The following is a 72,089-nucleotide window of genomic DNA, read 5'->3' as shown; positions in this document are numbered from 1 at the left end:
CAGTGGCAGATATGTAAATACGGGGTTTCGGTACCATTTCTTGCGCATTACGGTTCGAACACTCGAACACCTATACGGATTCTCCTGCACAGTGGCAGATATGTAAATACGGGGTTTACATACCATTTCTTGCGCAATACGGTTCGAACACTCGAACACCTATGCAGATTCTCCTGCACAGTGGCAGATATGTAAATACGGGGTTTCGGTACCATTTCTTTCGCATTACGGTTCGAACACTCGAACACCTATCCGGATTCTCCTACACAGTGGCAGATATGTAAATACGGGATTTCGGTACCATTTCTTGCGCATTACGGTTCGAACACTCGAACTCCTATACGGATTCTCCTGCACAGTGGCAGATATGTAAATACGGGGTTTCGGTACCATTTCTTGCGCATTACGGTTGGAACACTCGAACACCTATACGGATTCTCCTGCACAGTGGCAGATATGTAAATACGGGGTTTACATACCATTTCTTGCGCATTACGGTTCGAACACTCGAACACCTATGCTGATTCTCCTGCACAGTTGCAGATATGTAAATACGGGGTTTACATACCATTTCTTGCGCATTACGGTTCGAACACTCGAACACCTATGCCGATTCTCCTACACAGTGGCAGATATGTAAATACGAGGTTTCGGTACCATTTCTTGCGCATTACGGTTCGAACACTCGAACACCTATCCGGATTCTCCTGCACAGTGGCAGATATGTAAATACGGGGTTTCGGTACCATTTCTTGCGCATTACGGTTCGAACACTCGAACACCTATACGGATTCTCCTGCACAGTGGCAGATATGTAAATACGGGGTTTCGGTACCATTTCTTGCGCATTACGGTTGGAACACTCGAACACCTATACGGATTCTCCTGCACAGTGGCAGATATGTAAATACGGGGTTTACATACCATTTCTTGCGCATTACGGTTCGAACACTCGAACACCTATGCGGATTCTCCTGCACAGTGGCAGATATGTAAATACGGGGTTTACATTCCATTTCTTGCGCATTACGGTTCGAACACTCGAACACCTATGCGGATTCTCCTGCACAGTGGCAGATATGTAAATACGGGGTTTCGGTACCATTTCTTGCGCATTACGGTTCGAACACTCGAACACCTATACGGATTCTCCTGCACAGTGGCAGATATGTAAATACGGGGTTTCGGTACCATTTCTTGCGCATTACGGTTGGAACACTCGAACACCTATACGGATTCTCCTGCACAGTGGCAGATATGTAAATACGGGGTTTACATACCATTTCTTGCGCATTACGGTTCGAACACTCGAACACCTATGCGGATTCTCCTGCACAATGACAGATATGTAAATACGGGGTTTACATACCATTTCTTGCGCATTACGGTTCGAACACTCGAACAACTATGCGGATTCTCCTGCACAGTGGCAGATATGTAAATACGGGGTTTCCGTACCATTTCATGCGCATTACGGTTCGAACACTCGAACACATATACGGATTCTCCTGCACAGTGGCAGATATGTAAATACGGGGTTTACATACCATTTCATGCGCATTACGGTTCGAACACTCGAACACCTACACGGATTCTCCTGCATAGTGGCAGATATGTAAATACGAGGTTTACATACCATTTCTTGCGCATTACGGTTCGAACACTCGAACACCTATGCGGATTCTCCTGCACAGTGGCAGATATGTAAATACGGGGTTTCGGTACCATTTCTTGCGCATTACGGTTCGAACACTCGAACACCTATACGGATTCTCCTGCACAGTGGCAGATATGTAAATACGGGGTTTCGGTACCATTTCTTGCGCATTACGGTTGGAACACTCGAACACCTATACGGATTCTCCTGCACAGTGGCAGATATGTAAATACGGGGTTTACATACCATTTCTTGCGCATTACGGTTCGAACACTCGAACACCTATGCGGATTCTCCTACACAGTGGCAGATATGTAAATACGGGGTTTACATACCATTTCTTGCGCATTACGGTTCGAACACTCGAACACCTATGCGGATTCTCCTGCACAGTGGCAGATATGTAAATACGGGGTTTCCGTACCATTTCTTGGGCATTACGGTTCGAACACTCGAACACATATACGGATTCTCCTGCATAGTGGCAAATATGTAAATACGGGATTTACATACCATTTCTTGCGCATTACGGTTCGAACACTCGAACACCTATGCGGATTCTCCTACACAGTGGCAGATATGTAAATACGGGGTTTCGGTACCATTTCTTGCGCATTACGGTTCGAACACTCGAACAGCTATACGGATTCTCCTACACAGTGGCAGATATGTAAATACGGGGTTTCCGTACCATTTCTTGCGCATTACGGTTCGAACACTCGAACATCTATACGGATTCTCCTACACAGTGGCAGATATGTAAATTCGGGGTTTCCGTACCATTTCTTGCGCATTACGGTTCGAACACTCGAACACCTATACGGATTCTCCTACACAGTGGCAGATATGTAAATACGGGGTTTACTTACCATTTCTTGCGCATTACGGTTCGAACACTCGAACACCTATACGGATTCTCCTACACAGTGGCAGATATGTAAATACGGGGTTTACATACCATTTCATGCGCAATACGGTTCGAACACTCGAACACCTATGCGGATTCTCCTACACAGTGGCAGATATGTAAATACGGGGTTTACATACCATTTCTTGCGTAATACGGTTCGAACACTCGAACACCTATGCGGATTCTCCTGCACAGTGGCAGATATGTAAATACGGGGTTTCGGTACCATTTCTTGCGCATTACGGTTCGAACACTCAAACACCTATCCGGATTCTCCTGCACAGTGGCAGATATGTAAATACGGGGTTTCGGTACCATTTCTTGCGCATTACGGTTCGAACACTCGAACACCTATACGGATTCTCCTGCACAGTGGCAGATATGTAAATACCGGGTTTCGGTACCATTTCTTGCGCATTACGGTTGGAACACTCGAACACCTATACGGATTCTCCTGCACAGTGGCAGATATGTAAATACGGGGTTTACATACCATTTCTTGCGCATTACGGTTCGAACACTCGAACACCTATACGGATTCTCCTACACAGTGGCAGATATGTAAATACGGGGTTTACATACCATTTCATGCGCAATACGGTTCGAACACTCGAACACCTATGCGGATTATCCTGCACAGTGGCAGATATGTAAATACGGGGTTTCGGTACCATTTCTTGCGCATTACGGTTCGAACACTCGAACACCTATACGGATTCTCCTGCACAGTGGCAGATATGTAAATACGGGGTTTACATACCATTTCTTGCGCAATACGGTTCGAACACTCGAACACCTATGCAGATTCTCCTGCACAGTGGCAGATATGTAAATACGGGGTTTCGGTACCATTTCTTGCGCATTACGGTTCGAACACTCGAACACCTATGCGGATTCTCCTGCACAGTGGCAGATATGTAAATACGGGGTTTCGGTACCATTTCTTGCGCATTACGGTTCGAACACTCGAACACCTATACGGATTCTCCTGCACAGTGGCAGATATGTAAATACGGGGTTTCGGTACCATTTCTTGCGCATTACGGTTGGAACACTCGAACACCTATACGGATTCTCCTGCACAGTGGCAGATATGTAAATACGGGGTTTACATACCATTTCTTGCGCATTACGGTTCGAACACTCGAACACCTATGCGGATTCTCCTACACAGTGGCAGATATGTAAATACGGGGTTTACATACCATTTCTTGCGCATTACGGTTCGAACACTCGAACACCTATGCGGATTCTCCTGCACAGTGGCAGATATGTAAATACGGGGTTTCCGTACCATTTCTTGCGCATTACGGTTCGAACACTCGAACACATATACGGATTCTCCTGCACAGTGGCAGATATGTAAATACGGGATTTACATACCATTTCTTGCGCATTACGGTTCGAACACTCGAACACCTATGCGGATTCTCCTACACAGTGGCAGATATGTAAATACGGGGTTTCGGTACCATTTCTTGCGCATTACGGTTCGAACACTCGAACAGCTATACGGATTCTCCTACACAATGGCAGATATGTAAATACGGGGTTTCCGTACCATTTCTTGCGCATTACGGTTCGAACACTCGAACACCTATACGGATTCTCCTGCACAGTGGCAGATATGTAAATACGGGGTTTCCGTACCATTTCTTGCGCATTACGGTTCGAACACTCGAACACCTATACGGATTCTCCTGCACAGTGGCAGATATGTAAATACGGGGTTTACATACCATTTCTTGTGTAATACGGTTCGAACACTCGAACACCTATACGGATTCTCCTGCACAGTGGCAGATATGTAAATACGGGGTTTACATACCATTTCTTGCGCAATACGGTTCGAACACTCGAACACCTATGCGGATTCTCCTGCATAGTGGCAGATATGTAAATACGGGGTTTCGGTACCATTTCTTGCGCATTACGGTTCGAACACTCAAACACCTATACGGATTCTCCTACACAGTGGCAGATATGTAAATACGGGGTTTCGGTACCATTTCTTGCGCATTACGGTTCGAACACTCGAACAGCAATACGGATTCTCCTACACAGTGGCAGATATGTAAATACGGGGTTTCCGTACCATTTCTTGCGCATTACGGTTCGAACACTCGAACACCTATACGGATTCTCCTGCACAGTGGCATATATGTAAATACGGGGTTTACATACCATTTCTTGCGCAATACGGTTCGAACACTCGAACACCTATGCGGATTCTCCTGCATAGTGGCAGATATGTAAATACGGGGTTTCGGTACCATTTCTTGCGCATTACGGTTCGAACACTCAAACACCTATACGGATTCTCCTGCACAGTGGCAGATATGTAAATACGGGGTTTCGGTACCATTTCTTGCGCATTACGGTTGGAACACTCGAACACCTATACGGATTCTCCTGCACAGTGGCAGATATGTAAATACGGGGTTTACATACCATTTCTTGCGCATTACGGTTCGAACACTCGAACACCTATGCGGATTCTCCTACACAGTGGCAGATATGTAAATACGGGGTTTACATACCATTTCATGCGCAATACGGTTCGAACACTCGAACACCTATGCGGATTATCCTGCACAGTGGCAGATATGTAAATACGGGGTTTACATACCATTTCATGCGCAATACGGTTCGAACACTCGAACACCTATGCGGATTATCCTGCACAGTGGCAGATATGTAAATACGGGGTTTCGGTACCATTTCTTGCGCATTACGGTTCGAACACTCGAACACCTATACGGATTCTCCTGCACAGTGGCAGATATGTAAATACGGGGTTTACATACCATTTCTTGCGCAATACGGTTTGAACACTCGAACACCTATGCAGATTCTCCTGCACAGTGGCAGATATGTAAATACGGGGTTTCGGTACCATTTCTTGCGCATTACGGTTCGAACACTCGAACACCTATACGGATTCTCCTGCACAGTGGCAGATATGTAAATACGGGGTTTCGGTACCATTTCTTGCGCATTACGGTTGGAACACTCGAACACCTATACAGATTCTCCTGCACAGTGGCAGATATGTAAATACGGGGTTTACATACCATTTCTTGCGCATTACGGTTCGAACACTCGAACACCTATGCGGATTCTCCTACACAGTGGCAGATATGTAAATACGGGGTTTACATACCATTTCTTGCGCATTACGGTTCGAACACTCGAACACCTATGCGGATTCTCCGGCACAGTGGCAGATATGTAAATACGGGGTTTCCGTACCATTTTTGCGCATTACGGTTCGAACACTCGAACACATATACGGATTCTCCTGCACAGTGGCAGATATGTAAATACGGGATTTACATACCATTTCTTGCGCATTACGGTTCGAACACTCGAACACCTATGCGGATTCTCCTACACAGTGGCAGATATGTAAATACGGGGTTTCGGTACCATTTCTTGCGCATTACGGTTCGAACACTCGAACAGCTATACGGATTCTCCTACACAATGGCAGATATGTAAATACGGGGTTTCCGTACCATTTCTTGCGCATTACGGTTCGAACACTCGAACACCTATACGGATTCTCCTGCACAGTGGCAGATATGTAAATACGGGGTTTCCGTACCATTTCTTGCGCATTACGGTTCGAACACTCGAACACCTATACGGATTCTCCTGCACAGTGGCAGATATGTAAATACGGGGTTTACATACCATTTCTTGCGTAATACGGTTCGAACACTCGAACACCTATACGGATTCTCCTGCACAGTGGCAGATATGTAAATACGGGGTTTACATACCATTTCTTGCGCAATACGGTTCGAACACTCGAACACCTATGCGGATTCTCCTGCATAGTGGCAGATATGTAAATACGGGGTTTCGGTACCATTTCTTGCGCATTACGGTTCGAACCCTCAAACACCTATACGGATTCTCCTACACAGTGGCAGATATGTAAATACGGGGTTTCGGTACCATTTCTTGTGCATTACGGTTCGAACACTCGAACAGCTATACGAATTCTCCTACACAGTGGCAGATATGTAAATACGGGGTTTCCGTACCATTTCTTGCGCATTACGGTTCGAACACTCGAACACCTATACGGATTCTCCTGCACAGTGGCAGATATGTAAATACGTGGTTTACATACCATTTCTTGCGCAATACGGTTCGAACACTCGAACACCTATGCGGATTCTCCTGCATAGTGGCAGATATGTAAATACGGGGTTTCGGTACCATTTCTTGCGCATTACGGTTCGAACACTCAAACACCTATCCGGATTCTCCTGCACAGTGGCAGATATGTAAATACGGGGTTTCGGTACCATTTCTTGCGCATTACGGTTGGAACACTCGAACACCTATACGGATTCTCCTGCACAGTGGCAGATATGTAAATACGGGGTTTCGGTACCATTTCTTGCGCATTACTGTTGGAACACTCGAACACCTATACGGATTCTCCTGCACAGTGGCAGATATGTAAATACGGGGTTTACATACCATTTCATGCGCAATACGGTTCGAACACTCGAACACCTATACGGATTCTCCTACACAGTGGCAGATATGTAAATACGGGGTTTACATACCATTTCATGCGCAATACGGTTCGAACACTCGAACACCTATGCGGATTATCCTGCACAGTGGCAGATATGTAAATACGGGGTTTACATACCATTTCATGCGCAATACGGTTCGAACACTCGAACACCTATGCGGATTATCCTGCACAGTGGCAGATATGTAAATACGGGGTTTCGGTACCATTTCTTGCGCATTACGGTTGGAACACTCGAACACCTATACGGATTCTCCTGCACAGTGGCAGATATGTAAATACGGGGTTTACATACCATTTCTTGCGCATTACGGTTCGAACACTCGAACACCTATACGGATTCTCCTACACAGTGGCAGATATGTAAATACGGGGTTTACATACCATTTCATGCGCAATACGGTTCGAACACTCGAACACCTATACGGATTATCCTGCACAGTGGCAGATATGTAAATACGGGGTTTACATACCATTTCATGCGCAATACGGTTCGAACACTCGAACACCTATGCGGATTCTCCTACACAGTGGCAGATATGTAAATACGGGGTTTCGGTACCATTTCTTGCGCATTACGGTTCGAACACTCGAACACCTATGCGGATTCTCCTGCACAGTGGCAGATATGTAAATACGGGGTTTCCGTACCATTTTTGCGCATTACGGTTTGAACACTCGAACACATATACGGATTCTCCTGCACAGTGGCAGATATGTAAATACGGGATTTACATACCATTTCTTGCGCATTACGGTTCGAACACTCGAACACCTATGCGGATTCTCCTACACAGTGGCAGATATGTAAATACGGGGTTTCGGTACCATTTCTTGCGCATTACGGTTCGAACACTCGAACAGCTATACGGATTCTCCTACACAATGGCAGATATGTAAATACGGGGTTTCCGTACCATTTCTTGCGCATTACGGTTCGAACACTCGAACACCTATACGGATTCTCCTGCACAGTGGCAGATATGTAAATACGGGGTTTCCGTACCATTTCTTGCGCATTACGGTTCGAACACTCGAACACCTATACGGATTCTCCTGCACAGTGGCAGATATGTAAATACGGGGTTTACATACCATTTCTTGCGTAATACGGTTCGAACACTCGAACACCTATACGGATTCTCCTGCACAGTGGCAGATATGTAAATACGGGGTTTACATACCATTTCTTGCGCAATACGGTTCGAACACTCGAACACCTATGCGGATTCTCCTACAGAGTGGCAGATATGTAAATACGGGGTTTCGGTACCATTTCTTGCGCATTACGGTTCGAACACTCAAACACCTATACGGATTCTCCTACACAGTGGCAGATATGTAAATACGGGGTTTCGGTACCATTTCTTGTGCATTACGGTTCGAACACTCGAACAGCTATACGAATTCTCCTACACAGTGGCAGATATGTAAATACGGGGTTTCCGTACCATTTCTTGCGCATTACGGTTCGAACACTCGAACACCTATACGGATTCTCCTGCACAGTGGCAGATATGTAAATACGTGGTTTACATACCATTTCTTGCGCAATACGGTTCGAACACTCGAACACCTATGCGGATTCTCCTGCATAGTGGCAGATATGTAAATACGGGGTTTCGGTACCATTTCTTGCGCATTACGGTTCGAACACTCAAACACCTATCCGGATTCTCCTGCACAGTGGCAGATATGTAAATACGGGGTTTCGGTACCATTTCTTGCGCATTACGGTTCGAACACTCGAACACCTATACGGATTCTCCTGCACAGTTGCAGATATGTAAATACGGGGTTTCGGTACCATTTCTTGCGCATTACTGTTGGAACACTCGAACACCTATACGGATTCTCCTGCACAGTGGCAGATATGTAAATACGGGGTTTACATACCATTTCTTGCGCATTACGGTTCGAACACTCGAACACCTATACGGATTCTCCTACACAGTGGCAGATATGTAAATACGGGGTTTACATACCATTTCATGCGCAATACGGTTCGAACACTCGAACACCTATGCGGATTATCCTGCACAGTGGCAGATATGTAAATACGGGGTTTACATACCATTTCATGCGCAATACGGTTCGAACACTCGAACACCTATGCGGATTATCCTGCACAGTGGCAGATATGTAAATACGGGGTTTCGGTACCATTTCTTGCGCATTACGGTTGGAACACTCGAACACCTATACGGATTCTCCTGCACAGTGGCAGATATGTAAATACGGGGTTTACATACCATTTCTTGCGCATTACGGTTCGAACACTCGAACACCTATACGGATTCTCCTACACAGTGGCAGATATGTAAATACGGGGTTTACATACCATTTCATGCGCAATACGGTTCGAACACTCGAACACCTATGCGGATTATCCTGCACAGTGGCAGATATGTAAATACGGGGTTTACATACCATTTCATGCGCAATACGGTTCGAACACTCGAACACCTATGCGGATTATCCTGCACAGTGGCAGATATGTAAATACGGGGTTTCGGTACCATTTCTTGCGCATTACGGTTCGAACACTCGAACACCTATACGGATTCTCCTGCACAGTGGCAGATATGTAAATACGGGGTTTACATACCATTTCTTGCGCAATACGGTTTGAACACTCGAACACCTATGCAGATTCTCCTGCACAGTGGCAGATATGTAAATACGGGGTTTCGGAACCATTTCTTGCGCATTACGGTTCGAACACTCGAACACCTATGCGGATTCTCCTGCACAGTGGCAGATATGTAAATACGGGGTTTCGGTACCATTTCTTGCGCATTACGGTTCGAACACTCGAACACCTATACGGATTCTCCTGCACAGTGGCAGATATGTAAATACGGGGTTTCGGTACCATTTCTTGCGCATTACGGTTGGAACACTCGAACACCTATACGGATTCTCCTGCACAGTGGCAGATATGTAAATACGGGGTTTACATACCATTTCTTGCGCATTACGGTTCGAACACTCGAACACCTATGCGGATTCTCCTACACAGTGGCAGATATGTAAATACGGGGTTTACATACCATTTCTTGCGCATTACGGTTCGAACACTCGAACACCTATGCGGATTCTCCTGCACAGTGGCAGATATGTAAATACGGGGTTTCCGTACCATTTCTTGCGCATTACGGTTCGAACACTCGAACACATATACGGATTCTCCTGCACAGTGGCAGATATGTAAATACGGGATTTACATACCATTTCTTGCGCATTACGGTTCGAACACTCGAACACCTATGCGGATTCTCCTACACAGTGGCAGATATGTAAATACGGGGTTTCGGTACCATTTCTTGCGCATTACGGTTCGAACACTCGAACAGCTATACGGATTCTCCTACACAATGGCAGATATGTAAATACGGGGTTTCCGTACCATTTCTTGCGCATTACGGTTAGAACACTCGAACACCTATACGGATTCTCCTGCACAGTGGCAGATATGTAAATACGGGGTTTCCGTACCATTTCTTGCGCATTACGGTTCGAACACTCGAACACCTATACGGATTCTCCTGCACAGTGGCAGATATGTAAATACGGGGTTTACATACCATTTCTTGCGTAATACGGTTCGAACACTCGAACACCTATACGGATTCTCCTGCACAGTGGCAGATATGTAAATACGGGGTTTACATACCATTTCTTGCGCAATACGGTTCGAACACTCGAACACCTATGCGGATTCTCCTGCATAGTGGCAGATATGTAAATACGGGGTTTCGGTACCATTTCTTGCGCATTACGGTTCGAACACTCAAACACCTATACGGATTCTCCTACACAGTGGCAGATATGTAAATACGGGGTTTCGGTACAATTTCTTGCGCATTACGGTTCGAACACTCGAACAGCTATACGAATTCTCCTACACAGTGGCAGATATGTAAATACGGGGTTTCCGTACCATTTCTTGCGCATTACGGTTCGACCACTCGAACACCTATACGGATTCTCCTGCACAGTGGCAGATATGTAAATACGTGGTTTACATACCATTTCTTGCGCAATACGGTTCGAACACTCGAACACCTATGCGGATTCTCCTGCATAGTGGCAGATATGTAAATACGGGGTTTCGGTACCATTTCTTGCGCATTACGGTTCGAACACTCAAACACCTATCCGGATTCTCCTGCACAGTGGCAGATATGTAAATACGGGGTTTCGGTACCATTTCTTGCGCATTACGGTTCGAACACTCGAACACCTATACGGATTCTCCTGCACAGTGGCAGATATGTAAATACGGGGTTTCGGTACCATTTCTTGCGCATTACTGTTGGAACACTCGAACACCTATACGGATTCTCCTGCACAGTGGCAGATATGTAAATACGGGGTTTACATACCATTTCTTGCGCATTACGGTTCGAACACTCGAACACCTATACGGATTCTCCTACACAGTGGCAGATATGTAAATACGGGGTTTACATACCATTTCATGCGCAATACGGTTCGAACACTCGAACACCTATGCGGATTATCCTGCACAGTGGCAGATATGTAAATACGGGGTTTACATACCATTTCATGCGCAATACGGTTCGAACACTCGAACACCTATGCGGATTATCCTGCACAGTGGCAGATATGTAAATACGGGGTTTCGGTACCATTTCTTGCGCATTACGGTTCGAACACTCGAACACCTATACGGATTCTCCTGCACAGTGGCAGATATGTAAATACGGGGTTTACATACCATTTCTTGCGCAATACGGTTTGAACACTCGAACACCTATGCAGATTCTCCTGCACAGTGGCAGATATGTAAATACGTGGTTTCGGTACCATTTCTTGCGCATTACGGTTCGAACACTCGAACACCTATGCGGATTCTCCTGCACAGTGGCAGATATGTAAATACGGGGTTTCGGTACCATTTCTTGCGCATTACGGTTCGAACACTCGAACACCTATACGGATTCTCCTGCACAGTGGCAGATATGTAAATACGGGGTTTCGGTACCATTTCTTGCGCATTACGGTTGGAACACTCGAACACCTATACGGATTCTCCTGCACAGTGGCAGATATGTAAATACGGGGTTTACATACCATTTCTTGCGCATTACGGTTCGAACACTCGAACACCTATGCGGATTCTCCTACACAGTGGCAGATATGTAAATACGGGGTTTACATACCATTTCTTGCGCATTACGGTTCGAACACTCGAACACCTAAGCGGATTCTCCTGCACAGTGGCAGATATGTAAATACGGGGTTTCCGTACCATTTCTTGCGCATTACGGTTCGAACACTCGAACACATATACGGATTCTCCTGCACAGTGGCAGATATGTAAATACGGGATTTACATACCATTTCTTGCGCATTACGGTTCGAACACTCGAACACCTATGCGGATTCTCCTACACAGTGGCAGATATGTAAATACGGGGTTTCGGTACCATTTCTTGCGCATTACGGTTCGAACACTCGAACAGCTATACGGATTCTCCTACACAATCGCAGATATGTAAATACGGGGTTTCCGTACCATTTCTTGCGCATTACGGTTCGAACACTCGAACACCTATACGGATTCTCCTGCACAGTGGCAGATATGTAAATACGGGGTTTCCGTACCATTTCTTGCGCATTACGGTTCGAACACTCGAACACCTATACGGATTCTCCTGCACAGTGGCAGATATGTAAATACGGGGTTTACATACCATTTCTTGCGTAATACGGTTCGAACACTCGAACACCTATACGGATTCTCCTGCACAGTGGCAGATATGTAAATACGGGGTTTACATACCATTTCTTGCGCAATACGGTTCGAACACTCGAACACCTATGCGGATTCTCCTGCATAGTGGCAGATATGTAAATACGGGGTTTCGGTACCATTTCTTGCGCATTACGGTTCGAACACTCAAACACCTATACGGATTCTCCTACACAGTGGCAGATATGTAAATACGGGGTTTCGGTACCATTTCTTGCGCATTACGGTTCGAACACTCGAACAGCTATACGAATTCTCCTACACAGTGGCAGATATGTAAATACGGGGTTTCCGTACCATTTCTTGCGCATTACGGTTCGAACACTCGAACACCTATACGGATTCTCCTGCACAGTGGCAGATATGTAAATACGGGGTTTACATACCATTTCTTGCGCAATACGGTTCGAACACTCGAACACCTATGCGGATTCTCCTGCATAGTGGCAGATATGTAAATACGGGGTTTCGGTACCATTTCTTGCGCATTACGGTTCGAACACTCAAACACCTATCCGGATTCTCCTGCACAGTGGCAGATATGTAAATACGGGGTTTCGGTACCATTTCTTGCGCATTACGGTTCGAACACTCGAACACCTATACGGATTCTCCTGCACAGTGGCAGATATGTAAATACGGGGTTTCGGTACCATTTCTTGCGCATTACGGTTGGAACACTCGAACACCTATACGGATTCTCCTGCACAATGGCAGATATGTAAATACGGGGTTTACATACCATTTCTTGCGCATTACGGTTCGAACACTCGAACACCTATACGGATTCTCCTACACAGTGGCAGATATGTAAATACGGGGTTTACATACCATTTCATGCGCAATACGGTTCGAACACTCGAACACCTATGCGGATTATCCTGCACAGTGGCAGATATGTAAATACGGGGTTTCGGAACCATTTCTTGCGCATTACGGTTCGAACACTCGAACACCTATACGGATTCTCCTGCACAGTGGCAGATATGTAAATACGGGGTTTCGGTACCATTTCTTGCGCATTACGGTTCGAACACTCAAACACCTATACGGATTCTCCTACACAGTGGCAGATATGTAAATACGGGGTTTCGGTACCATTTCTTGCGCATTACGGTTCGAACACTCGAACAGCTATACGAATTCTCCTACACAGTGGCAGATATGTAAATACGGGGTTTCCGTACCATTTCTTGCGCATTACGGTTCGAACACTCGAACACCTATACGGATTCTCCTGCACAGTGGCAGATATGTAAATACGGGGTTTACATACCATTTCTTGCGCAATACGGTTCGAACACTCGAACACCTATGCGGATTCTCCTGCATAGTGGCAGATATGTAAATACGGGGTTTCGGTACCATTTCTTGCGCATTACGGTTCGAACACTCAAACACCTATCCGGATTCTCCTGCACAGTGGCAGATATGTAAATACGGGGTTTCGGTACCATTTCTTGCGCATTACGGTTCGAACACTCGAACACCTATACGGATTCTCCTGCACAGTGGCAGATATGTAAATACGGGGTTTCGGTACCATTTCTTGCGCATTACGGTTGGAACACTCGAACACCTATACGGATTCTCCTGCACAGTGGCAGATATGTAAATACGGGGTTTACATACCATTTCTTGCGCATTACGGTTCGAACACTCGAACACCTATACGGATTCTCCTACACAGTGGCAGATATGTAAATACGGGGTTTACATACCATTTCATGCGCAATACGGTTCGAACACTCGAACACCTATGCGGATTATCCTGCACAGTGGCAGATATGTAAATACGGGGTTTACATACCATTTCATGCGCAATACGATTCGAACACTCGAACACCTATGCGGATTATCCTGCACAGTGGCAGATATGTAAATACGGGGTTTCGGTACCATTTCTTGCGCATTACGGTTGGAACACTCGAACACCTATACGGATTCTCCTGCACAGTGGCAGATATGTAAATACGGGGTTTACATACCATTTCTTGCGCATTACGGTTCGAACACTCGAACACCTATACGGATTCTCCTACACAGTGGCAGATATGTAAATACGGGGTTTACATACCATTTCATGGGCAATACGGTCCGAACACTCGAACACCTATGCGGATTATCCTGCACAGTGGCAGATATGTAAATACGGGGTTTACATACCATTTCATGCGCAATACGGTTCGAACACTCGAACACCTATGCGGATTATCCTGCACAGTGGCAGATATGTAAATACGGGGTTTCGGTACCATTTCTTGCGCATTACGGTTCGAACACTCGAACACCTATACGGATTCTCCTGCACAGTGGCAGATATGTAAATACGGGGTTTACATACCATTTCTTGCGCAATACGGTTTGAACACTCGAACACCTATGCAGATTCTCCTGCACAGTGGCAGATATGTAAATACGGGGTTTCGGTACCATTTCTTGCGCATTACGGTTCGAACACTCGAACACCTATGCGGATTCTCCTACACAGTGGCAGATATGTAAATACGGGGTTTCGGTACCATTTCTTGCGCATTACGGTTCGAACACTCGAACACCTATACGGATTCTCCTGCACAGTGGCAGATATGTAAATACGGGGTTTCGGTACCATTTCTTGCGCATTACGGTTGGAACACTCGAACACCTATACGGATTCTCCTGCACAGTGGCAGATTTGTAAATACGGGGTTTACATACCATTTCTTGCGCATTACGGTTCGAACAGTCGAACACCTATGCGGATTCTCCTACACAGTGGCAGATATGTAAATACGGGGTTTACATACCATTTCTTGCGCATTACGGTTCGAACACTCGAACACCTATGCGGATTCTCCTGCACAGTGGCAGATATGTAAATACGGGGTTTCCGTACCATTTCTTGCGCATTACGGTTCGAACACTCGAACACATATACGGATTCTCCTGCACAGTGGCAGATATGTAAATACGGGATTTACATACCATTTCTTGCGCATTACGGTTCGAACACTCGAACACCTACGCGGATTCTCCTACACAGTGGCAGATATGTAAATACGGGGTTTCGGTACCATTTCTTGCGCATTACGGTTCGAACACTCGAACAGCTATACGGATTCTCCTACACAATCGCAGATATGTAAATACGGGGTTTCCGTACCATTTCTTGCGCATTACGGTTCGAACACTCGAACACCTATACGGATTCTCCTGCACAGTGGCAGATATGTAAATACGGGGTTTCCGTACCATTTCTTGCGCATTACGGTTCGAACACTCGAACACCTATACGGATTCTCCTGCACAGTGGCAGATATGTAAATACGGGGTTTACATACCATTTCTTGCGTAATACGGTTCGAACACTCGAACACCTATACGGATTCTCCTGCACAGTGGCAGATATGTAAATACGCGGTTTACATACCATTTCTTGCGCAATACGGTTCGAACACTCGAACACCTATGCGGATTCTCCTGCATAGTGGCAGATATGTAAATACGGGGTTTCGGTACCATTTCTTGCGCATTACGGTTCGAACACTCAAACACCTATACGGATTCTCCTACACAGTGGCAGATATGTAAATACGGGGTTTCGGTACCATTTCTTGCGCATTACGGTTCGAACACTCGAACAGCTATACGAATTCTCCTACACAGTGGCAGATATGTAAATACGGGGTTTCCGTACCATTTCTTGCGCATTACGGTTCGAACACTCGAACACCTATACGGATTCTCCTGCACAGTGGCAGATATGTAAATACGGGGTTTACATACCATTTCTTGCGCAATACGGTTCGAACACTCGAACACCTATGCGGATTCTCCTGCATAGTGGCAGATATGTAAATACGGGGTTTCGGTACCATTTCTTGCGCATTACGGTTCGAACACTCAAACACCTATCCGGATTCTCCTGCACAGTGGCAGATATGTAAATACGGGGTTTCGGTACCATTTCTTGCGCATTACGGTTCGAACACTCGAACACCTATACGGATTCTCCTGCACAGTGGCAGATATGTAAATACGGGGTTTCGGTACCATTTCTTGCGCATTACGGTTGGAACACTCGAACACCTATACGGATTCTCCTGCACAGTGGCAGATATGTAAATACGGGGTTTACATACCATTTCTTGCGCATTACGGTTCGAACACTCGAACACCTATACGGATTCTCCTACACAGTGGCAGATATGTAAATACGGGGTTTACATACCATTTCATGCGCAATACGGTTCGAACACTCGAACACCTATGCGGATTATCCTGCACAGTGGCAGATATGTAAATACGGGGTTTCGGAACCATTTCTTGCGCATTACGGTTCGAACACTCGAACACCTATACGGATTCTCCTGCACAGTGGCAGATATGTAAATACGGGGTTTCGGTACCATTTCTTGCGCATTACGGTTCGAACACTCAAACACCTATACGGATTCTCCTACACAGTGGCAGATATGTAAATACGGGGTTTCGGTACCATTTCTTGCGCATTACGGTTCGAACACTCGAACAGCTATACGAATTCTCCTACACAGTGGCAGATATGTAAATACGGGGTTTCCGTACCATTTCTTGCGCATTACGGTTCGAACACTCGAACACCTATACGGATTCTCCTGCACAGTGGCAGATATGTAAATACGGGGTTTACATACCATTTCTTGCGCAATACGGTTCGAACACTCGAACACCTATGCGGATTCTCCTGCATAGTGGCAGATATGTAAATACGGGGTTTCGGTACCATTTCTTGCGCATTACGGTTCGAACACTCAAACACCTATCCGGATTCTCCTGCACAGTGGCAGATATGTAAATACGGGGTTTCGGTACCATTTCTTGCGCATTACGGTTCGAACACTCGAACACCTATACGGATTCTCCTGCACAGTGGCAGATATGTAAATACGGGGTTTCGGTACCATTTCTTGCGCATTACGGTTGGAACACTCGAACACCTATACGGATTCTCCTGCACAGTGGCAGATATGTAAATACGGGGTTTACATACCATTTCTTGCGCATTACGGTTCGAACACTCGAACACCTATACGGATTCTCCTACACAGTGGCAGATATGTAAATACGGGGTTTACATACCATTTCATGCGCAATACGGTTCGAACACTCGAACACCTATGCGGATTATCCTGCACAGTGGCAGATATGTAAATACGGGGTTTACATACCATTTCATGCGCAATACGATTCGAACACTCGAACACCTATGCGGATTATCCTGCACAGTGGCAGATATGTAAATACGGGGTTTCGGTACCATTTCTTGCGCATTACGGTTGGAACACTCGAACACCTATACGGATTCTCCTGCACAGTGGCAGATATGTAAATACGGGGTTTACATACCATTTCTTGCGCATTACGGTTCGAACACTCGAACACCTATACGGATTCTCCTACACAGTGGCAGATATGTAAATACGGGGTTTACATACCATTTCATGGGCAATACGGTCCGAACACTCGAACACCTATGCGGATTATCCTGCACAGTGGCAGATATGTAAATACGGGGTTTACATACCATTTCATGCGCAATACGGTTCGAACACTCGAACACCTATGCGGATTATCCTGCACAGTGGCAGATATGTAAATACGGGGTTTCGGTACCATTTCTTGCGCATTACGGTTCGAACACTCGAACACCTATACGGATTCTCCTGCACAGTGGCAGATATGTAAATACGGGGTTTACATACCATTTCTTGCGCAATACGGTTTGAACACTCGAACACCTATGCAGATTCTCCTGCACAGTGGCAGATATGTAAATACGGGGTTTCGGTACCATTTCTTGCGCATTACGGTTCGAACACTCGAACACCTATGCGGATTCTCCTACACAGTGGCAGATATGTAAATACGGGGTTTCGGTACCATTTCTTGCGCATTACGGTTCGAACACTCGAACACCTATACGGATTCTCCTGCACAGTGGCAGATATGTAAATACGGGGTTTCGGTACCATTTCTTGCGCATTACGGTTGGAACACTCGAACACCTATACGGATTCTCCTGCACAGTGGCAGATTTGTAAATACGGGGTTTACATACCATTTCTTGCGCATTACGGTTCGAACAGTCGAACACCTATGCGGATTCTCCTACACAGTGGCAGATATGTAAATACGGGGTTTACATACCATTTCTTGCGCATTACGGTTCGAACACTCGAACACCTATGCGGATTCTCCTGCACAGTGGCAGATATGTAAATACGGGGTTTCCGTACCATTTCTTGCGCATTACGGTTCGAACACTCGAACACATATACGGATTCTCCTGCACAGTGGCAGATATGTAAATACGGGATTTACATACCATTTCTTGCGCATTACGGTTCGAACACTCGAACACCTACGCGGATTCTCCTACACAGTGGCAGATATGTAAATACGGGGTTTCGGTACCATTTCTTGCGCATTACGGTTCGAACACTCGAACAGCTATACGGATTCTCCTACACAATCGCAGATATGTAAATACGGGGTTTCCGTACCATTTCTTGCGCATTACGGTTCGAACACTCGAACACCTATACGGATTCTCCTGCACAGTGGCAGATATGTAAATACGGGGTTTCCGTACCATTTCTTGCGCATTACGGTTCGAACACTCGAACACCTATACGGATTCTCCTGCACAGTGGCAGATATGTAAATACGGGGTTTACATACCATTTCTTGCGTAATACGGTTCGAACACTCGAACACCTATACGGATTCTCCTGCACAGTGGCAGATATGTAAATACGCGGTTTACATACCATTTCTTGCGCAATACGGTTCGAACACTCGAACACCTATGCGGATTCTCCTGCATAGTGGCAGATATGTAAATACGGGGTTTCGGTACCATTTCTTGCGCATTACGGTTCGAACACTCAAACACCTATACGGATTCTCCTACACAGTGGCAGATATGTAAATACGGGGTTTCGGTACCATTTCTTGCGCATTACGGTTCGAACACTCGAACAGCTATACGAATTCTCCTACACAGTGGCAGATATGTAAATACGGGGTTTCCGTACCATTTCTTGCGCATTACGGTTCGAACACTCGAACACCTATACGGATTCTCCTGCACAGTGGCAGATATGTAAATACGGGGTTTACATACCATTTCTTGCGCAATACGGTTCGAACACTCGAACACCTATGCGGATTCTCCTGCATAGTGGCAGATATGTAAATACGGGGTTTCGGTACCATTTCTTGCGCATTACGGTTCGAACACTCAAACACCTATCCGGATTCTCCTGCACAGTGGCAGATATGTAAATACGGGGTTTCGGTACCATTTCTTGCGCATTACGGTTCGAACACTCGAACACCTATACGGATTCTCCTGCACAGTGGCAGATATGTAAATACGGGGTTTCGGTACCATTTCTTGCGCATTACGGTTGGAACACTCGAACACCTATACGGATTCTCCTGCACAGTGGCAGATATGTAAATACGGGGTTTACATACCATTTCTTGCGCATTACGGTTCGAACACTCGAACACCTATACGGATTCTCCTACACAGTGGCAGATATGTAAATACGGGGTTTACATACCATTTCATGCGCAATACGGTTCGAACACTCGAACACCTATGCGGATTATCCTGCACAGTGGCAGATATGTAAATACGGGGTTTCGGAACCATTTCTTGCGCATTACGGTTCGAACACTCGAACACCTATACGGATTCTCCTGCACAGTGGCAGATATGTAAATACGGGGTTTCGGTACCATTTCTTGCGCATTACGGTTCGAACACTCAAACACCTATACGGATTCTCCTACACAGTGGCAGATATGTAAATACGGGGTTTCGGTACCATTTCTTGCGCATTACGGTTCGAACACTCGAACAGCTATACGAATTCTCCTACACAGTGGCAGATATGTAAATACGGGGTTTCCGTACCATTTCTTGCGCATTACGGTTCGAACACTCGAACACCTATACGGATTCTCCTGCACAGTGGCAGATATGTAAATACGGGGTTTACATACCATTTCTTGCGCAATACGGTTCGAACACTCGAACACCTATGCGGATTCTCCTGCATAGTGGCAGATATGTAAATACGGGGTTTCGGTACCATTTCTTGCGCATTACGGTTCGAACACTCAAACACCTATCCGGATTCTCCTGCACAGTGGCAGATATGTAAATACGGGGTTTCGGTACCATTTCTTGCGCATTACGGTTCGAACACTCGAACACCTATACGGATTCTCCTGCACAGTGGCAGATATGTAAATACGGGGTTTCGGTACCATTTCTTGCGCATTACGGTTGGAACACTCGAACACCTATACGGATTCTCCTGCACAGTGGCAGATATGTAAATACGGGGTTTACATACCATTTCTTGCGCATTACGGTTCGAACACTCGAACACCTATACGGATTCTCCTACACAGTGGCAGATATGTAAATACGGGGTTTACATACCATTTCATGCGCAATACGGTTCGAACACTCGAACACCTATGCGGATTATCCTACACAGTGGCAGATATGTAAATACGGGGTTTACATACCATTTCATGCGCAATACGATTCGAACACTCGAACACCTATGCGGATTATCCTGCACGGTGGCAGATATGTAAATACGGGGTTTCGGTACCATTTCTTGCGCATTACGGTTGGAACACTCGAACACCTATACGGATTCTCCTGCATAGTGGCAGATATGTAAATACGGGGTTTACATACCATTTCTTGCGCATTACGGTTCGAACACTCGAACACCTATACGGATTCTCCTACACAGTGGCAGATATGTAAATACGGGGTTTACATACCATTTCATGCGCAATACGGTTCGAACACTCGAACACCTATGCGGATTATCCTGCACAGTGGCAGATATGTAAATACGGGGTTTACATACCATTTCATGCGCAATACGGTTCGAACACTCGAACACCTATGCGGATTATCCTGCACAGTGGCAGATATGTAAATACGGGGTTTCGGTACCATTTCTTGCGCATTACGGTTCGAACACTCGAACACCTATACGGATTCTCCTGCACAGTGGCAGATATGTAAATACGGGGTTTACATACCATTTCTTGCGCAATACGGTTTGAACACTCGAACACCTATGCAGATTCTCCTGCACAGTGGCAGATATGTAAATACGGGGTTTCGGTACCATTTCTTGCGCATTACGGTTCGAACACTCGAACACCTATGCGGATTCTCCTGCACAGTGGCAGATATGTAAATACGGGGTTTCGGTACCATTTCTTGCGCATTACGGTTCGAACACTCGAACACCTATACGGATTCTCCTGCACAGTGGCAGATATGTAAATACGGGGTTTCGGTACCATTTCTTGCGCATTACGGTTGGAACACTCGAACACCTATACGGATTCTCCTGCACAGTGGCAGATTTGTAAATACGGGGTTTACATACCATTTCTTGCGCATTACGGTTCGAACACTCGAACAGCTATGCGGATTCTCCTACACAGTGGCAGATATGTAAATACGGGGTTTACATACCATTTCTTGCGCATTACGGTTCGAACACTCGAACACCTATGCGGATTCTCCTGCACTGTGGCAGATATGTAAATACGGGGTTTCCGTACCATTTCTTGCGCATTACGGTTCGAACACTCGAACACATATACGGATTCTCCTGCACAGTGGCAGATATGTAAATACGGGATTTACATACCATTTCTTGCGCATTACGGTTCGAACACTCGAACACCTATGCGGATTCTCCTACACAGTGGCAGATATGTAAATACGGGGTTTCGGTACCATTTCTTGCGCATTACGGTTCGAACACTCGAACAGCTATACGGATTCTCCTACACAATGGCAGATATGTAAATACGGGGTTTCCGTACCATTTCTTGCGCATTACGGTTCGAACACTCGAACACCTATACGGATTCTCCTGCACAGTGGCAGATTTGTAAATACGGGGTTTCCGTACCATTTCTTGCGCATTACGGTTCGAACACTCGAACACCTATACGGATTCTCCTGCACAGTGGCAGATATGTAAATACGGGGTTTACATACCATTTCTTGCGTAATACGGTTCGAACACTCGAACACCTATACGGATTCTCCTGCACAGTGGCAGATATGTAAATACGGGGTTTACATACCATTTCTTGCGCAATACGGTTCGAACACTCGAACACCTATGCGGATTCTCCTGCATAGTGGCATATATGTAAATACGGGGTTTCGGTACCATTTCTTGCGCATTACGGTTCGAACACTCAAACACCTATACGGATTCTCCTACACAGTGGCAGATATGTAAATACGGGGTTTCGGTACCATTTCTTGCGCATTACGGTTCGAACACTCGAACAGCTATACGAATTCTCCTACACAGTGGCAGATATGTAAATACGGGGTTTCCGTACCATTTCTTGCGCATTACGGTTCGAACACTCGAACACCTATACGGATTCTCCTGCACAGTGGCAGATATGTAAATACGGGGTTTACATACCATTTCTTGCGCAATACGGTTCGAACACTCGAACACCTATGCGGATTCTCCTGCATAGTGGCAGATATGTAAATACGGGGTTTCGGTACCATTTCTTGCACATTACGGTTCGAACACTCAAACACCTATCCGGATTCTCCTGCACAGTGGCAGATATGTAAATACGGGGTTTCGGTACCATTTCTTGCGCATTACGGTTCGAACACTCGAACACCTATACGGATTCTCCTGCACAGTGGCAGATATGTAAATACGGGGTTTCGGTACCATTTCTTGCGCATTACGGTTGGAACACTCGAACACCTATACGGATTCTCCTGCACAGTGGCAGATATGTAAATACGGGGTTTACATACCATTTGTTGCGCATTACGGTTCGAACACTCGAACACCTATACGGATTCTCCTACACAGTGGCAGATATGTAAATACGGGGTTTACATACCATTTCATGCGCAATACGGTTCGAACACTCGAACACCTATGCGGATTATCCTGCACAGTGGCAGATATGTAAATACGGGGTTTACATACCATTTCATGCGCAATACGGTTCGAACACTCGAACACCTATGCGGATTATCCTGCACAGTGGCAGATATGTAAATACGGGGTTTCGGTACCATTTCTTGCGCATTACGGTTCGAACACTCGAACACCTATACGGATTCTCCTGCACAGTGGCAGATATGTAAATACGGGGTTTACATACCATTTCTTGCGCAATACGGTTTGAACACTCGAACACCTATGTAGATTCTCCTGCACAGTGGCAGATATGTAAATACGGGGTTTCGGTACCATTTCTTGCGCATTACGGTTCGAACACTCGAACACCTATGCGGATTCTCCTGCACAGTGGCAGATATGTAAATACGGGGTTTCGGTACCATTTCTTGCGCATTACGGTTCGAACACTCGAACACCTATACGGATTCTCCTGCACAGTGGCAGATATGTAAATACGGGGTTTCGGTACCATTTCTTGCGCATTACGGTTGGAACACTCGAACACCTATACGGATTCTCCTGCACAGTGGCAGATATGTAAATACGGGGTTTACATACCATTTCTTGCGCATTACGGTTCGAACACTCGAACACCTATGCGGATTCTCCTACACAGTGGCAGATATGTAAATACGGGGTTTACATACCATTTCTTGCGCATTACGGTTCGAACACTCGAACACCTATGCGGATTCTCCTGCACAGTGGCAGATATGTAAATACGGGGTTTCCGTACCATTTCTTGCGCATTACGGTTCGAACACTCGAACACATATACGGATTCTCCTGCACAGTGGCAGATATGTAAATACGGGATTTACATACCATTTCTTGCGCATTACGGTTCGAACACTCGAACACCTATGCGGATTCTCCTACACAGTGGCAGATATGTAAATACGGGGTTTCGGTACCATTTCTTGCGCATTACGGTTCGAACACTCGAACAGCTATACGGATTCTCCAACACACTGGCAGATATGTAAATACGGGGTTTCCGTACCATTTCTTGCGCATTACGGTTCGAACACTCGAACACCTATACGGATTCTCCTGCACAGTGGCAGATATGTAAATACGGGGTTTCCGTACCATTTCTTGCGCATTACGGTTCGAACACTCGAACACCTATACGGATTCTCCTGCACAGTGGCAGATATGTAAATACGGGGTTTACATACCATTTCTTGCGTAATACGGTTCGAACACTCGAACACCTATACGGATTCTCCTGCACAGTGGCAGATATGTAAATACGGGGTTTACATACCATTTCTTGCGCAATACGGTTCGAACACTCGAACACCTATGCGGATTCTCCTGCATAGTGGCAGATATGTAAATACGGGGTTTCGGTACCATTTCTTGCGCATTACGGTTCGAACACTCAAACACCTATACGGATTCTCCTACACAGTGGCAGATATGTAAATACGGGGTTTCGGTACCATTTCTTGCGCATTACGGTTCGAACACTCGAACAGCTATACGGATTCTCCTACACAGTGGCAGATATGTAAATACGGGGTTTCCGTACCATTTCTTGCGCATTACGGTTCGAACACTCGAACACCTATACGGATTCTCCTGCACAGTGGCAGATATGTAAATACGGGGTTTACATACCATTTCTTGCGCAATACGGTTCGAACACTCGAACACCTATGCGGATTCTCCTGCATAGTGGCAGATATGTAAATACGGGGTTTCGGTACCATTTCTTGCGCATTACGGTTCGAACACTCAAACACCTATCCGGATTCTCCTGCACAGTGGCAGATATGTAAATACGGGGTTTCGGTACCATTTCTTGCGCATTACGGTTCGAACACTCGAACACCTATACGGATTCTCCTGCACAGTGGCAGACATGTAAATACGGGGTTTCGGTACCATTTCTTGCGCATTACGGTTGGAACACTCGAACACCTATACGGATTCTCCTGCACAGTGGCAGATATGTAAATACGGGGTTTACATACCATTTCTTGCGCATTACGGTTCGAACACTCGAACACCTATACGGATTCTCCTACACAGTGGCAGATATGTAAATACGGGGTTTACATACCATTTCATGCGCAATACGGTTCGAACACTCGAACACCTATGCGGATTATCCTGCACAGTGGCAGATATGTAAATACGGGGTTTCGGTACCATTTCTTGCGCATTACGGTTCGAACACTCGAACACCTATACGGATTCTCCTGCACAGTGGCAGATATGTAAATACGGGGTTTACATACCATTTCTTGCGCAATACGGTTCGAACACTCGAACACCTATGCAGATTCTCCTGCACAGTGGCAGATATGTAAATACGGGGTTTCGGTACCATTTCTTTCGCATTACGGTTCGAACACTCGAACACCTATCCGAATTCTCCTACACAGTGGCAGATATGTAAATACGGGATTTCGGTACCATATCTTGCGCATTACGGTTCGGACACTCGAACACCTATACGGATTCTCCTGCACAGTGGCAGATATGTAAATACGGGGTTTCGGTACCATTTCTTGCGCATTACGGTTGGAACACTCGAACACCTATACGGATTCTCCTGCACAGTGGCAGATATGTAAATACGGGGTTTACATACCATTTCTTGCGCATTACGGTTCGAACACTCGAACACCTATGCTGATTCTCCTGCACAGTTGCAGATATGTAAATACGGGGTTTACATACCATTTCTTGCGCATTACGGTTCGAACACTCGAACACCTATGCCGATTCTCCTACACAGTGGCAGATATGTAAATACGGGGTTTCGGTACCATTTCTTGCGCATTACGGTTCGAACACTCGAACACCTATCCGGATTCTCCTGCACAGTGGCAGATATGTAAATACGGGGTTTCGGTACCATTTCTTCCGCATTACGGTTCGAACACTCGAACACCTATACGGATTCTCCTGCACAGTGGCAGATATGTAAATACGGGGTTTCGGTACCATTTCTTGCGCATTACGGTTGGAACACTCGTACACCTATACGGATTCTCCTGCACAGTGGCAGATATGTAAATACGGGGTTTACATACCATTTCTTGCGCATTACGGTTCGAACACTCGAACACCTATGCGGATTCTCCTGCACAGTGGCAGATATGTAAATACGGGGTTTACATACCATTTCTTGCGCATTACGGTTCGAACACTCGAACACCTATGCGGATTCTCCTACACAGTGGCAGATATGTAAATACGGGGTTTACATACCATTTCTTGCGCATTACGGTTCGAACACTCGAACACCTATGCGGATTCTCCTGCACAGTGGCAGATATGTAAATACGGGGTTTCCGTACCATTTCTTGCGCATTACGGTTCGAACACTCGAACACATATACGGATTCTCCTGCACAGTGGCAGATATGTAAATACGGGATTTACATACCATTTCTTGCGCATTACGGTTCGAACACTCGAACACCTATGCGGATTCTCCTACACAGTGGCAGATATGTAAATACGGGGTTTCGGTACCATTTCTTGCGCATTACGGTTCGAACACTCGAACAGCTATACGGATTCTCCTACACAATGGCAGATATGTAAATACGGGGTTTCCGTACCATTTCTTGCGCATTACGGTTCGAACACTCGAACACCTATACGGATTCTCCTGCACAGTGGCAGATATGTAAATACGGGGTTTCCGTACCATTTCTTGCGCATTACGGTTCGAACACTCGAACACCTCTACGGATTCTCCGGCACAGTGGCAGATATGTAAATACGGGGTTTACATACCATTTCTTGCGTAATACGGTTCGAACACTCGAACACCTATACGGATTCTCCTGCACAGTGGCAGATATGTAAATACGGGGTTTACATACCATTTCTTGCGCAATACGGTTCGAACACTCGAACACCTATGCGGATTCTCCTGCATAGTGGCAGATATGTAAATACGGGGTTTCGGTACCATTTCTTGCGCATTACGGTTCGAACACTCAAACACCTATACGGATTCTCCTACACAGTGGCAGATATGTAAATACGGGGTTTCGGTACCATTTCTTGCGCATTACGGTTCGAACACTCGAACAGCTATACGAATTCTCCTACACAGTGGCAGATATGTAAATACGGGGTTTCCGTACCATTTCTTGCGCATTACGGTTCGAACACTCGAACACCTATACGGATTCTCCTGCACAGTGGCAGATATGTAAATACGGGGTTTACATACCATTTCTTGCGCAATACGGTTCGAACACTCGAACACCTATGCGGATTCTCCTGCATAGTGGCAGATATGTAAATACGGGGTTTCGGTACCATTTCTTGCGCATTACGGTTCGAACACTCAAACACCTATCCGGATTCTCCTGCACAGTGGCAGATATGTAAATACGGGGTTTCGGTACCATTTCTTGCGCATTACGGTTCGAACACTCGAACACCTATACGGATTCTCCTGCACAGTGGCAGATATGTAAATACGGGGTTTCGGTACCATTTCTTGCGCATTACGGTTGGAACACTCGAACACCTATACGGATTCTCCTGCACAGTGGCAGATATGTAAATACGGGGTTTACATACCATTTCTTGCGCATTACGGTTCGAACACTCGAACACCTATACGGATTCTCCTACACAGTGGCAGATATGTAAATACGGGGTTTACGTACCATTTCATGCGCAATACGGTTCGAACACTCGAACACCTATGCGGATTATCCTGCACAGTGGCAGATATGTAAATACGGGGTTTACATACCATTTCATGCGCAATACGGTTCGAACACTCGAACACCTATGCGGATTATCCTGCACAGTGGCAGATATGTAAATACGGGGTTTCGGTACCATTTCTTGCGCATTACGGTTCGAACACTCGAACACCTATGCGGATTCTCCTGCACAGTGGCAGATATGTAAATACGGGGTTTACATACCATTTCTTGCGCAATACGGTTTGAACACTCGAACACCTATGCAGATTCTCCTGCACAGTGGCAGATATGTAAATACGGGGTTTCGGTACCATTTCTTGCGCATTACGGTTCGAACACTCGAACACCTATGCGGATTATCCTGCACAGTGGCAGATATGTAAATACGGGGTTTCGGTACCATTTCTTGCGCATTACGGTTCGAACACTCGAACACCTATACGGATTCTCCTGCACAGTGGCAGATATGTAAATACGGGGTTTACATACCATTTCTTGCGCAATACGGTTCGAACACTCGAACACCTATGCAGATTCTCCTGCACAGTGGCAGATATGTAAATACGGGGTTTCGGTACCATTTCTTTCGCATTACGGTTCGAACACTCGAACACCTATCCGAATTCTCCTACACAGTGGCAGATATGTAAATACGGGATTTCGGTACCATATCTTGCGCATTACGGTTCGGACACTCGAACACCTATACGGATTCTCCTGCACAGTGGCAGATATGTAAATACGGGGTTTCGGTACCATTTCTTGCGCATTACGGTTGGAACACTCGAACACCTATACGGATTCTCCTGCACAGTGGCAGATATGTAAATACGGGGTTTACATACCATTTCTTGCGCATTACGGTTCGAACACTCGAACACCTATGCTGATTCTCCTGCACAGTTGCAGATATGTAAATACGGGGTTTACATACCATTTCTTGCGCATTACGGTTCGAACACTCGAACACCTATGCCGATTCTCCTACACAGTGGCAGATATGTAAATACGGGGTTTCGGTACCATTTCTTGCGCATTACGGTTCGAACACTCGAACACCTATCCGGATTCTCCTGCACAGTGGCAGATATGTAAATACGGGGTTTCGGTACCATTTCTTCCGCATTACGGTTCGAACACTCGAACACCTATACGGATTCTCCTGCACAGTGGCAGATATGTAAATACGGGGTTTCGGTACCATTTCTTGCGCATTACGGTTGGAACACTCGTACACCTATACGGATTCTCCTGCACAGTGGCAGATATGTAAATACGGGGTTTACATACCATTTCTTGCGCATTACGGTTCGAACACTCGAACACCTATGCGGATTCTCCTGCACAGTGGCAGATATGTAAATACGGGGTTTACATACCATTTCTTGCGCATTACGGTTCGAACACTCGAACACCTATGCGGATTCTCCTACACAGTGGCAGATATGTAAATACGGGGTTTACATACCATTTCTTGCGCATTACGGTTCGAACACTCGAACACCTATGCGGATTCTCCTGCACAGTGGCAGATATGTAAATACGGGGTTTCCGTACCATTTCTTGCGCATTACGGTTCGAACACTCGAACACATATACGGATTCTCCTGCACAGTGGCAGATATGTAAATACGGGATTTACATACCATTTCTTGCGCATTACGGTTCGAACACTCGAACACCTATGCGGATTCTCCTACACAGTGGCAGATATGTAAATACGGGGTTTCGGTACCATTTCTTGCGCATTACGGTTCGAACACTCGAACAGCTATACGGATTCTCCTACACAATGGCAGATATGTAAATACGGGGTTTCCGTACCGTTTCTTGCGCATTACGGTTCGAACACTCGAACACCTATACGGATTCTCCTGCACAGTGGCAGATATGTAAATACGGGGTTTCCGTACCATTTCTTGCGCATTACGGTTCGAACACTCGAACACCTCTACGGATTCTCCGGCACAGTGGCAGATATGTAAATACGGGGTTTACATACCATTTCTTGCGTAATACGGTTCGAACACTCGAACACCTATACGGATTCTCCTGCACAGTGGCAGATATGTAAATACGGGGTTTACATACCATTTCTTGCGCAATACGGTTCGAACACTCGAACACCTATGCGGATTCTCCTGCATAGTGGCAGATATGTAAATACGGGGTTTCGGTACCATTTCTTGCGCATTACGGTTCGAACACTCAAACACCTATACGGATTCTCCTACACAGTGGCAGATATGTAAATACGGGGTTTCGGTACCATTTCTTGCGCATTACGGTTCGAACACTCGAACAGCTATACGAATTCTCCTACACAGTGGCAGATATGTAAATACGGGGTTTCCGTACCATTTCTTGCGCATTACGGTTCGAACACTCGAACACCTATACGGATTCTCCTGCACAGTGGCAGATATGTAAATACGGGGTTTACATACCATTTCTTGCGCAATACGGTTCGAACACTCGAACACCTATGCGAATTCTCCTGCATAGTGGCAGATATGTAAATACGGGGTTTCGGTACCATTTCTTGCGCATTACGGTTCGAACACTCAAACACCTATCCGGATTCTCCTGCACAGTGGCAGATATGTAAATACGGGGTTTCGGTACCATTTCTTGCGCATTACGGTTCGAACACTCGAACACCTATACGGATTCTCCTGCACAGTGGCAGATATGTAAATACGGGGTTTCGGTACCATTTCTTGCGCATTACGGTTGGAACACTCGAACACCTATACGGATTCTCCTGCACAGTGGCAGATATGTAAATACGGGGTTTACATACCATTTCTTGCGCATTACGGTTCGAACACTCGAACACCTATACGGATTCTCCTACACAGTGGCAGATATGTAAATACGGGGTTTACGTACCATTTCATGCGCAATACGGTTCGAACACTCGAACACCTATGCGGATTATCCTGCACAGTGGCAGATATGTAAATACGGGGTTTACATACCATTTCATGCGCAATACGGTTCGAACACTCGAACACCTATGCGGATTATCCTGCACAGTGGCAGATATGTAAATACGGGGTTTCGGTACCATTTCTTGCGCATTACGGTTCGAACACTCGAACACCTATGCGGATTCTCCTGCACAGTGGCAGATATGTAAATACGGGGTTTACATACCATTTCTTGCGCAATACGGTTTGAACACTCGAACACCTATGCAGATTCTCCTGCACAGTGGCAGATATGTAAATACGGGGTTTCGGTACCATTTCTTGCGCATTACGGTTCGAACACTCGAACACCTATGCGGATTCTCCTGCACAGTGGCAGATATGTAAATACGGGGTTTCGGTACCATTTCTTGCGCATTGCGGTTCGAACACTCGAACACCTATACAGATTCTCCTGCACAGTGGCAGATATGTAAATACGGGGTTTCGGTACCATTTCTTGCGCATTACGGTTGGAACACTCGAACACCTATACGGATTCTCCTGCACAGTGGCAGATATGTAAATACGGGGTTTACATACCATTTCTTGCGCATTACGGTTCGAACACTCGAACACCTATGCGGATTCTCCTACACAGTGGCAGATATGTAAATACGGGGTTTACATACCATTTCTTGCGCATTACGGTTCGAACACTCGAACACCTATGCGGATTCTCCTGCACAGTGGCAGATATGTAAATACGGGGTTTCCGTACCATTTCTTGCGCATTACGGTTCGAACACTCGAACACATATACGGATTCTCCTGCACAGTGGCAGATATGTAAATACGGGATTTACATACCATTTCTTGCGCATTACGGTTCGAACACTCGAACACCTATGCGGATTCTCCTACACAGTGGCAGATATGTAAATACGGGGTTTCGGTACCATTTCTTGCGCATTACGGTTCGAACACTCGAACAGCTATACGGATTCTCCTACACACTGGCAGATATGTAAATACGGGGTTTCCGTACCATTTCTTGCGCATTACGGTTCGAACACTCGAACACCTATACGGATTCTCCTGCACAGTGGCAGATATGTAAATACGGGGTTTCCGTACCATTTCTTGCGCATTACGGTTCGAACACTCGAACACCTATACGGATTCTCCTGCACAGTGGCAGATATGTAAATACGGGGTTTACATACCATTTCTTGCGTAATACGGTTCGAACACTCGAACACCTATACGGATTCTCCTGCACAGTGGCAGATATGTAAATACGGGGTTTACATACCATTTCTTGCGCAATACGGTTCGAACACTCGAACACCTATGCGGATTCTCCTGCATAGTGGCAGATATGTAAATACGGGGTTTCGGTACCATTTCTTGCACATTACGGTTCGAACACTCAAACACCTATACGGATTCTCCTACACAGTGGCAGATATGTAAATACGGGGTTTCGGTACCATTTCTTGCGCATTACGGTTCGAACACTCGAACAGCTATACGGATTCTCCTACACAGTGGCAGATATGTAAATACGGGGTTTCCGTACCATTTCTTGCGCATTACGGTTCGAACACTCGAACACCTATACGGATTCTCCTGCACAGTGGCAGATATGTAAATACGGGGTTTACATACCATTTCTTGCGCAATACGGTTCGAACACTCGAACACCTATGCAGATTCTCCTGCACAGTGGCAGATATGTAAATACGGGGTTTCGGTACCATTTCTTGCGCATTACGGTTCGAACACTCGAACACCTATGCGGATTCTCCTGCACAGTGGCAGATATGTAAATACGGGGTTTCGGTACCATTTCTTGCGCATTGCGGTTCGAACACTCGAACACCTATACAGATTCTCCTGCACAGTGGCAGATATGTAAATACGGGGTTTCGGTACCATTTCTTGCGCATTACGGTTGGAACACTCGAACACCTATACGGATTCTCCTGCACAGTGGCAGATATGTAAATACGGGGTTTACATACCATTTCTTGCGCATTACGGTTCGAACACTCGAACACCTATGCGGATTCTCCTACACAGTGGCAGATATGTAAATACGGGGTTTACATACCATTTCTTGCGCATTACGGTTCGAACACTCGAACACCTATGCGGATTCTCCTGCACAGTGGCAGATATGTAAATACGGGGTTTCCGTACCATTTGTTGCGCATTACGGTTCGAACACTCGAACACATATACGGATTCTCCTGCACAGTGGCAGATATGTAAATACGGGATTTACATACCATTTCTTGCGCATTACGGTTCGAACACTCGAACACCTATGCGGATTCTCCTACACAGTGGCAGATATGTAAATACGGGGTTTCGGTACCATTTCTTGCGCATTACGGTTCGAACACTCGAACAGCTATACGGATTCTCCTACACACTGGCAGATATGTAAATACGGGGTTTCCGTACCATTTCTTGCGCATTACGGTTCGAACACTCGAACACCTATACGGATTCTCCTGCACAGTGGCAGATATGTAAATACGGGGTTTCCGTACCATTTCTTGCGCATTACGGTTCGAACACTCGAACACCTATACGGATTCTCCTGCACAGTGGCAGATATGTAAATACGGGGTTTACATACCATTTCTTGCGTAATACGGTTCGAACACTCGAACACCTATACGGATTCTCCTGCACAGTGGCAGATATGTAAATACGGGGTTTACATACCATTTCTTGCGCAATACGGTTCGAACACTCGAACACCTATGCGGATTCTCCTGCATAGTGGCAGATATGTAAATACGGGGTTTCGGTACCATTTCTTGCACATTACGGTTCGAACACTCAAACACCTATACGGATTCTCCTACACAGTGGCAGATATGTAAATACGGGGTTTCGGTACCATTTCTTGCGCATTACGGTTCGAACACTCGAACAGCTATACGGATTCTCCTACACAGTGGCAGATATGTAAATACGGGGTTTCCGTACCATTTCTTGCGCATTACGGTTCGAACACTCGAACACCTATACGGATTCTCCTGCACAGTGGCAGATATGTAAATACGGGGTTTACATACCATTTCTTGCGCAATACGGTTCGAACACTCGAACACCTATGCGGATTCTCCTGCACAGTGGCAGATATGTAAATACGGGGTTTCGGTACCATTTCTTGTGCATTACGGTTCGAACACTCAAACACCTATCCGGATTCTCCTGCACAGTGGCAGATATGTAAATACGGGGTTTCGGTACCATTTCTTGCGCATTACGGTTCGAACACTCGAACACCTATACGGATTCTACTCCACAGTGGCAGATATGTAAATACGGGGTTTCGGTACCATTTCTTGCGCATTACGGTTGGAACACTCGAACACCTATACGGATTCTCCTGCACAGTGGCAGATATGTAAATACGGGGTTTACATACCATTTCTTGCGCATTACGGTTCGAACACTCGAACACCTATACGGATTCTCCTACACAGTGGCAGATATGTAAATACGGGGTTTACATACCATTTCATGCGCAATACGGTTCGAACACTCGAACACCTATGCGGATTATCCTGCACAGTGGCAGATATGTAAATACGGGGTTTCGGTACCATTTCTTGCGCATTACGGTTCGAACACTCGAACACCTATACGGATTCTCCTGCACAGTGGCAGATATGTAAATACGGGGTTTACATACCATTTCTTGCGCAATACGGTTCGAACACTCGAACACCTATGCAGATTCTCCTGCACAGTGGCAGATATGTAAATACGGGGTTTCGGTACCATTTCTTTCGCATTACGGTTCGAACACTCGAACACCTATCCGAATTCTCCTACACAGTGGCAGATATGTAAATACGGGATTTCGGTACCATTTCTTGCGCATTACGATTCGAACACTCGAACACCTATACGGATTCTCCTGCACAGTGGCAGATATGTAAATACGGGGTTTCGGTACCATTTCTTGCGCATTACGGTTGGAACACTCGAACACCTATACGGATTCTCCTGCATAGTGGCAGATATGTAAATACGGGGTTTACATACCATTTCTTGCGCATTACGGTTCGAACACTCGAACACCTATGCTGATTCTCCTGCACAGTTGCAGATATGTAAATACGGGGTTTACATACCATTTCTTGCGCATTACGGTTCGAACACTCGAACACCTATGCCGATTCTCCTACACAGTGGCAGATATGTAAATACGGGGTTTCGGTACCATTTCTTGCGCATTACGGTTCGAACACTCGAACACCTATCCGGATTCTCCTGCACAGTGGCAGATATGTAAATACGGGGTTTCGGTACCATTTCTTCCGCATTACGGTTCGAACACTCGAACACCTATACGGATTCTCCTGCACAGTGGCAGATATGTAAATACGGGGTTTCGGTACCATTTCTTGCGCATTACGGTTGGAACACTCGTACACCTATACGGATTCTCCTGCACAGTGGCAGATATGTAAATACGGGGTTTACATACCATTTCTTGCGCATTACGGTTCGAACACTCGAACACCTATGCGGATTCTCCTGCACAGTGGCAGATATGTAAATACGGGGTTTACATACCATTTCTTGCGCATTACGGTTCGAACACTCGAACACCTATGCGGATTCTCCTACACAGTGGCAGATATGTAAATACGGGGTTTACATACCATTTCTTGCGCATTACGGTTCGAACACTCGAACACCTATGCGGATTCTCCTGCACAGTGGCAGATATGTAAATACGGGGTTTCCGTACCATTTCTTGCGCATTACGGTTCGAACACTCGAACACATATACGGATTCTCCTGCACAGTGGCAGATATGTAAATACGGGATTTACATACCATTTCTTGCGCATTACGGTTCGAACACTCGAACACCTATGCGGATTCTCCTACACAGTGGCAGATATGTAAATACGGGGTTTCGGTACCATTTCTTGCGCATTACGGTTCGAACACTCGAACAGCTATACGGATTCTCCTACACAATGGCAGATATGTAAATACGGGGTTTCCGTACCATTTCTTGCGCATTACGGTTCGAACACTCGAACACCTATACGGATTCTCCTGCACAGTGGCAGATATGTAAATACGGGGTTTCCGTACCATTTCTTGCGCATTACGGTTCGAACACTCGAACACCTATACGGATTCTCCTGCACAGTGGCAGATATGTAAATACGGGGTTTACATACCATTTCTTGCGTAATACGGTTCGAACACTCGAACACCTATACGGATTCTCCTGCACAGTGGCAGATATGTAAATACGGGGTTTACATACCATTTCTTGCGCAATACGGTTCGAACACTCGAACACCTATGCGGATTCTCCTGCATAGTGGCAGATATGTAAATACGGGGTTTCGGTACCATTTCTTGCGCATTACGGTTCGAACACTCAAACACCTATACGGATTCTCCTACACAGTGGCAGATATGTAAATACGGGGTTTCGGTACCATTTCTTGCGCATTACGGTTCGAACACTCGAACAGCTATACGGATTCTCCTACACAGTGGCAGATATGTAAATACGGGGTTTCCGCACCATTTCTTGCGCATTACGGTTCGAACACTCGAACACCTATACGGATTCTCCTGCACAGTGGCAGATATGTAAATACGGGGTTTACATACCATTTCTTGCGCAATACGGTTCGAACACTCGAACACCTATGCGCATTCTCCTGCATAGTGGCAGATATGTAAATACGGGGTTTCGGTACCATTTCTTGCGCATTACGGTTCGAACACTCAAACACCTATACGGATTCTCCTGCACAGTGGCAGATATGTAAATACGGGGTTTACATACCATTTCTTGCGTAATACGGTTCGAACACTCGAACACCTATACGGATTCTCCTGCACAGTGGCAGATATGTAAATACGGGGTTTACATACCATTTCTTGCGCAATACGGTTCGAACACTCGAACACCTATGCGGATTCTCCTGCATAGTGGCAGATATGTAAATACGGGGTTTCGGTACCATTTCTTGCACATTACGGTTCGAACACTCAAACACCTATACGGATTCTCCTACACAGTGGCAGATATGTAAATACGGGGTTTCGGTACCATTTCTTGCGCATTACGGTTCGAACACTCGAACAGCTATACGGATTCTCCTACACAGTGGCAGATATGTAAATACGGGGTTTCCGTACCATTTCTTGCGCATTACGGTTCAAACACTCGAACACCTATACGGATTCTACTGCACAGTGGCAGATATGTAAATACGGGGTTTCGGTACCATTTCTTGCGCATTACGGTTGGAACACTCGAACACCTATACGGATTCTCCTGCACAGTGGCAGAGATGTAAATACGGGGTTTACATACCATTTCTTGCGCATTACGGTTCGAACACTCGAACACCTATACGGATTCTCCTACACAGTGGCAGATATGTAAATACGGGGTTTACATACCATTTCATGCGCAATACGGTTCGAACACTCGAACACCTATACGGATTATCCTGCACAGTGGCAGATATGTAAATACGGGGTTTACATACCATTTCATGCGCAATACGGTTCGAACACTCGAACACCAATGCGGATTATCCTGCACAGTGGCAGATATGTAAATACGGGGTTTCGGTACCATTTCTTGCGCATTACGGTTCGAACACTCGAACACCTATACGGATTCTCCTGCACAGTGGCAGATATGTAAATACGGGGTTTACATACCATTTCTTGCGCAATACGGTTTGAACACTCGAACACCTATGCAGATTCTCCTGCACAGTGGCAGATATGTAAATACGGGGTTTCGGTACCATTTCTTGCGCATTACGGTTCGAACACTCGAACACCTATGCGGATTCTCCTGCACAGTGGCAGATATGTAAATACGGGGTTTCGGTACCATTTCTTGCGCATTACGGTTCGAACACTCGAACACCTATACGGATTCTCCTGCACAGTGGCAGATATGTAAATACGGGGTTTCCGTACCATTTCTTGCGCATTACGGTTCGAACACTCGAACACCTATACGGATTCTCCTGCACAGTGGCAGATATGTAAATACGGGGTTTACATACCATTTCTTGCGTAATACGGTTCGAACACTCGAACACCTATACGGATTCTCCTGCACAGTGGCAGATATGTAAATACGGGGTTTACATACCATTTCTTGCGCAATACGGTTCGAACACTCGAACACCTATGCGGATTCTCCTGCATAGTGGCAGATATGTAAATACGGGGTTTCGGTACCATTTCTTGCACATTACGGTTCGAACACTCAAACACCTATACGGATTCTCCTACACAGTGGCAGATATGTAAATACGGGGTTTCGGTACCATTTCTTGCGCATTACGGTTCGAACACTCGAACAGCTATACGGATTCTCCTACACAGTGGCAGATATGTAAATACGGGGTTTCCGTACCATTTCTTGCGCATTACGGTTCGAACACTCGAACACCTATACGGATTCTCCTGCACAGTGGCAGATATGTAAATACGGGGTTTACATACCATTTCTTGCGCAATACGGTTCGAACACTCGAACACCTATGCGGATTCTCCTGCACAGTGGCAGATATGTAAATACGGGGTTTCGGTACCATTTCTTGTGCATTACGGTTCGAACACTCAAACACCTATCCGGATTCTCCTGCACAGTGGCAGATATGTAAATACGGGGTTTCGGTACCATTTCTTGCGCATTACGGTTCGAACACTCGAACACCTATACGGATTCTCCTGCACAGTGGCAGATATGTAAATACGGGGTTTCGGTACCATTTCTTGCGCATTACGGTTGGAACACTCGAACACCTATACGGATTCTCCTGCACAGTGGCAGATATGTAAATACGGGGTTTACATACCATTTCTTGCGCATTACGGTTCGAACACTCGAACACCTATACGGATTCTCCTACACAGTGGCAGATATGTAAATACGGGGTTTACATACCATTTCATGCGCAATACGGTTCGAACACTCGAACACCTATGCGGATTATCCTGCACAGTGGCAGATATGTAAATACGGGGTTTCGGTACCATTTCTTGCGCATTACGGTTCGAACACTCGAACACCTATACGGATTCTCCTGCACAGTGGCAGATATGTAAATACGGGGTTTACATACCATTTCTTGCGCAATACGGTTCGAACACTCGAACACCTATGCAGATTCTCCTGCACAGTGGCAGATATGTAAATACGGGGTTTCGGTACCATTTCTTTCGCATTACGGTTCGAACACTCGAACACCTATCCGAATTCTCCTACACAGTGGCAGATATGTAAATACGGGATTTCGGTACCATTTCTTGCGCATTACGATTCGAACACTCGAACACCTATACGGATTCTCCTGCACAGTGGCAGATATGTAAATACGGGGTTTCGGTACCATTTCTTGCGCATTACGGTTGGAACACTCGAACACCTATACGGATTCTCCTGCATAGTGGCAGATATGTAAATACGGGGTTTACATACCATTTCTTGCGCATTACGGTTCGAACACTCGAACACCTATGCTGATTCTCCTGCACAGTTGCAGATATGTAAATACGGGGTTTACATACCATTTCTTGCGCATTACGGTTCGAACACTCGAACACCTATGCCGATTCTCCTACACAGTGGCAGATATGTAAATACGGGGTTTCGGTACCATTTCTTGCGCATTACGGTTCGAACACTCGAACACCTATCCGGATTCTCCTGCACAGTGGCAGATATGTAAATACGGGGTTTCGGTACCATTTCTTCCGCATTACGGTTCGAACACTCGAACACCTATACGGATTCTCCTGCACAGTGGCAGATATGTAAATACGGGGTTTCGGTACCATTTCTTGCGCATTACGGTTGGAACACTCGTACACCTATACGGATTCTCCTGCACAGTGGCAGATATGTAAATACGGGGTTTACATACCATTTCTTGCGCATTACGGTTCGAACACTCGAACACCTATGCGGATTCTCCTGCACAGTGGCAGATATGTAAATACGGGGTTTACATACCATTTCTTGCGCATTACGGTTCGAACACTCGAACACCTATGCGGATTCTCCTACACAGTGGCAGATATGTAAATACGGGGCTTACATACCATTTCTTGCGCATTACGGTTCGAACACTCGAACACCTATGCGGATTCTCCTGCACAGTGGCAGATATGTAAATACGGGGTTTCCGTACCATTTCTTGCGCATTACGGTTCGAACACTCGAACACATATACGGATTCTCCTGCACAGTGGCAGATATGTAAATACGGGATTTACATACCATTTCTTGCGCATTACGGTTCGAACACTCGAACACCTATGCGGATTCTCCTACACAGTGGCAGATATGTAAATACGGGGTTTCGGTACCATTTCTTGCGCATTACGGTTCGAACACTCGAACAGCTATACGGATTCTCCTACACAATGGCAGATATGTAAATACGGGGTTTCCGTACCATTTCTTGCGCATTACGGTTCGAACACTCGAACACCTATACGGATTCTCCTGCACAGTGGCAGATATGTAAATACGGGGTTTCCGTACCATTTCTTGCGCATTACAGTTCGAACACTCGAACACCTATACGGATTCTCCTGCACAGTGGCAGATATGTAAATACGGGGTTTACATACCATTTCTTGCGTAATACGGTTCGAACACTCGAACACCTATACGGATTCTCCTGCACAGTGGCAGATATGTAAATACGGGGTTTACATACCATTTCTTGCGCAATACGGTTCGAACACTCGAACACCTATGCGGATTCTCCTGCATAGTGGCAGATATGTAAATACGGGGTTTCGGTACCATTTCTTGCGCATTACGGTTCGAACACTCAAACACCTATACGGATTCTCCTACACAGTGGCAGATATGTAAATACGGGGTTTCGGTACCATTTCTTGCGCATTACGGTTCGAACACTCGAACAGCTATACGGATTCTCCTACACAGTGGCAGATATGTAAATACGGGGTTTCCGCACCATTTCTTGCGCATTACGGTTCGAACACTCGAACACCTATACGGATTCTCCTGCACAGTGGCAGATATGTAAATACGGGGTTTACATACCATTTCTTGCGCAATACGGTTCGAACACTCGAACACCTATGCGCATTCTCCTGCATAGTGGCAGATATGTAAATACGGGGTTTCGGTACCATTTCTTGCGCATTACGGTTCGAACACTCAAACACCTATACGGATTCTCCTGCACAGTGGCAGATATGTAAATACGGGGTTTACATACCATTTCTTGCGTAATACGGTTCGAACACTCGAACACCTATACGGATTCTCCTGCACAGTGGCAGATATGTAAATACGGGGTTTACATACCATTTCTTGCGCAATACGGTTCGAACACTCGAACGCCTATGCGGATTCTCCTGCATAGTGGCAGATATGTAAATACGGGGTTTCGGTACCATTTCTTGCACATTACGGTTCGAACACTCAAACACCTATACGGATTCTCCTACACAGTGGCAGATATGTAAATACGGGGTTTCGGTACCATTTCTTGCGCATTACGGTTCGAACACTCGAACAGCTATACGGATTCTCCTACACAGTGGCAGACATGTAAATACGGGGTTTCCGTACCATTTCTTGCGCATTACGGTTCGAACACTCGAACACCTATACGGATTCTACTGCACAGTGGCAGATATGTAAATACGGGGTTTCGGTACCATTTCTTGCGCATTACGGTTGGAACACTCGAACACCTATACGGATTCTCCTGCACAGTGGCAGAGATGTAAATACGGGATTTACATACCATTTCTTGCGCATTACGGTTCGAACACTCGAACACCTATACGGATTCTCCTACACAGTGGCAGATATGTAAATACGGGGTTTACATACCATTTCATGCGCAATACGGTTCGAACACTCGAACACCTATACGGATTATCCTGCACAGTGGCAGATATGTAAATACGGGGTTTACATACCATTTCATGCGCAATACGGTTCGAACACTCGAACACCAATGCGGATTATCCTGCACAGTGGCAGATATGTAAATACGGGGTTTCGGTACCATTTCTTGCGCATTACGGTTCGAACACTCGAACACCTATACGGATTCTCCTGCACAGTGGCAGATATGTAAATACGGGGTTTACATACCATTTCTTGCGCAATACGGTTTGAACACTCGAACACCTATGCAGATTCTCCTGCACAGTGGCAGATATGTAAATACGGGGTTTCGGTACCATTTCTTGCGCATTACGGTTCGAACACTCGAACACCTATGCGGATTCTCCTGCACAGTGGCAGATATGTAAATACGGGGTTTCGGTACCATTTCTTGCGCATTACGGTTCGAACACTCGAACACCTATACGGATTCTCCTGCACAGTGGCAGATATGTAAATACGGGGTTTCCGTACCATTTCTTGCGCATTACGGTTCGAACACTCGAACACCTATACGGATTCTCCTGCACAGTGGCAGATATGTAAATACGGGGTTTCCGTACCATTTCTTGCGCATTACGGTTCGAACACTCGAACACCTATACGGATTCTCCTGCACAGTGGCAGATATGTAAATACGGGGTTTACATACCATTTCTTGCGTAATACGGTTCGAACACACGAACACCTATACGGATTCTCCTGCACAGTGGCAGATATGTAAATACGGGGTTTACATACCATTTCTTGCGCAATACGGTTCGAACACTCGAACACCTAAGCGGATTCTCCTGCATAGTGGCAGATATGTAAATACGGGGTTTGGGTACCATTTCTTGCGCATTACGGTTCGAACACTCAAACACCTATACGGATTCTCCTACACAGTGGCAGATATGTAAATACGGGGTTTCGGTACCATTTCTTGCGCATTACGGTTCGAACACTCGAACAGCTATACGGATTCTCCTACACAGTGGCAGATATGTAAATACGGGGTTTCCGTACCATTTCTTGCGCATTACGGTTCGAACACTCGAACACCTATACGGATTCTCCTGCACAGTGGCAGATATGTAAATACGGGGTTTACATACCATTTCTTGCGCAATACGGTTCGAACACTCGAACACCTATGCGGATTCTCCTGCATAGTGGCAGATATGTAAATACGGGGTTTCGGTACCATTTCTTGCGCATTACGGTTCGAACACTCAAACACATATCCGGATTCTCCTGCACAGTGGCAGATATGTAAATACGGGGTTTCGGTACCATTTCTTGCGCATTACGGTTCGAACACTCGAACACCTATACGGATTCTCCTGCACAGTGGCAGATATGTAAATACGGGGTTTCGGTACCATTTCTTGCGCATTACGGTTGGAACACTCGAACACCTATACGGATTCTCCTGCACAGTGGCAGATATGTAAATATGGGGTTTACATACCATTTCTTGCGCATTACGGTTCGAACACTCGAACACCTATACGGATTCTCCTACACAGTGGCAGATATGTAAATACGGGGTTTACATACCATTTCATGCGCAATACGGTTCGAACACTCGAACACCTATGCGGATTATCCTGCACAGTGGCAGATATGTAAATACGGGGTTTACAGACCATTTCATGCGCAATACGGTTCGAACACTCGAACACCTATGCGGATTATCCTGCACAGTGGCAGATATGTAAATACGGGGTTTCGGTACCATTTCTTGCGCATTACGGTTCGAACACTCGAACACCTATGCGCATTCTCCTGCATAGTGGCAGATATGTAAATACGGGGTTTCGGTACCATTTCTTGCGCATTACGGTTCGAACACTCAAACACCTATACGGATTCTCCTACACAGTGGCAGATATGTAAATACGGGGTTTCGGTACCATTTCTTGCGCATTACGGTTCGAACACTCGAACAGCTATACGGATTCTCCTACACAGTGGCAGATATGTAAATACGGGGTTTCCGTACCATTTCTTGCGCATTACGGTTCGAACACTCGAACACCTATACGGATTCTCCTGCACAGTGGCAGATATGTAAATACGGGGTTTACATACCATTTCTTGCGCAATACGGTTCGAACACTCGAACACCTATGCGCATTCTCCTGCATAGTGGCAGATATGTAAATACGGGGTTTCGGTACCATTTCTTGCGCATTACGGTTCGAACACTCAAACACCTATCCGGATTCTCCTGCACAGTGGCAGATATGTAAATACGGGGTTTCGGTACCATTTCTTGCGCATTACGGTTCGAACACTCGAACACCTATACGGATTCTACTGCACAGTGGCAGATATGTAAATACGGGGTTTCGGTACCATTTCTTGCGCATTACGGTTCGAACACTCGAACAGCTATACGGATTCTCCTACACAGTGGCAGATATGTAAATACGGGGTTTCCGTACCATTTCTTGCGCATTACGGTTCGAACACTCGAACACCTATACGGATTCTACTGCACAGTGGCAGATATGTAAATACGGGGTTTCGGTACCATTTCTTGCGCATTACGGTTGGAACACTCGAACACCTATACGGATTCTCCTGCACAGTGGCAGAGATGTAAATACGGGGTTTACATACCATTTCTTGCGCATTACGGTTCGAACACTCGAACACCTATACGGATTCTCCTACACAGTGGCAGATATGTAAATACGGGGTTTACATACCATTTCATGCGCAATACGGTTCGAACACTCGAACACCTATACGGATTATCCTGCACAGTGGCAGATATGTAAATACGGGGTTTACATACCATTTCATGCGCAATACGGTTCGAACACTCGAACACCAATGCGGATTATCCTGCACAGTGGCAGATATGTAAATACGGGGTTTCGGTACCATTTCTTGCGCATTACGGTTCGAACACTCGAACACCTATACGGATTCTCCTGCACAGTGGCAGATATGTAAATACGGGGTTTACATCCCATTTCTTGCGCAATACGGTTTGAACACTCGAACACCTATGCAGATTCTCCTGCACAGTGGCAGATATGTAAATACGGGGTTTCGGTACCATTTCTTGCGCATTACGGTTCGAACACTCGAACACCTATGCGGATTCTCCTGCACAGTGGCAGATATGTAAATACGGGGTTTCGGTACCATTTCTTGCGCATTACGGTTCGAACACTCGAACACCTATACGGATTCTCCTGCACAGTGGCAGATATGTAAATACGGGGTTTCCGTACCATTTCTTGCGCATTACGGTTCGAACACTCGAACACCTATACGGATTCTCCTGCACAGTGGCAGATATGTAAATACGGGGTTTCCGTACCATTTCTTGCGCATTACGGTTCGAACACTCGAACACCTATACGGATTCTCCTGCACAGTGGCAGATATGTAAATACGGGGTTTACATACCATTTCTTGCGTAATACGGTTCGAACACACGAACACCTATACGGATTCTCCTGCACAGTGGCAGATATGTAAATACGGGGTTTACATACCATTTCTTGCGCAATACGGTTCGAACACTCGAACACCTAAGCGGATTCTCCTGCATAGTGGCAGATATGTAAATACGGGGTTTGGGTACCATTTCTTGCGCATTACGGTTCGAACACTCAAACACCTATACGGATTCTCCTACACAGTGGCAGATATGTAAATACGGGGTTTCGGTACCATTTCTTGCGCATTACGGTTGGAACACTCGAACAGCTATACGGATTCTCCTACACAGTGGCAGATATGTAAATACGGGGTTTCCGTACCATTTCTTGCGCATTACGGTTCGAACACTCGAACACCTATACGGATTCTCCTGCACAGTGGCAGATATGTAAATACGGGGTTTACATACCATTTCTTGCGCAATACGGTTCGAACACTCGAACACCTATGCGGATTCTCCTGCATAGTGGCAGATATGTAAATACGGGGTTTCGGTACCATTTCTTGCGCATTACGGTTCGAACACTCAAACACATATCCGGATTCTCCTGCACAGTGGCAGATATGTAAATACGGGGTTTCGGTACCATTTCTTGCGCATTACGGTTCGAACACTCGAACACCTATACGGATTCTCCTGCACAGTGGCAGATATGTAAATACGGGGTTTCGGTACCATTTCTTGCGCATTACGGTTGGAACACTCGAACACCTATACGGATTCTCCTGCACAGTGGCAGATATGTAAATATGGGGTTTACATACCATTTCTTGCGCATTACGGTTCGAACACTCGAACACCTATACGGATTCTCCTACACAGTGGCAGATATGTAAATACGGGGTTTACATACCATTTCATGCGCAATACGGTTCGAACACTCGAACACCTATGCGGATTATCCTGCACAGTGGCAGATATGTAAATACGGGGTTTACAGACCATTTCATGCGCAATACGGTTCGAACACTCGAACACCTATGCGGATTATCCTGCACAGTGGCAGATATGTAAATACGGGGTTTCGGTACCATTTCTTGCGCATTACGGTTCGAACACTCGAACACCTATGCGCATTCTCCTGCATAGTGGCAGATATGTAAATACGGGGTTTCGGTACCATTTCTTGCGCATTACGGTTCGAACACTCAAACACCTATACGGATTCTCCTACACAGTGGCAGATATGTAAATACGGGGTTTCGGTACCATTTCTTGCGCATTACGGTTCGAACACTCGAACAGCTATACGGATTCTCCTACACAGTGGCAGATATGTAAATACGGGGTTTCCGTACCATTTCTTGCGCATTACGGTTCGAACACTCGAACACCTATACGGATTCTCCTGCACAGTGGCAGATATGTAAATACGGGGTTTACATACCATTTCTTGCGCAATACGGTTCGAACACTCGAACACCTATGCGCATTCTCCTGCATAGTGGCAGATATGTAAATACGGGGTTTCGGTACCATTTCTTGCGCATTACGGTTCGAACACTCAAACACCTATCCGGATTCTCCTGCACAGTGGCAGATATGTAAATACGGGGTTTCGGTACCATTTCTTGCGCATTACGGTTCGAACACTCGAACACCTATACGGATTCTACTGCACAGTGGCAGATATGTAAATACGGGGTTTCGGTACCATTTCTTGCGCATTACGGTTGGAACACTCGAACACCTATACGGATTCTCCTGCACAGTGGCAGAGATGTAAATACGGGGTTTACATACCATTTCTTGCGCATTACGGTTCGAACACTCGAACACCTATACGGATTCTCCTACACAGTGGCAGATATGTAAATACGGGGTTTACATACCATTTCATGCGCAATACGGTTCGAACACTCGAACACCTATACGGATTATCCTGCACAGTGGCAGATATGTAAATACGGGGTTTACATACCATTTCATGCGCAATACGGTTCGAACACTCGAACACCTATGCGGATTATACTGCACAGTGGCAGATATGTAAATACGGGGTTTCGGTACCATTTCTTGCGCATTACGGTTCGAACACTCGAACACCTATACGGATTCTCCTGCACAGTGGCAGATATGTAAATACGGGGTTTACATACCATTTCTTGCGCAATACGGTTCGAACACTCGAACACCTATGCAGATTCTCCTGCACAGTGGCAGATATGTAAATACGGGGTTTCGGTACCATTTCTTGCGCATTACGGTTCGAACACTCGAACACCTATGCGGATTCTCCTACACAGTGGCAGATATGTAAATACGGGGTTTCGGTACCATTTCTTGCGCATTACGGTTCGAACACTCGAACACCTATACGGATTCTCCTGCACAGTGGCAGATATGTAAATACGGGGTTTCCGTACCATTTCTTGCGCATTACGGTTCGAACACTCGAACACCTATACGGATTCTCCTGCACAGTGGCAGATATGTAAATACGGGGTTTCCGTACCATTTCTTGCGCATTACGGTTCGAACACTCGAACACCTATACGGATTCTCCTGCACAGTGGCAGATATGTAAATACGGGGTTTACATACCATTTCTTGCGTAATACGGTTCGAACACTCGAACACCTATACGGATTCTCCTGCACAGTGGCAGATATGTAAATACGGGGTTTCGGTACCATTTCTTGCGCATTACGGTTCGAACACTCAAACACCTATCCGGATTCTCCTGCACAGTGGCAGATATGTAAATACGGGGTTTCGGTACCATTTCTTGCGCATTACGGTTCGAACACTCGAACACCTATACGGATTCTCCTGCACAGTGGCAGATATGTAAATACGGGGTTTCGGTACCATTTCTTGCGCATTACGGTTGGAACACTCGAACACCTATACGGATTCTCCTGCACAGTGGCAGATATGTAAATACGGGGTTTACATACCATTTCTTGCGCATTACGGTTCGAACACTCGAACACCTATACGGATTCTACTGCACAGTGGCAGATATGTAAATACGGGGTTTACATACCATTTCTTGCGCAATACGGTTCGAACACTCGAACACCTATGCGGATTCTCCTGCATAGTGGCAGATATGTAAATACGGGGTTTCGGTACCATTTCTTGCGCATTACGGTTCGAACACTCAAACACATATCCGGATTCTCCTGCACAGTGGCAGATATGTAAATACGGCGTTTCGGTACCATTTCTTGCGCATTACGGTTCGAACACTCGAACACCTATACGGATTCTCCTGCACAGTGGCAGATATGTAAATACGGGGTTTCGGTACCATTTCTTGCGCATTACGGTTGGAACACTCGAACACCTATACGGATTCTCCTGCACAGTGGCAGATATGTAAATATGGGGTTTACATACCATTTCTTGCGCATTACGGTTCGAACACTCGAACACCTATACGGATTCTCCTACACAGTGGCAGATATGTAAATACGGGGTTTACATACCATTTCATGCGCAATACGGTTCGAACACTCGAACACCTATGCGGATTATCCTGCACAGTGGCAGATATGTAAATACGGGGTTTCGGTACCATTTCTTGCGCATTACGGTTCGAACACTCGAACACCTATACGGATTCTCCTGCACAGTGGCAGATATGTAAATACGGGGTTTACATACCATTTCTTGCGCAATACGGTTCGAACACTCGAACACCTATGCAGATTCTCCTGCACAGTGGCAGATATGTAAATACGGGGTTTCGGTACCATTTCTTGCGCATTACGGTTCGAACACTCGAACACCTATGCGGATTCTCCTGCACAGTGGCAGATATGTAAATACGGGGTTTCGGTACCATTTCTTGCGCATTACGGTTCGAACACTCGAACACCTATACGGATTCTCCTGCACAGTGGCAGATATGTAAATACGGGGTTTCGGTACCATTTCTTGCGCATTACGGTTGGAACACTCGAACACCTATACGGATTCTCCTGCACAGTGGCAGATATGTAAATACGGGGTTTACATACCATTTCTTGCGCATTACGGTTCGAACACTCGAACACCTATGCGGATTCTCCTACACAGTGGCAGATATGTAAATACGGGGTTTACATACCATTTCTTGCGCATTACGGTTCGAACACTCGAACACCTATGCGGATTCTCCTGCACAGTGGCAGATATGTAAATACGGGGTTTCCGTACCATTTGTTGCGCATTACGGTTCGAACACTCGAACACATATACGGATTCTCCTGCACAGTGGCAGATATGTAAATACGGGATTTACATACCATTTCTTGCGCATTACGGTTCGAACACTCGAACACCTATGCGGATTCTCCTACACAGTGGCAGATATGTAAATACGGGGTTTCGGTACCATTTCTTGCGCATTACGGTTCGAACACTCGAACAGCTATACGGATTCTCCTACACAATGGCAGATATGTAAATACGGGGTTTCCGTACCATTTCTTGCGCATTACGGTTCGAACACTCGAACACCTATACGGATTCTCCTGCACAGTGGCAGATATGTAAATACGGGGTTTCCGTACCATTTCTTGCGCATTACGGTTCGAACACTCGAACACCTATACGGATTCTCCTGCACAGTGGCAGATATGTAAATACGGGGTTTACATACCATTTCTTGCGTAATACGGTTCGAACACTCGAACACCTATACGGATTCTCCTGCACAGTGGCAGATATGTAAATACGGAGTTTACATACCATTTCTTGCGCAATACGGTTCGAACACTTGAACACCTATGCGGATTCTCCTGCATAGTGGCAGATATGTAAATACGGGGTTTCGGTACCATTTCTTGCGCATTACGGTTCGAACACTCAAACACCTATACGGATTCTCCTACACAGTGGCAGATATGTAAATACGGGGTTTCGGTACCATTTCTTGCGCATTACGGTTCGAACACTCGAACAGCTATACGGATTCTGCTACACAGTGGCAGATATGTAAATACGGGGTTTCCGTACCATTTCTTGCGCATTACGGTTCGAACACTCGAACACCTATACGGATTCTCCTGCACAGTGGCAGATATGTAAATACGGGGTTTACATACCATTTCTTGCGCAATACGGTTCGAACACTCGAACACCTATGCGGATTCTCTTGCATAGTGGCAGATATGTAAATACGGGGTTTCGGTACCATTTCTTGCGCATTACGGTTCGAACACTCAAACACCTATCCGGATTCTCCTGCACAGTGGCAGATATGTAAATACGGGGTTTCGGTACCATTTCTTGCGCATTACGGTTCGAACACTCGAACACCTATACGGATTCTCCTGCACAGTGGCAGATATGTAAATACGGGGTTTCGGTACCATTTCTTGCGCATTACGGTTGGAACACTCGAACACCTATACGGATTCTCCTGCACAGTGGCAGATATGTAAATACGGGGTTTACATACCATTTCTTGCGCATTACGGTTCGAACACTCGAACACCTATACGGATTCTCCTACACAGTGGCAGATATGTAAATACGGGGTTTACATACCATTTCATGCGCAATACGGTTCGAACACTCGAACACCTATGCGGATTATCCTGCACAGTGGCAGATATGTAAATACGGGGTTTCGGTACCATTTCTTGCGCATTACGGTTCGAACACTCGAACACCTATACGGATTCTCCTGCACAGTGGCAGATATGTAAATACGGGGTTTACATACCATTTCTTGCGCAATACGGTTCGAACACTCGAACACCTATGCAGATTCTCCTGCACAGTGGCAGATATGTAAATACGGGGTTTCGGTACCATTTCTTTCGCATTACGGTTCGAACACTCGAACACCTATCCGAATTCTCCTACACAGTGGCAGATATGTAAATACGGGATTTCGGTACCATTTCTTGCGCATTACGGTTCGAACACTCGAACACCTATACGGATTCTCCTGCACAGTGGCAGATATGTAAATACGGGGTTTCGGTACCATTTCTTGCGCATTACGGTTGGAACACTCGAACACCTATACGGATTCTCCTGCACAGTGGCAGATATGTAAATACGGGGTTTACATACCATTTCTTGCGCATTACGGTTCGAACACTCGAACACCTATACTGATTCTCCTGCACAGTTTCAGATATGTAAATACGGGGTTTACATACCATTTCTTGCGCATTACGGTTCGAACACTCGAACACCTATGCCGATTCTCCTACACAGTGGCAGATATGTAAATACGGGGTTTCGGTACCATTTCTTGCGCATTACGGTTCGAACACTCGAACACCTATCCGGATTCTCCTGCACAGTGGCAGATATGTAAATACGGGGTTTCGGTACCATTTCTTGCGCATTACGGTTCGAACACTCGAACACCTATACGGATTCTCCTGCACAGTGGCAGATATGTAAATACGGGGTTTCGGTACCATTTCTTGCGCATTACGGTTGGAACACTCGTACACCTATACGTATTCTCCTGCACAGTGGCAGATATGTAAATACGGGGTTTACATACCATTTCTTGCGCATTACGGTTCGAACACTCGAACACCTATGCGGATTCTCCTGCACAGTGGCAGATATGTAAATACGGGGTTTCGGTACCATTTCTTGCGCATTACGGTTCGAACACTCGAACACCTATACGGATTCTCCTGCACAGTGGCAGATATGTAAATACGGGGTTTCGGTACCATTTCTTGCGCATTACGGTTGGAACACTCGAACACCTATACGGATTCTCCTGCACAGTGGCAGATATGTAAATACGGGGTTTACATACCATTTCTTGCGCATTACGGTTCGAACACTCGAACACCTATGCGGATTCTCCTACACAGTGGCAGATATGTAAATACGGGGTTTACATACCATTTCTTGCGCATTACGGTTCGAACACTCGAACACCTATGCGGATTCTCCAGCACAGTGGCAGATATGTAAATACGGGGTTTCCGTACCATTTGTTGCGCATTACGGTTCGAACACTCGAACACATATACGGATTCTCCTGCACAGTGGCAGATATGTAAATACGGGATTTACATACCATTTCTTGCGCATTACGGTTCGAACACTCGAACACCTATGCGGATTCTCCTACACAGTGGCAGATATGTAAATACGGGGTTTCGGTACCATTTCTTGCGCATTACGGTTCGAACACTCGAACAGCTATACGGATTCTCCTAAATAATGGCAGATATGTAAATACGGGGTTTCCGTACCATTTCTTGCGCATTACGGTTCGAACACTCGAACACCTATACGGATTCTCCTGCACAGTGGCAGATATGTAAATACGGGGTTTCCGTACCATTTCTTGCGCATTACGGTTCGAACACTCGAACACCTATACGGATTCTCCTGCACAGTGGCAGATATGTAAATATGGGGTTTACATACCATTTCTTGCGCATTACGGTTCGAACACTCGAACACCTATACGGATTCTCCTACACAGTGGCAGATATGTAAATACGGGGTTTACATACCATTTCATGCGCAATACGGTTCGAACACTCGAACACCTATGCGGATTATCCTGCACAGTGGCAGATATGTAAATACGGGGTTTACAGACCATTTCATGCGCAATACGGTTCGAACACTCGAACACCTATGCGGATTATCCTGCACAGTGGCAGATATGTAAATACGGGGTTTCGGTACCATTTCTTGCGCATTACGGTTCGAACACTCGAACACCTATGCGCATTCTCCTGCATAGTGGCAGATATGTAAATACGGGGTTTCGGTACCATTTCTTGCGCATTACGGTTCGAACACTCAAACACCTATACGGATTCTCCTACGCAGTGGCAGATATGTAAATACGGGGTTTCGGTACCATTTCTTGCGCATTACGGTTCGAACACTCGAACAGCTATACGGATTCTCCTACACAGTGGCAGATATGTAAATACGGGGATTCCGTACCATTTCTTGCGCATTACGGTTCGAACACTCGAACACCTATACGGATTCTCCTGCACAGTGGCAGATATGTAAATACGGGGTTTCGGTACCATTTCTTGCGCATTACGGTTCGAACACTCGAACACCTATACGGATTCTCCTGCACAGTGGCAGATATGTAAATACGGGGTTTCGGTACCATTTCTTGCGCATTACGGTTGGAACACTCGAACACCTATACGGATTCTCCTACAAAGTGGCAGATATGTAAATACGGGGTTTACATACCATTTCTTGCGCATTACGGTTCGAACACTCGAACACCTATACGGATTCTCCTACACAGTGGCAGATATGTAAATACGGGGTTTACATACCATTTCATGCGCAATACGGTTCGAACACTCGAACACCTATGCGGATTATCCTGCACAGTGGCAGATATGTAAATACGGGGTTTCGGTACCATTTCATGCGCAATACGGTTCGAACACTCGAACACCTATGCAGATTCTCCTGCACAGTGGCAGATATGTAAATAGGGGGTTTCGGTACCATTTCTTTCGCATTACGGTTCGAACACTCGAACACCTATCCGAATTCTCCTACACAGTGGCAGATATGTAAATACGGGATTTCGGTACCATTTCTTGCGCATTACGGTTCGAACACTCGAACACCTATACGGATTCTCCTGCACAGTGGCAGATATGTAAATACGGGGTTTCGGTACCATTTCTTGCGCATTACGGTTGGAACACTCGAACACCTATACGGATTCTCCTGCACAGTGGCAGATATGTAAATACGGGGTTTACATACCATTTCTTGCGCATTACGGTTCGAACACTCGAACACCTATACTGATTCTCCTGCACAGTTTCAGATATGTAAATACGGGGTTTACATACCATTTCTTGCGCATTACGGTTCGAACACTCGAACACCTATGCCGATTCTCCTACACAGTGGCAGATATGTAAATACGGGGTTTCGGTACCATTTCTTGCGCATTACGGTTCGAACACTCGAACACCTATCCGGATTCTCCTGCACAGTGGCAGATATGTAAATACGGGGTTTCGGTACCATTTCTTGCGCATTACGGTTCGAACACTCGAACACCTATACGGATTCTCCTGCACAGTGGCAGATATGTAAATACGGGGTTTCGGTACCATTTCTTGCGCATTACGGTTGGAACACTCGTACACCTATACGGATTCTCCTGCACAGTGGCAGATATGTAAATACGGGGTTTACATACCATTTCTTGCGCATTACGGTTCGAACACTCGAACACCTATGCGGATTCTCCTGCACAGTGGCAGATATGTAAATACGGGGTTTACATACCATTTCTTGCGCATTACGGTTCGAACACTCGAACACCTATGCGGATTCTCCTGCACAGTGGCAGATATGTAAATACGGGGTTTCGGTACCATTTCTTGCGCATTACGGTTCGAACACTCGAACACCTATACGGATTCTCCTGCACAGTGGCAGATATGTAAATACGGGGTTTCGGTACCATTTCTTGCGCATTACGGTTGGAACACTCGAACACCTATCCGGATTCTCCTGCACAGTGGCAGATATGTAAATACGGAGATTCGGTACCATTTCTTGCGCATTACGGTTGGAACACTCGTACACCTATACGGATTCTCCTGCACAGTGGCAGATATGTAAATACGGGGTTTACATACCATTTCTTGCGCATTACGGTTCGAACACTCGAACACCTATGCGGATTCTCCTGCACAGTGGCAGATATGTAAATACGGGGTTTACATACCATTTCTTGCGCATTACGGTTCGAACACTCGAACACCTATGCGGATTCTCCTGCACAGTGGCAGATATGTAAATACGGGGTTTCGGTACCATTTCTTGCGCATTACGGTTCGAACACTCGAACACCTATACGGATTCTGCTGCACAGTGGCAGATATGTAAATACGGGGTTTCGGTACCATTTCTTGCGCATTACGGTTCGAACACTCGAACACCTATACGGATTCTCCTGCACAGTGGCAGATATGTAAATACGGGATTTCGGTACCATTTCTTGCGCATTACGGTTCGAACACTCGAACAGCTATACGGATTCTGCTACACAGTGGCAGATATGTAAATACGGGGTTTCCGTACCATTTCTTGCGCATTACGGTTCGAACACTCGAACACCTATACGGATTCTCCTGCACAGTGGCAGATATGTAAATACGGGGTTTACATACCATTTCTTGCGCAATACGGTTCGAACACTCGAACACCTATGCGGATTCTCTTGCATAGTGGCAGATATGTAAATACGGGGTTTCGGAACCATTTCTTGCGCATTACGGTTCGAACACTCAAACACCTATCCGGATTCTCCTGCACAGTGGCAGATATGTAAATACGGGGTTTCGGTACAATTTCTTGCGCATTACGGTTCGAACACTCGAACACCTATACGGATTCTCCTGCACAGTGGCAGATATGTAAATACGGGGTTTCGGTACCATTTCTTGCGCATTACGGTTGGAACACTCGAACACCTATACGGATTCTCCTGCACAGTGGCAGATATGTAAATACGGGGTTTACATACCATTTCTTGCGCATTACGGTTCGAACACTCGAACACCTATACGGATTCTCCTACACAGTGGCAGATATGTAAATACGGGGTTTACATACCATTTCATGCGCAATACGGTTCGAACACTCGAACACCTATGCGGATTATCCTGCACAGTGGCAGATATGTAAATACGGGGTTTCGGTACCATTTCTTGCGCATTACGGTTCGAACACTCGAACACCTATACGGATTCTCCTGCACAGTGGCAGATATGTAAATACGGGGTTTACATACCATTTCTTGCGCAATACGGTTCGAACACTCGAACACCTATGCAGATTCTCCTGCACAGTGGCAGATATGTAAATACGGGGTTTCGGTACCATTTCTTTCGCATTACGGTTCGAACACTCGAACACCTATCCGAATTCTCCTACATAGTGGCAGATATGTAAATACGGGATTTCGGTACCATTTCTTGCGCATTACGGTTCGAACACTCGAACACCTATACGGATTCTCCTGCACAGTGGCAGATATGTAAATACGGGGTTTCGGTACCATTTCTTGCGCATTACGGTTGGAACACTCGAACACCTATACGGATTCTCCTGCACAGTGGCAGATATGTAAATACGGGGTTTACATACCATTTCTTGCGCATTACGGTTCGAACACTCGAACACCTATGCTGATTCTCCTGCACAGTTGCAGATATGTAAATACGGGGTTTACATACCATTTCTTGCGCATTACGGTTCGAACACTCGAACACCTATGCCGATTCTCCTACACAGTGGCAGATATGTAAATACGGGGTTTCGGTACCATTTCTTGCGCATTACGGTTCGAACACTCGAACACCTATCCGGATTCTCCTGCACAGTGGCAGATATGTAAATACGGGGTTTCGGTACCATTTCTTGCGCATTACGGTTCGAACACTCGAACACCTATACGGATTCTCCTGCACAGTGGCAGATATGTAAATACGGGGTTTCGGTACCATTTCTTACGCATTACGGTTGGAACACTCGTACACCTATACGGATTCTCCTGCACAGTGGCAGATATGTAAATACGGGGTTTACATACCATTTCTTGCGCATTACGGTTCGAACACTCGAACACCTATGCGGATTCTCCTGCACAGTGGCAGATATGTAAATACGGGGTTTACATACCATTTCTTGCGCATTACGGTTCGAACACTCGAACACCTATGCGGATTCTCCTGCACAGTGGCAGATATGTAAATACGGGGTTTCGGTACCATTTCTTGCGCATTACGGTTCGAACACTCGAACACCTATACGGATTCTCCTGCACAGTGGCAGATATGTAAATACGGGGTTTCGGTACCATTTCTTGCGCATTACGGTTGGAACACTCGAACACCTATACGGATTCTCCTGCACAGTGGCAGATATGTAAATACGGGGTTTACATACCATTTCTTGCGCAATACGGTTCGAACTCTCGAACACCTATGCGGATTCTCCTGCACAGTGGCAGATATGTAAATACGGGGTTTCGGTACCATTTCTTGCGCATTACGGTTCGAACACTCAAACACCTATCCGGATTCTCCTGCACAGTGGCAGATATGTAAATACGGGGTTTCGGTACCATTTCTTGCGCATTACGGTTCGAACACTCGAACACCTATACGGATTCTCCTGCACAGTGGCAGATATGTAAATACGGGGTTTCGGTACCATTTCTTGCGCATTACGGTTGGAACACTCGAACACCTATACGGATTCTCCTGCACAGTGGCAGATATGTAAATACGGGGTTTACATACCATTTCTTGCGCATTACGGTTCGAACACTCGAACACCTATGCTGATTCTCCTGCACAGTTGCAGATATGTAAATACGGGGTTTACATACCATTTCTTGCGCATTACGGTTCGAACACTCGAACACCTATGCCGATTCTCCTCCACAGTGGCAGATATGTAAATACGGGGTTTCGGTACCATTTCTTGCGCATTACGGTTCGAACACTCGAACACCTATCCGGATTCTCCTACACAGTGGCAGATATGTAAATACGGGGTTTCGGTACCATTTCTTGCGCATTACGGTTCGAACACTCGAACACCTATACGGATTCTCCTGCACAGTGGCAGATATGTAAATACGGGGTTTCGGTACCATTTCTTGCGCATTACGGTTCGAACACTCGAACACCTATACGGATTCTCCTGCACAGTGGCAGATATGTAAATACGGGGTTTACATACCATTTCTTGCGCAATACGGTTCGAACACTCGAACACCTATGCAGATTCTCCTGCACAGTGGCAGATATGTAAATACGGGGTTTCGGTACCATTTCTTTCGCATTACGGTTCGAACACTCGAACACCTATCCGAATTCTCCTACATAGTGGCAGATATGTAAATACGGGATTTCGGTACCATTTCTTGCGCATTACGGTTCGAACACTCGAACACCTATACGGATTCTCCTGCACAGTGGCAGATATGTAAATACGGGATTTCGGTACCATTTCTTGCGCATTACGGTTCGAACACTCGAACAGCTATACGGATTCTGCTACACAGTGGCAGATATGTAAATACGGGGTTTCCGTACCATTTCTTGCGCATTACGGTTCGAACACTCGAACACCTATACGGATTCTCCTGCACAGTGGCAGATATGTAAATACGGGGTTTACATACCATTTCTTGCGCAATACGGTTCGAACACTCGAACACCTATGCGGATTCTCTTGCATAGTGGCAGATATGTAAATACGGGGTTTCGGAACCATTTCTTGCGCATTACGGTTCGAACACTCAAACACCTATCCGGATTCTCCTGCACAGTGGCAGATATGTAAATACGGGGTTTCGGTACAATTTCTTGCGCATTACGGTTCGAACACTCGAACACCTATACGGATTCTCCTGCACAGTGGCAGATATGTAAATACGGGGTTTCGGTACCATTTCTTGCGCATTACGGTTGGAACACTCGAACACCTATACGGATTCTCCTGCACAGTGGCAGATATGTAAATACGGGGTTTACATACCATTTCTTGCGCATTACGGTTCGAACACTCGAACACCTATACGGATTCTCCTACACAGTGGCAGATATGTAAATACGGGGTTTACATACCATTTCATGCGCAATACGGTTCGAACACTCGAACACCTATGCGGATTATCCTGCACAGTGGCAGATATGTAAATACGGGGTTTCGGTACCATTTCTTGCGCATTACGGTTCGAACACTCGAACACCTATACGGATTCTCCTGCACAGTGGCAGATATGTAAATACGGGGTTTACATACCATTTCTTGCGCAATACGGTTCGAACACTCGAACACCTATGCAGATTCTCCTGCACAGTGGCAGATATGTAAATACGGGGTTTCGGTACCATTTCTTTCGCATTACGGTTCGAACACTCGAACACCTATCCGAATTCTCCTACATAGTGGCAGATATGTAAATACGGGATTTCGGTACCATTTCTTGCGCATTACGGTTCGAACACTCGAACACCTATACGGATTCTCCTGCACAGTGGCAGATATGTAAATACGGGGTTTCGGTACCATTTCTTGCGCATTACGGTTGGAACACTCGAACACCTATACGGATTCTCCTGCACAGTGGCAGATATGTAAATACGGGGTTTACATACCATTTCTTGCGCATTACGGTTCGAACACTCGAACACCTATGCTGATTCTCCTGCACAGTTGCAGATATGTAAATACGGGGTTTACATACCATTTCTTGCGCATTACGGTTCGAACACTCGAACACCTATGCCGATTCTCCTACACAGTGGCAGATATGTAAATACGGGGTTTCGGTACCATTTCTTGCGCATTACGGTTCGAACACTCGAACACCTATCCGGATTCTCCTGCACAGTGGCAGATATGTAAATACGGGGTTTCGGTACCATTTCTTGCGCATTACGGTTCGAACACTCGAACACCTATACGGATTCTCCTGCACAGTGGCAGATATGTAAATACGGGGTTTCGGTACCATTTCTTACGCATTACGGTTGGAACACTCGTACACCTATACGGATTCTCCTGCACAGTGGCAGATATGTAAATACGGGGTTTACATACCATTTCTTGCGCATTACGGTTCGAACACTCGAACACCTATGCGGATTCTCCTGCACAGTGGCAGATATGTAAATACGGGGTTTACATACCATTTCTTGCGCATTACGGTTCGAACACTCGAACACCTATGCGGATTCTCCTGCACAGTGGCAGATATGTAAATACGGGGTTTCGGTACCATTTCTTGCGCATTACGGTTCGAACACTCGAACACCTATACGGATTCTCCTGCACAGTGGCAGATATGTAAATACGGGGTTTCGGTACCATTTCTTGCGCATTACGGTTGGAACACTCGAACACCTATACGGATTCTCCTGCACAGTGGCAGATATGTAAATACGGGGTTTACATACCATTTCTTGCGCAATACGGTTCGAACTCTCGAACACCTATGCGGATTCTCCTGCACAGTGGCAGATATGTAAATACGGGGTTTCGGTACCATTTCTTGCGCATTACGGTTCGAACACTCAAACACCTATCCGGATTCTCCTGCACAGTGGCAGATATGTAAATACGGGGTTTCGGTACCATTTCTTGCGCATTACGGTTCGAACACTCGAACACCTATACGGATTCTCCTGCACAGTGGCAGATATGTAAATACGGGGTTTCGGTACCATTTCTTGCGCATTACGGTTGGAACACTCGAACACCTATACGGATTCTCCTGCACAGTGGCAGATATGTAAATACGGGGTTTACATACCATTTCTTGCGCATTACGGTTCGAACACTCGAACACCTATGCTGATTCTCCTGCACAGTTGCAGATATGTAAATACGGGGTTTACATACCATTTCTTGCGCATTACGGTTCGAACACTCGAACACCTATGCCGATTCTCCTCCACAGTGGCAGATATGTAAATACGGGGTTTCGGTACCATTTCTTGCGCATTACGGTTCGAACACTCGAACACCTATCCGGATTCTCCTACACAGTGGCAGATATGTAAATACGGGGTTTCGGTACCATTTCTTGCGCATTACGGTTCGAACACTCGAACACCTATACGGATTCTCCTGCACAGTGGCAGATATGTAAATACGGGGTTTCGGTACCATTTCTTGCGCATTACGGTTCGAACACTCGAACACCTATACGGATTCTCCTGCACAGTGGCAGATATGTAAATACGGGGTTTACATACCATTTCTTGCGCAATACGGTTCGAACACTCGAACACCTATGCAGATTCTCCTGCACAGTGGCAGATATGTAAATACGGGGTTTCGGTACCATTTCTTTCGCATTACGGTTCGAACACTCGAACACCTATCCGAATTCTCCTACATAGTGGCAGATATGTAAATACGGGATTTCGGTACCATTTCTTGCGCATTACGGTTCGAACACTCGAACACCTATACGGATTCTCCTGCACAGTGGCAGATATGTAAATACGGGGTTTCGGTACCATTTCTTGCGCATTACGGTTGGAACACTCGAACACCTATACGGATTCTCCTGCACAGTGGCAGATATGTAAATACGGGGTTTACATACCATTTCTTGCGCATTACGGTTCGAACACTCGAACACCTATGCTGATTCTCCTGCACAGTTGCAGATATGTAAATACGGGGTTTACATACCATTTCTTGCGCATTACGGTTCGAACACTCGAACACCTATGCCGATTCTCCTACACAGTGGCAGATATGTAAATACGGGGTTTCGGTACCATTTCTTGCGCATTACGGTTCGAACACTCGAACACCTATCCGGATTCTCCTGCACAGTGGCAGATATGTAAATACGGGGTTTCGGTACCATTTCTTGCGCATTACGGTTCGAACACTCGAACACCTATACGGATTCTCCTGCACAGTGGCAGATATGTAAATACGGGGTTTCGGTACCATTTCTTACGCATTACGGTTGGAACACTCGTACACCTATATGGATTCTCCTGCACAGTGGCAGATATGTAAATACGGGGTTTACATACCATTTCTTGCGCATTACGGTTCGAACACTCGAACACCTATGCGGATTCTCCTGCACAGTGGCAGATATGTAAATACGGGGTTTACATACCATTTCTTGCGCATTACGGTTCGAACACTCGAACACCTATGCGGATTCTCCTGCACAGTGGCAGATATGTAAATACGGGGTTTCGGTACCATTTCTTGCGCATTACGGTTCGAACACTCGAACACCTATACGGATTCTCCTGCACAGTGGCAGATATGTAAATACGGGGTTTCGGTACCATTTCTTGCGCATTACGGTTGGAACACTCGAACACCTATACGGATTCTCCTGCACAGTGGCAGATATGTAAATACGGGGTTTACATACCATTTCTTGCGCAATACGGTTCGAACTCTCGAACACCTATGCGGATTCTCCTGCACAGTGGCAGATATGTAAATACGGGGTTTCGGTACCATTTCTTGCGCATTACGGTTCGAACACTCAAACACCTATCCGGATTCTCCTGCACAGTGGCAGATATGTAAATACGGGGTTTCGGTACCATTTCTTGCGCATTACGGTTCGAACACTCGAACACCTATACGGATTCTCCTGCACAGTGGCAGATATGTAAATACGGGGTTTCGGTACCATTTCTTGCGCATTACGGTTGGAACACTCGAACACCTATACGGATTCTCCTGCACAGTGGCAGATATGTAAATACGGGGTTTACATACCATTTCTTGCGCATTACGGTTCGAACACTCGAACACCTATGCTGATTCTCCTGCACAGTTGCAGATATGTAAATACGGGGTTTACATACCATTTCTTGCGCATTACGGTTCGAACACTCGAACACCTATGCCGATTCTCCTCCACAGTGGCAGATATGTAAATACGGGGTTTCGGTACCATTTCTTGCGCATTACGGTTCGAACACTCGAACACCTATCCGGATTCTCCTACACAGTGGCAGATATGTAAATACGGGGTTTCGGTACCATTTCTTGCGCATTACGGTTCGAACACTCGAACACCTATACGGATTCTCCTGCACAGTGGCAGATATGTAAATACGGGGTTTCGGTACCATTTCTTGCGCATTACGGTTGGAACACTCGTACACCTATACGGATTCTCCTGCACAGTGGCAGATATGTAAATACGGGGTTTACATACCATTTCTTGCGCATTACGGTTCGAACACTCGAACACCTATGCGGATTCTCCTACACAGTGGCAGATATGTAAATACGGGGTTTACATACCATTTCTTGCGCATTACGGTTCGAACACTCGAACACCTATGCGGATTCTCCTGCACAGTGGCAGATATGTAAATACGGGGTTTCGGTACCATTTCTTGCGCATTACGGTTCGAACACTCGAACACCTATACGGATTCTCCTGCACAGTGGCAGATATGTAAATACGGGGTTTCGGTACCATTTCTTGCGCATTACGGTTGGAACACTCGAACACCAATCCGGATTCTCCTGCACAGTGGCAGATATGTAAATACGGGGTTTCGGTACCATTTCTTGCGCATTACGGTTGGAACACTCGTACACCTATACGGATTCTCCTGCACAGTGGCAGATATGTAAATACGGGGTTTCGGTACCATTTCTTGCGCATTACGGTTGGAACACTCGAACACCTATACGGATTCTCCTGCACAGTGGCAGATATGTAAATACGGGGTTTACATACCATTTCTTGCGCATTACGGTTCGAACACTCGAACACCTATGCTGATTCTCCTGCACAGTTGCAGATATGTAAATACGGGGTTTACATACCATTTCTTGCGCATTACGGTTCGAACACTCGAACACCTATGCCGATTCTCCTACACAGTGGCAGATATGTAAATACGGGGTTTCGGTACCATTTCTTGCGCATTACGGTTCGGACACTCGAACACCTATCCGGATTCTCCTGCACAGTGGCAGATATGTAAATACGGGGGTTTCGGTACCATTTCTTGCGCATTACGGTTCGAACACTCGAACACCTATACGGATTCTCCTGCACAGTGGCAGATATGTAAATACGGGGTTTCGGTACCATTTCTTGCGCATTACGGTTGGAACACTCGTACACCTATACGGATTCTCCTGCACAGTGGCAGATATGTAAATACGGGGTTTACATACCATTTCTTGCGCATTACGGTTCGAACACTCGAACACCTATGCGGATTCTCCTGCACAGTGGCAGATATGTAAATACGGGGTTTACATACCATTTCTTGCGCATTACGGTTCGAACACTCGAACACCTATGCGGATTCTCCTACACAGTGGCAGATATGTAAATACGGGGTTTACATACCATTTCTTGCGCATTACGGTTCGAACACTCGAACACCTATGCGGATTCTCCTGCACAGTGGCAGATATGTAAATACGGGGTTTCGGTACCATTTCTTGCGCATTACGGTTCGAACACTCGAACACCTATACGGATTCTCCTGCACAGTGGCAGATATGTAAATACGGGGTTTCGGTACCATTTCTTGCGCATTACGGTTGGAACACTCGAACACCAATCCGGATTCTCCTGCACAGTGGCAGATATGTAAATACGGGGTTTCGGTACCATTTCTTGCGCATTACGGTTGGAACACTCGTACACCTATACGGATTCTCCTGCACAGTGGCAGATATGTAAATACGGGGTTTCGGTACCATTTCTTGCGCATTACGGTTGGAACACTCGAACACCTATACGGATTCTCCTGCACAGTGGCAGATATGTAAATACGGGGTTTACATACCATTTCTTGCGCATTACGGTTCGAACACTCGAACACCTATGCTGATTCTCCTGCACAGTTGCAGATATGTAAATACGGGGTTTACATACCATTTCTTGCGCATTACGGTTCGAACACTCGAACACCTATGCCGATTCTCCTACACAGTGGCAGATATGTAAATACGGGGTTTCGGTACCATTTCTTGCGCATTACGGTTCGGACACTCGAACACCTATCCGGATTCTCCTGCACAGTGGCAGATATGTAAATACGGGGGTTTCGGTACCATTTCTTGCGCATTACGGTTCGAACACTCGAACACCTATACGGATTCTCCTGCACAGTGGCAGATATGTAAATACGGGGTTTCGGTACCATTTCTTGCGCATTACGGTTGGAACACTCGTACACCTATACGGATTCTCCTGCACAGTGGCAGATATGTAAATACGGGGTTTACATACCATTTCTTGCGCATTACGGTTCGAACACTCGAACACCTATGCGGATTCTCCTGCACAGTGGCAGATATGTAAATACGGGGTTTACATACCATTTCTTGCGCATTACGGTTCGAACACTCGAACAGCTATACGGATTCTGCTACACAGTGGCAGATATGTAAATACGGGGTTTCGGTACCATTTCTTGCGCATTACGGTTCGAACACTCGAACAGCTATACGGATTCTGCTACACAGTGGCAGATATGTAAATACGGGGTTTCCGTACCATTTCTTGCGCATTACGGTTCGAACACTCGAACACCTATACGGATTCTCCTGCACAGTGGCAGATATGTAAATACGGGGTTTACATACCATTTCTTGCGCAATACGGTTCGAACACTCGAACACCTATGCGGATTCTCTTGCATAGTGGCAGATATGTAAATACGGGGTTTCGGTACCATTTCTTGCGCATTACGGTTCGAACACTCAAACACCTATCCGGATTCTCCTGCACAGTGGCAGATATGTAAATACGGGGTTTCGGTACCATTTCTTGCGCATTACGGTTCGAACACTCGAACACCTATACGGATTCTCCTGCACAGTGGCAGATATGTAAATACGGGGTTTCGGTACCATTTCTTGCGCATTACGGTTGGAACACTCGAACACCTATACGGATTCTCCTGCACAGTGGCAGATATGTAAATACGGGGTTTACATACCATTTCTTGCGCATTACGGTTCGAACACTCGAACACCTATACGGATTCTCCTACACAGTGGCAGATATGTAAATACGGGGTTTACATACCATTTCATGCGCAATACGGTTCGAACACTCGAACACCTATGCGGATTATCCTGCACAGTGGCAGATATGTAAATACGGGGTTTCGGTACCATTTCTTGCGCATTACGGTTCGAACACTCGAACACCTATACGGATTCTCCTGCACAGTGGCAGATATGTAAATACGGGGTTTACATACCATTTCTTGCGAAATACGGTTCGAACACTCGAACACCTATGCAGATTCTCCTGCACAGTGGCAGATATGTAAATACGGGGTTTCGGTACCATTTCTTTCGCATTACGGTTCGAACACTCGAACACCTATCCGAATTCTCCTACACAGTGGCAGATATGTAAATACGGGATTTCGGTACCATTTCTTGCGCATTACGGTTCGAACACTCGAACACCTATACGGATTCTCCTGCACAGTGGCAGATATGTAAATACGGGGTTTCGGTACCATTTCTTGCGCATTACGGTTGGAACACTCGAACACCTATACGGATTCTCCTGCACAGTGGCAGATATGTAAATACGGGGTTTACATACCATTTCTTGCGCATTACGGTTCGAACACTCGAACACCTATGCTGATTCTCCTGCACAGTTGCAGATATGTAAATACGGGGTTTACATACCATTTCTTGCGCATTACGGTTCGAACACTCGAACACCTATGCCGATTCTCCTACACAGTGGCAGATATGTAAATACGGGGTTTCGGTACCATTTCTTGCGCATTACGGTTCGAACACTCGAACACCTATCCGGATTCTCCTGCACAGTGGCAGATATGTAAATACGGGGTTTCGGTACCATTTCTTGCGCATTACGGTTCGAACACTCGAACACCTATACGGATTCTCCTGCACAGTGGCAGATATGTAAATACGGGGTTTCGGTACCATTTCTTGCACATTACGGTTGGAACACTCGTACACCTATACGGATTCTCCTGCACAGTGGCAGATATGTAAATACGGGGTTTACATACCATTTCTTGCGCATTACGGTTCGAACACTCGAACACCTATGCGGATTCTCCTGCACAGTGGCAGATATGTAAATACGGGGTTTACATACCATTTCTTGCGCATTACGGTTCGAACACTCGAACACCTATGCGGATTCTCCTGCACAGTGGCAGATATGTAAATACGGGGTTTCGGTACCATTTCTTGCGGATTACGGTTGGAACACTCGAACACCTATACGGATTCTCCTGCACAGTGGCAGATATGTAAATACGGGGTTTACATACCATTTCTTGCGCAATACGGTTCGAACTCTCGAACACCTATGCGGATTCTCCTGCACAGTGGCAGATATGTAAATACGGGGTTTCGGTACCATTTCTTGCGCATTACGGTTCGAACACTCAAACACCTATCCGGATTCTCCTGCACAGTGACAGATATGTAAATACGGGGTTTCGGTACCATTTCTTGCGCATTACGGTTCGAACACTCGAACACCTATACGGATTCTTCTGCACAGTGGCAGATATGTAAATACGGGGTTTCGGTACCATTTCTTGCGCATTACGGTTGGAACACTCGAACACCTATACGGATTCTCCTGCACAGTGGCAGATATGTAAATACGGGGTTTACATACCATTTCTTGCGCATTACGGTTCGAACACTCGAACACCTATGCTGATTCTCCTGCACAGTTGCAGATATGTAAATACGGGGTTTACATACCATTTCTTGCGCATTACGGTTCGAACACTCGAACACCTATGCGGATTCTCCTGCACAGTGGCAGATATGTAAATACGGGGTTTACATACCATTTCTTGCGCATTACGGTTCGAACACTCGAACAGCTATACGGATTCTGCTACACAGTGGCAGATATGTAAATACGGGGTTTCGGTACCATTTCTTGCGCATTACGGTTGGAACACTCGAACACCTATACGGATTCTCCTGCACAGTGGCAGATATGTAAATACGGGGTTTACATACCATTTCTTGCGCAATACGGTTCGAACACTCGAACACCTATGCGGATTCTCCTGCACAGTGGCAGATATGTAAATACGGGGTTTCGGTACCATTTCTTGCGCATTACGGTTCGAACACTCAAACACCTATCCGGATTCTCCTGCACAGTGGCAGATATGTAAATACGGGGTTTCGGTACCATTTCTTGCGCATTACGGTTCGAACACTCGAACACCTATACGGATTCTCCTGCACAGTGGCAGATATGTAAATACGGGGTTTCGGTACCATTTCTTGCGCATTACGGTTGGAACACTCGAACACCTATACGGATTCTCCTGCACAGTGGCAGATACGTAAATACGGGGTTTACATATCATTTCTTGCGCATTGCGGTTCGAACACTCGAATACCTATGCGGATTCTTTTGCACAGTGGCAGATATGTAAATACGGGGTTTACCTACCATTTCTTGCGCATTACGGTTCGAACACTCGAACACCTATACGGATTCTCCTGCACAGTGGCAGATATGTAAATACGGGGTTTCGGTACCATTTCTTGCGCATTACGGTTCGAACACTCGAACAGCTATACGGATTCTCCTACACAGTGGCAGATATGTAAATACGGGGTTTCGGTACCATTTCTTGCGCATTACGGTTCGAACACTCGAACACCTATACGGATTCTCCTGCACAGTGACAGATATGTAAATACGGGGTTTCCATACCATTTCTTGCGCATTACGGTTCGAACACTCGAACACCTATACGGATTCTCCTGCACAGTGGCAGATATGTAAATACGGGGTTTACATACCATTTCTTGCGCAATACGGTTCGAACACTCGAACACCTATGCGGATTCTCCTGCACAGTGGCAGATATGTAAATACGGGGTTTCGGTACCATTTCTTGCGCATTACGGTTCGAACAGTCAAACACCTATCCGGATTCTCCTGCACAGTGGCAGATATGTAAATACGGGGTTTCGGTACCATTTCTTGCGCATTACGGTTCGAACACTCGAACACCTATACGGATTCTCCTGCACAGTGGCAGATATGTAAATACGGGGTTTACATACCATTTCTTGCGCATTACGGTTCGAACACTCGAACACCTATGCGGATTCTCTTGCACAGTGGCAGATATGTAAATACGGGGTTTACCTACCATTTCTTGCGCATTACGGTTCGAACACTCGAACACCTATGCGGATTCTCCTACACAGTGGCAGATATGTAAATACGGGGTTTCGGTACCATTTCTTGCGCATTACGGTTCGAACACTCGAACACCTATACGGATTCTCCTGCACAGTGGCAGATATGTAAATACGGGGTTTCGGTACCATTTCTTGCGCATTACGGTTGGAACACTCGAACACCTATACGGATTCTCCTGCACAGTGGCAGATATGTAAATACGGGGTTTACATACCATTTCTTGCGCATTACGGTTCGAACACTCGAACACCTATGCGGATTCTCCTGCACAGTGGCAGATATGTAAATACGGGGTTTACATACCATTTCTTGCGCATTACGGTTCGAACACTCGAACACCTATGCGGATTCTCCTGCACAGTGGCAGATATGTAAATACGGGGTTTCCGTACCATTTCTTGCGCATTACGGTTCGAACACTCGAACACCCATACGGATTCTCCTGCACAGTGGCAGATATGTAAATACGGGGTTTACATACCATTTCTTGCGCATTACGGTTCGAACACTCGAAGACCTATTCGGATTCTCCTACACAGTGGCAGATATGTAAATACGGGGTTTCGGTACCATTTCTTGCGCATTACGGTTCGAACACTCGAACAGCTATACGGATTCTCCTACACAGTGGCAGATATGTAAATACGGGGTTTCCGTACCATTTCTTGCGCATTACGGTTCGAACACTCGAACACCTATACGGATTCTGCTGCACAGTGGCAGATATGTAAATACGGGGTTTACATACCATTTCTTGCGCATTACGGTTCGAACACTCGAACACCTATGCAGATTCTCCTGCACAGTGGCAGATATGTAAATACGGGGTTTCGGTACTATTTCTTTCGCATTACGGTTCGAACACCCGAACACCTATCCGGATTCTCCTGCACAGTGGCAGATATGTAAATACGGGATTTCGGTACCATTTCTTGCGCCTTACGGTTCGAACACTCGAACACCTATACGGATTCTCCTGCACAGTGACAGATATGTAAATACGGGGTTTCGGTACCATTTCTTGCGCATTACGGTTCGAACACTCGAACACCTATACGGATTCTCCTGCACAGTGGCAGATATGTAAATACGGGGTTTCCGTACCATTTCTTGCGCATTACGGTTCGAACACTCGAACACCTCTACGGATTCTCCTGCGCAGTGGCAGATATGTAAATACGGGGTTTCCCTACCATTTCTTGCGCATTACGGTTCGAACACTCGAACACCTATACGGATTCTCCTGCACAATGGCAGATATGTAAATACGGGGTTTACATACCATTTCTTGCGCAATACGGTTCGAACACTCGAACACCTATGCTGATTCTCCTGCACAGTTGCAGATATGTAAATACGGGGTTTACATACCATTTCTTGCGCATTACGGTTCGAACACTCGAACACCTATGCAGATTCTCCTGCACAGTGGCAGATATGTAAATACGGGGTTTCGGTACTATTTCTTTCGCATTACGGTTCGAACACCCGAACACCTATACGGATTCTCCTGCACAGTGGCAGATATGTAAATACGGGGTTTACATACCATTTCTTGCGCATTACGGTTCGAACACTCGAACACCTATGCGGATTCTCCTGCACAGTGGCAGATATGTAAATACGGGGTTTACATACCATTTCTTGCGCATTACGGTTCGAACACTCGAACACCTATGCGGATTCTCCTGCACAGTGGCAGATATGTAAATACGGGGTTTCCGTACCATTTCTTGCGCATTACGGTTCGAACACTCGAACACCCATACGGATTCTCCTGCACAGTGGCAGATATGTAAATACGGGGTTTACATACCATTTCTTGCGCATTACGGTTCGAACACTCGAAGACCTATTCGGATTCTCCTACACAGTGGCAGATATGTAAATACGGGGTTTCGGTACCATTTCTTGCGCATTACGGTTCGAACACTCGAACAGCTATACGGATTCTCCTACACAGTGGCAGATATGTAAATACGGGGTTTCCGTACCATTTCTTGCGCATTACGGTTCGAACACTCGAACACCTATACGGATTCTGCTGCACAGTGGCAGATATGTAAATACGGGGTTTACATACCATTTCTTGCGCATTACGGTTCGAACACTCGAACACCTATGCAGATTCTCCTGCACAGTGGCAGATATGTAAATACGGGGTTTCGGTACTATTTCTTTCGCATTACGGTTCGAACACCCGAACACCTATCCGGATTCTCCTGCACAGTGGCAGATATGTAAATACGGGATTTCGGTACCATTTCTTGCGCCTTACGGTTCGAACACTCGAACACCTATACGGATTCTCCTGCACAGTGACAGATATGTAAATACGGGGTTTCGGTACCATTTCTTGCGCATTACGGTTCGAACACTCGAACACCTATACGGATTCTCCTGC

This window comes from Camellia sinensis, chromosome 11, assembly GCF_055761805.1.
Source record: "Camellia sinensis isolate YWXY chromosome 11, ASM5576180v1, whole genome shotgun sequence".
NCBI lineage: Eukaryota > Viridiplantae > Streptophyta > Magnoliopsida > Ericales > Theaceae > Camellia > Camellia sinensis.
Note: the sequence above shows the minus strand (reverse complement) of the source record.